The sequence below is a fragment of the Oncorhynchus tshawytscha genome, linkage group LG25 (assembly GCF_018296145.1).
Source record: "Oncorhynchus tshawytscha isolate Ot180627B linkage group LG25, Otsh_v2.0, whole genome shotgun sequence".
In the NCBI taxonomy this organism is placed as follows: domain Eukaryota; kingdom Metazoa; phylum Chordata; class Actinopteri; order Salmoniformes; family Salmonidae; genus Oncorhynchus; species Oncorhynchus tshawytscha.
In genome coordinates, this window is record NC_056453.1 from 13,434,988 (window position 1) to 13,501,909 (window position 66,922).

Below are 66,922 nucleotides of genomic sequence, written 5' to 3' on the forward strand. Positions count from 1 at the left end.
GGGTACCAAAAACATTATACAGCATTGAAAGTCCCCAAGAACACAGTGGCCTCCCAGCCAAACTGAGCAATCGATGGAATTGAAAACCCGATGGCCTCTCTGACAGAGCTCCACAGTCGCTCTGTGGAGATGGGAGTTAACTAAAGGTTTTATACAAAAGATTTACAAAAAGATTGAGAACCTTCTAGAAGAACAACCATCTCTACAGCTCTCCACCAATTAGGCCTTTATGGTAGCCACTCCCTAGTAAAAGGCACATAACTCCGCTTGGAGCTTGCCAAAAGACACCTAAAGGACTCTCAAACCATGAAAAACAAGACTCTCTGGTCTGATGAAACCAAGATTGAACTCTTTGGCCTGAATGTCAAGCGTCACATCTGGAGGAAACCTGGTACCATCCCTACTGTGAAGCATGGTGGTGGCAGCATCATCATGCTGTGGGGATGTTTTTCATTTGCAGGGACTGGGAGACTAGTCAGGAATCAGGATAAGACAAAGATGAACGGTGCAAAGTACAGAGATATCCTTGATAACCTGCTCCTAAGCGCTCAGGACTTTAGACTGGGGTGAAGTTCCACCTTCCAACAGGACAACGACCCTAAGCACACAGCCAAGACAAGGCAGGAGCGGCTTCAGGACAGGTCTCTGAATGTCCTTGAGTAGCCCAGCCAGAGCCCGGACTTGAACCAGATCCAACATCTCTGGAGAGACCTGAGAATATCTGTGCAGCGACGCAGCCCATCCAACCTGGCAGTGCTTGAGAGGATCTGCAGAGAAGAATGGGAGAAATTCCCCAAACGCAGGTGTGCCAAGCTTGTAGCGTCATACCCAAGAAGACTTGAGGCTGTACTGTAATCGCTGCCAAAGTTTCTTCAACAAGGTAATGAGTAAAGGGTCTGAAAACTTATGTAAATGTGATTCTTTTTTTAGTTAACATTTCTAAAAACCTGTTTTTGCTTTTAATCCATTTTAGAATAAGACTAAGGTTACAAAACGTGGAAGAAGTCACTCCGCCATTTCCTGGTTGCAAAAATTCTAATCGTTCGCCTAATTTCAGTTTGTGACAAAACAATCTAGAGTACAGAATCATTGCAACATCTAAACCGCTGAGAAATATATTTTCCATAACCAAAAATATTGTATTTTCAGCTGGTGTACAAAACTGAAAGTAAAATCCTCAAAAGATGAAACTTAAGGAGAGCATAGAAATACTGCATAGAACAGATCTACCGCTTCACAGATTTGCTTTCAATGAGAATGACAGACCTATAACACATTTCTGTGAATTTGGTAAGGTGCCCAAAAAGTTACATATGGCAGCTTAAAAAAATAATAGCAAACAAGTCACTGGCCAAACTGCTGAGGGGGCATTTATTTTAAGATGCATTTCCTCAATTTCCTCTGATCACAGCTGGGTAGGTAATATGCCAGGCTGTGTTTCTCAGAGAGACAGCCCTCCCTAGCTACAGGAGGCCATGCAGAGTTGGCAGCACACAGAGACTGCCAAACCCCAGCAAGAACAGACGCCCGGGCCATTAATTATCTATGGATATCAGATAGGCTAGGCTGGTCCACAGGGAAGAGCCTGGAGGAGAGAAGAGACAGAATGGGGAGTGCCAGGCCAGGGGGCAGGGAGGGAAGGCCTGCCCTTTGTGTTCTTCTTTCTCTGCTCCAGGACCTCATGCTGCCATTCTTTAACGAAATCACAAACAAAACCAGAGGACAAATTTGAATGCTATTTTCAAGAGGATTAGCCTAACCTGCTCTCCAAGTAGAGCTGCTGGAGAAGAGCTGAGAGCATTTAAGCTCATGTACTAATCCAGCTTCAACGATTCTGGGCAAGATATACAGTGGATGTCCAGTTGTTCATCAGGCTCGTGTCCACTCTCTCAACTCTGGTGGGGCATTTTAAAGCAGAATCAGCACTGGCTAATTGTTAATCTTGTTAATGAGCACTGGGGGAGCTTTAATCCCTTCCTCTGAGTGATTAAGAGAGACACCAGAGAGCGCAGAGTTCAGGAGCTTATGCAAGAGGGTGCAACACTATAGAATTTTCACATTGAAACAGCCTATATATCATGTTCAACAGACATTCTTCTTTGTCCTGGAGAATAAGCAAGCATTCATGTGAGCTCTAGCACATTAGCATTAGGGCTGACCCCATTTAGTCCACTGGTTGATTGTTTGGTCGGTAGGCTCTAGGTCAACCAATATGTTTTTTTGTTGAGCAGTGGCAAATATATTTTAAATTGTCATGAGGCACCTGCCTGATTCACGCCTGTCTCAGTGGATCCATTAATGAGGCCACGGTGATGGCACAACAGTAGTACATTTACCGTTAATTCCCATCATTTCTAAATCTACAATGTTTGTTTGGTTACGGTCATTTCTGTTAATGCAATCAATATATTATTATTACAGTTTTACCGTTGAAATTGTGGGAGTGGACACGTTGTTTGCAGGGCGCACAACCTAGGCTACACTTGTGAGTATTACATTTGTCAATTTATTCATCGTCTTGTGCTCCTGTCAAGCTTGAGTAACGACACACACCTCATTACGCATAGAAGTAGGCCTAGGCTACCAGGCCTGCATGAAATGTACTGTAGGCCTAGAAAATGTTCCCATTTGGAGATCTGATACCATTTCTGATGGTCTTAACTCACCATCACTATAGCTTCTAAAACTACATGTTTTCAACAGTCGATTTTCACATACATACAAGACGCATGTCTAAATGGCCTGGCTCCCCCTCCACTCAGTATTTTTGTTAAACAGAAAACCCAAACATATGGCAGCAGATCCAAAGTCTACCATGAGAGGTGACTGTACCTTAAGGAAAAGCACTGTTTGGTAAATCCGTTTTCTCTGTGAGAGCTTCCCATGTCTGGAATACACTGCCATCAGACACACATAACTGCACCACATATCACACTTTCACAAAATGCTTGAAGACATGGCTAAAGGTCAATCAGATTTGTGAACATGGTCCCTAGCTGTGTGTTGCCGCTTTCCATGTTATCTGTAGCTTGTGAGGTGTGGAAACACTTTGTTGCTTTTATGAATTTTGTCTTGCTGCTTTTTGTTCTATGTTGCTACGTCTGTATGCTACGTCTTGCTTGTCCTATGTTGCTATTGTCTATATTGTAATTGTTTTTAATAACCTGCCCAGGGACTGCGGTTGAAAATTAGCCGGCTGGCTAAAACCGGCACTTTTACTGAAACGTTGATTAATGTGCACTGTCCCTGTAAAAAATAAAATGAACTCTACTCAATACACTGACAATTACAATAGTTCCTCAATGTAGCCTATTTGGAGAAAAATAAAAAATAAATATCGGGGGGAATGTCATGCTCTGATCCGGTGGAAACATAACATAGGACGACCTGATTACTTCTTATCCCTTGCACAAACAGCCTACAGCTGTGTCTGTCTGTCCAGAGTTCACTGGCACAGGAAACAGAGGGTCCATAATATTTTACAGAATGTTGCAAGTTAGCTAGCACCAGCTTCAGGACAGACCAAGTTAATACAATGTTTTAAGTTCCTTGAAGACAGGCCATGCGTAGCCAATGTGATTTCTAAGATATATATACAGTTGAAGTCGGAACATACACCTTCGCAAAAATACATTTAAACTCAGTTTTTCACAATTCCTGATATTTAATCCTAGTAAAAATTCCCTGTCTTAGGTCAATTAGGATCACCACTATTTTAAGAATGTGAAAGGTCAGAATAATAGAAGAGAGAATGATTTATTTCAGCTTTTATTTCTTTCACCACATTCCCAGTGGGTCAGAAGTTTACATACACTCAATTAGCATTTGATAACATTGCCTTTAAATTGTTTAACTTGGGTCAAACATTTTGCGTAGCCTTCCACAAGCTTACCACAATAAGTTGGGTGAATTTTGGCCCATTCCTCCTGACAGAGCTGGTGTAACTGAGTCAGGTTTGTAGGCCTCCTTGCTCGCACACACTTTTTCCAGTTTGCCCACAAATTTTCTATAGGATTGAGGTCAGGGCTTTGTGATGGCCACTCCAATACCTTGCCTTTGTTGTCCTTAAGCCATTTTGCCACAACTTTGGAAGTGTGCTTGGGGACATTGTCCATTTGGAAAACCCATTTGAAACAAAGCTTTTTAACTTCCTGACTGATGTCTTGAGATATTGCTTCAATATATCCCACCTCATAATGCCATCTATTTTGTGAAGTGCACCAGTCCCTCCTGCAGCCCCACAAAATGTTGCTGTCACCCCCGTGCTTCAAGGTTGGGATGGTGTTCCTCGGCTTGCAAGCCTGCCCCTTTTTCCTCCAAAGACAACGATGGTCAGTTCTATTTTTGTCCTCTGGTCTGATGAAACATTTCTCCAAAAAGTACTATCTTTGTCCCCATGTGCAGTTGCAAACCATAGTCTGGCTTTTTTTATGGCTGTTTCGGAGCAGTGGCTTCTTCCTTGCTGAGCGGCCTTTCAGGTTATGTCGATATAGGACTCGTTTTACTGTGGATATAGATACTTATATACTTGTTTCCTCCAGCATCTTCACAAGGTCCTTTGCTGTTGTTCTGGGATTGATTTGTACTTTTCGCATCTCTAAGAGACAGAACACGTCTCCTTCCTGAGTGGTATGACGGCTGCGTGGTCCCATGGTGTTTATACTTGCATACTATTGTTTGTACAGATGAACGTGGTACCTTCAGGCATTTGGAAATTGGATTAACCAGACTTGTGGAGGTCTATCATTTTTTTTCTGAGGTCTTGATTTCTTTTGATTTTCCCATGATGTCAAGCAAAGAGGCACTGAGTTTGAAGGTAGGCCTTGAAATACATCCACAGGTACACCTCCAATTGACTCAAATTATGTCAATTAGCCTATCAGATGCTTCTAAAGCCATGACATCATTTTCTGGAATTTTCCAAGCTGTTTAAAAGGCACAATCAACTTAGTGTATGTAAACCTCTGACCCACTGGAATTATGATAGATTATTTAACTTAAAATTCAACTGTCTGTAAACAATTGTTGGAAAAATGACTTGTGTCATGCACACAGTAGATGTCCTAACCGACTTGCCAAAACTATAGTTTGTTAACAAGAAATTTGTAGAGTGGTTGAAAAACGAGTTTTAATGACTCCAACCTAAGTGCATGTAAACTTCCGACTTCAACTGTAGAATCTATATATATAATTTTTTTAAATCAGGACATTTTCTACCTGCAGGCTGCAATGTTTTAATTTGTTGGCTTTATGTATGTAGGCTATTTTTACATAGTTGGCAATGACAATAGTAGTTACTTTTAGATATAATTTTGATTAACCACATGAGATTGACTGAGATATGAAGACTTTATTATAAATGAAATGAAACTTCCACGAAAATGTGCACATGAAAATCACAACTGGCTTGCAGATCAGTCGAAATGGAACGATAACTTGTCACTCCAAATGGAGAAGGTTGCCGACCGCTGGTGTGGACTATTCCCGGAAACTTCAGGAGCTTAACGGCAGAATCTGCGAAGGCCAGCAGGCAACGGGAGGAGGGAACCGATTTTTTTCTTCTGGTTAGACAATATTGATCTGGCTCCCTCTTTTTACGTCATGTATAAATCACAGTGCTGAATAAAAAAGCATCAGACATGCTCAAAGGCCTACATACGGTTAATTTTATTCAAACATAGCGTGTCTATACATGAAAAAAAAAGTTGAACATTTACACCAATGGATTGGTTGAAAGAACGTCGACAAAAGATTTTTTTTGGGGGGGGGGGGTCAGGGACAGCCCTAATTAGCCTACACATTTTAAGTCTACAGCGTTCGGAGAGTTTCACCATTCTTAACATGTTACACCCTTCTCAACACAACCCACATATCCCAACATAGATACACCTCAACCTCAGAGGAAAGAAAACACCATGGCTAAACTATTTAACAGCTAGGACGGTAGTATAGCGGACTGTAAAGGGCGACTGTAAATCATGCACAAACAAATGACACGCATTCATGTCAGAAACACTGACAAACATTGTAATAACCTAACATCAAGAGAACACCAACGAGTCAACATTCCTAAACTTGACTGACAAATATCCAACAACTTAGGATACAGTAGCCTAACTAGGACAAGCTTGAGGGCTAATGGTTCTCTGCGTCAGTGCATGCAGATATCCCTCGTCTGTATTCTGTGCTCTGGCATGCAAGTCTACCGGGAGACTCACATTACCCCCAGGCTGCGTGGCTCCACTGGGGCTCACTGACCTCCATAACGCCATGCAAGTCCTTCCATCTCCCTCTGTAATGGTTGAATTTATCATGAGAGTGAGAATGTTCCTCTGGGAATCAAGGCTCTTGATGTCTTTTTAACCATTATGGAGCCAAATCCATACATGAAATCCAACATTGTGTTTCGCTGCATAGACCTTGACACAGTGTGCAGTGTGGCTGTCCTCTTATGACCACCACACAGACAATTAAATCCAACCCGTCAGAGACTGTGGGGGATTTTACAATGACAAGGCCACAACAATCACACTACCATCAGTCAGTGTTTTACAAGTTGCAGTTAGACTCACTTCCAATTCAAGTATGCAAGGCATACTGGTTTAGAGAGGAATGTGGAGGTAAAACAAGGGATTCTTTACCTCTGGGCCAATGTGGCTGGAGCCTTTAAGCCAATGACTGTATAGATGAATGGACAAAGCCATCACGACACCATTCCTTCCTATGCCAAGATTCAATAACGCATTGACGCCAAATTAAGTCGGTTAAGATGTCGTTTCATGGAGACGTAACATACGCAGTTTGAGCTACTCCAGGAAGTGACGTTGCAGGCTAGCTCAGCGCTCTCATTAGCACATGCATGGCCAGCAAGGGGCCATTTGTGCCCGATGCTGATTGCTCATTTACATTTTTGACATGTGTTGTTACATGTTATTACATGCTTACAGCAGATTCCGACCTTACCGTTACGCTTGTTTACTCTGAGTTTCAATGGGGTCGGAACGCAGTCATGGTTAGATTAAGATAACACGAAAATGTTACCTTAAAGCAAGGATGGGATGTGCCACTGTACTCCAAATTCGACCGACAGAACAAGTCAAAAGTGTGGACACCTACTCATTCAAGGGTTTTTCTTTATTTTAACTATTTTTTACATTGTAGAATAATAGTAAAGACTGAAACTATGAAATAACGTATGGAATCATGTAGTAACCAAAAAAAGTGTTTCATATGAGATTCTTCAATAGCCACCCTTTGCCTTGATGACAGCTTTGCCTTCTTTCAACCAGCTTCATGAGGTAGTTACCTGGAATGCATTTCAATTAACAGGTGTGCCTTGTTAAGTTCATTTGTGAAATTTATTTTCTTCTTAATGTGTTTTTGCAAGTCAGTTGTGTTGTGACAAGGTAGGAATGTTAAACAGAAGATGGCCCTATTTGGTAAAAGACCAAGTCCATACTATAGCAAGAACAGCTCAAATAAGCAAAGAGAAACGACAGTCCATTACTTTAATGACATGAAGGTCAGCCAATCTGGAAAATTTAAAATGACTTTGAATGTTTCTTCAAGTGCAGTCGCAAAACCATCAGGCGCTATGAAACTGGCTCTCATGAGGTCCGCCACAGGAAAGGAAGCCCCAGAGTTACCTCTGCTGCAGAGGATAAGTTCAGTAGAGATAACTGCACCTCAGATTGCAGCCCAAATAAATGCTTCAGAGTTCAAGTAACAGACACATCTCAACATCAACTCTTCAGAGAAGACTGCATGAATCAGGCCTTCATGGTCGAATTACTGCAAAGAAACCACTACTAAAAGACACCAATAAGAAGAAGACACTTGCTTGAGCCAAGAAAGACAAGCAATGGACATTAGACCAGTGGAAATCTGTCCTTTGGTCTGATGAGTCAAAATTTGCGATTTTTGGTTCCCACCGCCGTGTCTTTGTGAGATGCAGAGTAGGTGAACAGATGATCTCTGCATGTGTGGTTCCCAACGTGAAGCATGGAAGTGGTGTGATGGTGCTTTGCTGGTGACATGGTCAGTGATTTATTTCGAATTCAAGGCACACTTAACCAGCACAGCATTCTGCAGCGATACGCCATCCCATCTGGTTTACGCTTAGTGGGACTATCATTTGTTTTTCCAACAGGACAATGACCCAACACACCTCCAGTCCATGTAAGGGCTATTTAACCAAGAAGGAGAGTGATTGAGTGTTGCATCAGACGACCTGGCCTCCACAATCCCCCGACCTCAACCCAATTGAGATGGTTTGGGATGAGTTGGACAGCAGAGTGAAGGAAAAGCAGCCAACAAGTGCTCAGCATATGTGGGAACTCATTCAAGACTGTTGGAAAGGCATTCCTCATGAAGCTGATTGAGAGAATGCCAAGAGTGTGCAAAGCTTTCATCAAGGCAAAAGGTGGCTACTTTGAAAAATCTCAAATGTGAAACACTTCTTTGGTTACAACATGATTCCATATGTTATTTCATAGTTTTGATGTCTTCACTATTATTCTACAGTATAGAAAATAGTCGAAATAAAGAAAAACCCTTGAAAGAGTGTGTGTCCTAACTTTTGACTGGTAATGTATATCCAAACTGATACATCATGAAATGCTGCTAGTTTTTTTAGCAATCTATCTATTCTGTGTAACAGTTGGTATAAATGGGAGAATTCGGTGTACAACGCAATTTCTCATCCCTGGATTGAGGTACGTTTTCCGACCCATATCTCATGCTGGCTCCGTAGGGTCTTAACCATGATGACGTTCCGACCCCAGTGCAGCTCAGTATAAACTAGCCCTTGATAATGACTCTCAGTTCCATTACATGACACATAAGTGTCATTGGATGAAGGCATCTTCTGTACAGGGTATTTTGTTAAACGCCCCCAACGCTTGGTCTGAACATTAACACGCCGCATCACTTGCGGTACGGTTTTGGAAGCATAAGGACCTTCTCTTTCATATCAGCAAGAAATCATTTTCAAAAAACAAATATGGTTAAATTGATACACACCTTTACAGGGTTAGTGTTCCCACCCGGCCATATTTCAATGTTACAGCACTTGTTCACGGAAAACAGACGGAAGACAGTCAGAAATAGTGTGCAACTGCAGCCTGCAATTTGGAGCATTCTTGCAAGTGGGTATTCCTGCATCTGCAGGAACGCCCCCCCTCGAGCATCCCATTGGTTCCTTCATGAACACCCCTCCTCGAGTATCCAATTGGTTCGTTCATGAACACCCCACCCCCTGAGAAAATGTTCATGCTTGTGCGAAACTTTTATACATGTCAAAAGGGAAATAAAAGTTAGGAGTTTTCCCACCGGTAGACAGTGTCCTTTGTTCCAGCCTGCCGAACACTTGCCTTCACCTTCATAACCAAAACTGCAGAAAAACAACAGCGCCGACAGTACAGCGGGATGAAGCTACACTGTGTGATAGCTAGCTATCACATGGTGTCACCTCTGCCTCCCGCCTGCTGTGTACCGGAGAAAAATATGCCTGACAGGCAGGGGCAAAGGACACTGCCTACCGCTAGCTACTTCGGTACACAGCAGGTCCGTACAATTTTCCTTATTTTAGAGCCCCAAAAACATAATAATTCCAGATCAACTGTAATGTCAATACCATTGTAAAGCACAATTTCTCCCCTTTCCAACAGAATCAATTACATGACCTAAACGCTGCCCGTTTCTGCATAATTCAAGCAGGCAATGAGCCCCGTCGGGTCTTTTTAAAAATGGCAGGTGGGGAAGCGAAACTAATGAGTGATAGTGAGAAGGAGAGATGTTGTGTGGGAAAACTGCTTTTTTTCCCACTCGATCTGTCCAACTTATTACCTTATCGCCTCTAAAATGTAAATAAAACACTATAAAGAGTTTATATAATGTGTCATTACATACCTATTTGAAGGTTTGTGTCGAAATTGAATCGGATTTTTAGGGCGGTGCTAAAGTGAACTTAGAAGTAAACAGCGGCTTTGAGAATGATGATCGCATACAATGATGACGTAAAAAATGACTAGGTATCCCCCCTTACCCCCGTCACTGTCTATTACTTGTTTTTAAAGGATGAGAGAAGTTCTACACCTGGTGGAGAGACTAAGATAGAAATAGTTGCTTTATGCGTGCTGTACGTTACGACATGACACGTCAAGATGTAACGGAGGGTCAGTTTTCTCAACTTTCCTCCAATACTATAGAGCCATTACCATGTCGATCAACGCTTAAATAGAAACCTAGTTCACACCCCCGATTTTGACGTCAACACAGTCGCTACAGTCCCATTAGTTTTCTTTGTAGCCTCGTTTGAATGTTGCGATTGCGCACATTTGTACGGAATGGGGTGAGTTTACCATAGCTGGCTAAGCTAGCACACAGTGTCCTTTGCGCCCGCCTACCGAACACCTGCCCTCGGTCATTAACAGAACTGTGGAAAAACAGTGCCCAACAGGAGGGGGCGAAGGACACTCTACCGGTGTGTACTAGCTATAGCTAGCTACCGTTGTCCACCCCGCCTCTTCCTCCTGTGGGGTTTATCGCCAGTTGTCATCGAACGTTATAGTGCATTACCGCCATCTACTGTACTGGAGTCAGCTTTTAAAAAAGGACCAATAGAAGAAAAGATGCAGGAACACCCCAAATGACGGGCTGCAGTTGCACCCTTCTCTTTGCTAATTAGTCATCTGCGTCGCTTTACACCTATGTGTAAATGGAAGATGGACGCCACAAAGTGTAGTCACTGAAATATACTTCTGGCTGCAACGGTTAATTAAAAAATTGCAGTTATGAAATTATTTTTTTATATTAAAGTAGAGGGATTTGTTTCTAGAACCGTACCGCAACTGAGAATCGATTCACGTTCAGATTGACCGTTTTGGCTTTCGGAACAACGTTAGACCATTATTGGGCTACGTGTAAACAAGCGTAACGGTGAGGGTCTGAATCTGCTGGCTAATGACTCAGAGTACTGTAAATTAGGCACTACTGTAACTCAGCTGCTGGATCAGGCCTGAGAAGGGATAGTTAATGTCATAACAAGACAGGACTTCCACTGAACAACTGACACACACAGGTGACTCAAACTCGTACTTACCTATTGAAACAGACGACGCATCAGCTTGCGCTACAGCAAATTCATGAATTGAAAAGTGCAGAGGCAAGATGATTGAATATGAAGTGCTGGTCCAATTGCTAACGCTGGCTAGTAAGTTAGCGAACTAGCAAGTTCAAGGCAGTAGTCTGGCTAGCTCGCTAAATTATTAATGTTCAGTTAAATAGCCTTACACTGCTTGCTGAACGAAGCCCATCCATTAAATATGAAAACTTACGATCATATTATATATGACTGAGAAAGTCAAATCCACATTTGCTAGCTAACTAACGTTAGAGTGCTTTCTCTGAAGCAGGCGTTTTTTTTTAATGGTCCACCAATTCATCCAGATTTTCTCGTCGCCTCCCTCCTGGTGTTCATTTCCATGTCTTGTCAAAGAAATATTGTATGGAAAAACGTTTGTTTCCGCTTGTTTAGTAGCTAGCTAGCTGAAGGGCTCCTTGTGGCGTTCAGTGTTGCTAAGCTCGGCGCTGTCAAGACTGTGCACTCGGTCGCTCACTCGAATCTCTGAATCATCCACACGCTCACCGCTTCAAGCACAGCTGACCCCGACGTCAGAAATATAAACATACCCTCCCCTTAACCCCAACATTTGAATTTTATGTCAACCTGAGAAACAGCACACTTTTCTTGCTAGCATTTCTGTGATACTGATGATTCACAGTGAAATAATTAACTTACCATTTATCAAATGTCATTGAATAAAATTATTTCTGCCAGACCACCAGGTGGCAATATAATCTTTTTTTTTTATCAATAAAGGCTTTCTTTGAACGTATTGATTGAACAGATCAAATTACCAGTTTTGCAACAGCAACACTAGATAGAGTTCTCACGTCCTTGAATAATAGTAACAAAATAAATTAGACAAAATAAACAATGAGGCAAACAAAATCAGTCAAATGAATCACTAAAATAAGCCTCAAAGTGCTGCAACAGCAAATGTCAACCTTTCAATTGAGTTTAGCAGTGAATTGGGCAATAAAGCAACATGGTAGCAAGGTTTCCATTTGGATCCATAACAAAGTTCACACAGAGGAAATGGCCAAAATTGAATCATTGAATGTCTTTAATGATTACATTCCTATAATTTACTGTGATTTGTTTGAACCAATTTGTTCCATCCCACTAAATACAGCCATGTGTTGATTTGTCTCTTTTACATAAAGTATATAAAAACAAATGCTATAAAATAGAAAATGTGTGAATTCTTAACTCAAGTCTGTGGGAAACAAACATTAAGAAACAAGTACATGTGGTAAGCAATAAATACAAATGGACCTGATGTTTTGGAAGTACAGACTAGCCAGCCAAGCAATTCTGTTAGAACAAGACAATCTACAGATTGTTTTGTATCCAAACACCAGTTTCAGTTTTATTGGCTTTTTACAAATGATATCAATACATATCAGGCTGCAAAATGTTAACTATACTTTTAGTTATGCTAAATAACATTTCTTACATATTTACAAAAATTGCATTATTATATACAGTACACACTAACATGAAAACATTATTTAACTTAAATATATTGTTTCTGCTTTTTCCTTTTCATAATTGCTTAAATGGGAACAAAAACTCAAATACCTAGCCCCTGACAGCAAGTCTTATTCCATAATAAACTATACATTTTTGCTCAGGCTAAAATCAAGTTGAAAGGGGATTCCCTAGATTCACCTGCCAGGCTTCAAGGCTTTCACCAGAGACATCTGGTGATTCAACCAACAGGCATAAAAACAGCAAAGCAAAGGACAACAAAAGCCTGTCAAAGATTGAAACCGTTTGCCCATCACAATGTTAGATTGAGGCATAAACACATTTGTGCATCTGAAGATTCCGTTTGTCTGAATACCTCTTCCCACATTTATCACAGATGTACTGTTTCCCTCCTGCGTGGACATGCTTCTTGTGAGTTCGGAGATGACTGCCCTGACTGAAAGTCTTCCCACAGATTTCACAGCTGTATGGCTTCTCTCCTGTATGGATTCTCTGATGCAACTTCAGACTGTTGGTGTTGTTAAATCTTTTCTCACAGAAGCTACACTCGAAAGGCTTCTCGTTAGAGTGGGTGCGTCCGTGAGAGATAAGACTACTCTGCTGACTGAAGGTCTTGCCGCATTCTGTGCAGCCAAATGGCCTCTCTCCAGTGTGGATGCGCTTGTGTATTTTCAGATTCACTGATTGACGGAATGTCTTGCCACACAAGTCACAGCTAAATGGCCTGACGCCTGTATGAATCCGCTGGTGGTTCTTCAGATTGACAGAATGACGGAAACGCTTGTCACACTGATTGCACTGGAAGGGCTTTTGTCCAGTGTGAATGAGTTGATGGGTCTTCAGTGTTACAGCGCGTGTGAAGCCTTTCCCACACAGCAAACAGGTGAAGACTTTCTCTCCCGTGTGAATTTGCTGGTGTCTAGACAGATTTTGAGCCAGGTTGAAGCTCTTGCCACACACGCTGCAGCTGTAAGGCTTTTCTCCAGTGTGTATTATCGAATGCGTCTTGAGGTGTGCCTGCTTGCCGAAACATTTCCCACAGACGCCACATATAAAAGGCTTCTCACCAGTGTGGGTGCGGATGTGATCATTACAACTCTGTTTGTGGGCAAAGGCTTTGTTGCAGAACATGCACACAAACGGTTTCTCGCCTGTGTGAAGTCGCTGGTGGGATTTGAGGTTACTCTGCGTGGAGAAACTTTTCCCGCACTCTGTGCAAATAAAGAGCTTCTTTTGGGCAAACAAAGACTCCAATAGGATGTCTGTGGGTTTCACTGGTGGGTCATCGCTAATCATACAATATTGGTTCTCTGAGGAAGAGTTTGCTGCAAAAGCATTATCAGCAGCTCCTGTAAGACATATATAAAACATCTCATTTTAGGTGGCAGGAGATAATTTGATAGGCCGTCCAAATACTGGCTTTATACTTACTCTCTGCAATGGCCCCCAGGTGTATTTGTCCATACTCGTCTTTGACAGAGACAGCCAAGACGAGGGGAGATTCTGGGGTGTCCACTTCCTCCACATCTGCAGACTACCGGCACAAACATATTGATTAGGTGTGAACTTTAGGAACATAATTGGATCATGTTATTGAAATGGCACAGACTACAAACATTGAAACCAGCAAAAGTGTTTGCAGAAACAATGACTCTTGAAGCAATCTGCAAAGTGCTTACCTGCATTGAAACAGTTTGCGCCACAGTTTTACAAGTTCCACCATAAGAATGTTCCTCTGCTACACCAAAGAAAGGAGGCATTAGAAAGATAAATAGGTAATTATTGTAGCTTGTAGTGCAACAGATAAAGCAATATAAACATCTATGCTACTTACCCATTCCCCCAACTGACAGAATATTCAAGATGCTTGCTTGTGGTTTAGCTTTTTTCCCTCCATGTTCTTTGAAGGTCTTGGATTCAAAGTCCATCAAAAACTTAGTATCATCCATAATTTTAATTATTTTACCCAATGCCTCACTGCCCAGTACCTCCATGAGTGTTGCGAAGTGTGTCTGTAAATGAAAAAATAATACCAATTTTTTTTTAAAGAGATGAGCAATGCTTATTTCAACAACAAAAAATGAATATTGAGAGAGTGGCTCTTCTATTCATGTATGGTATCCGTCACCTGTATATGTTTATAAACATGGTAGGGCCAACAGGTCAGCTGATCTGTGAATGTGATATGGGCAAAACGCTAACGTTAATAGCGACCTCGGTTCAGTATCCTAACCAGCTGCTAGGCAGGGCCTTTCCTCTCTCGCACTCATGGTGACTTACCATCTTATTCTGACTCTCAGTCTGTAGTTTCGCAGATAATTTGTCATCCTCGCAATGTCCCTGGGTCCGTTCCAGGCTGAACACGAAGACAGAGCTGTCTTCTATAAGTTTACCCAGTTCGGCCACCGCCGCGTGAACAAGTGTATCCATGACGGAGGCCAGCTGGGTCTGCAGCGCGATGAAATTTGACATTGTTTGTTGGTATTTATCACGACTGTAGCTAATTGACAACGCTTTCAGATTTGCATTGATGAAAGATTGAGCTAGTAGCTACATCAATACTTTTGATGAATTAGGACTACACAGACTTCTTCACACGATCGCAACGTAAATAGTGTCTGTGCCCAGTCGGAAGTATTACGTGAAACTCCCAAATCGTAGTTCCGGTTTAGAAATGAAGTGGGTTTATTAAAGAGACAGTTACTTTATCTTTATGGGAAAAACTCTTCACGCCACTTCGATAACGAAGGGACTTTTCGTAGGTTAGGTGAGCATTTTCGCTAACCCAAACCTCAGTCTTCTAACCTGCTGCGTAGGTTCGCCTAACCTGCTACGAAAAAGCAGTCATATAAGTGGAGAAGTGAAAATAATATTTACACCAACTGGTTTTGACTTTGTGACTGTGAGAACAAGTGACAAATCAGGGGCATTGAGAATATTTGATGAACAGGCCACAGAGTTTCTAAACCCAAAGTCGCAACATCGCAAGACTTCCGGGAACGCTTGCAAAACAGACCAACAGACCAGGCCAGGGTTTGGGGTTTGAGAAGTCAATGAGAGAACTGAAAGATTCTTCATTAGATGTTGGTTTTCTCAAAATCTAAATGCACAACCTAGATTCAAGCCAATGTCTTAAGTTATTTTTATGGATTTTTTAACATTTTATTTCACCTTTATTTAACCAGGGAGGCCAGGTGAGAACAAGTTCACATTTACATCTGCGACCTGGCCAAGATAAAGAAAAGCAGTGCGACAAAAACAACAACACAGAGTTACACATGGGATAAACAAATATACAGTCAATAACACAATATTAAAATCTATGTAAAGTGTGTGCAGATGTAGTAAGGTTAGAGAGGTAAGGTAATAAAATAGGCCATAGTGGCAAAATAATTATAATTTAGCATTAACACTGGAGTGATAGATGTACAGATGATGATGTGCAAGTAGAGATACTGGGGTGCAAAGTAGCAACAAAATAAATAACAGTATGGGGATGAGGTAGTTGGGTGTGCTATTTACAGAAGGGCTGTGTACAGGTACAGTGATTGGTAAGCTGTTCTGACAGCTGATGGTTAAAGTGAGTGAGGGAGATATTAGTCTCCAGCTTCAGTATTTTTGCAATTCGTTCCAGTCATTGGCAGCAGAGAACTGGAAGGAAAGGCGGCCAAAGAAGGTGTTGGCTTTGGGGATGACCAGTGAGATATACCTGCTGGTGCGTGTGCTATGAGTGGGTGTTGCTATGGTGACCAGTGAGCTGAGATAAGGCGGGGCTTTACCTAGCAAAGACTTATAGATGACCTGGAGCCAGTGGGTTTGGTGACGAATATGTAGCGAGGGCCAGCCAACGAGACCATACAGGTCGTAGTGGTGGGTAGTATATGTGGCTTTGGTGACAAAACGGATGGCACTGTGATAGACTGCATCCAATTAGCTGAGTAGAGTGTTGGAGGCTATTTTGTAAAAGACATCGCCGAAGTCAAGGATCGGTAAAATAGTCAGTTTTACGAGGGTATGTTTGGCAGCATGAGTGAAGGAGGCTTTTGGAAGCCGACTGTAGATTTAATTTTGGATTGGAGATGCTTAATGTGAATCTGGAAGGAGAGTTTACAGTCTAACCAGACACCTAGATATTTGTAGTTGTCCACATATTCTCAGTCAGAACCGTCCAGAGTAGTGATGCTAGGCGGGCGGGCAGGTGCGGGCAGCAATAGGTTGAAGAGCATGCATTTAGTTTTACTAGCATTTAAGAGCAGTTGGAGGCCACAGAAGGAGTGGTGTGTGGCATTGAAGCTTTTTTATTTTTTATTTCACCTTTATTTAACCAGGTAGGCTAGTTGAGAACACGTTCTCATTTACAACTGTGACCTGGCCAAGATAAAGCATAGCAGTGTGAACAGACAACAACACAGAGTTACACATGGAGTAAACAATAAACAAGTCAATACAACAGTAGAAAAAAAGGCATGAGGAGGTAGGCAAATAATGACAATTTAGCAGATTAACACTGGAGTGATAAATGATCAGATGGTCATGTGCAGGAAGATATACTGGTGTGCAAAAGAGCAGAAAAGTAAATAAATGGAAACAGTATGGTGATGAGGTAGGTAAATTGGGTGGGCTATTTACCGATAGACTATGTACAGCTGCAGCGATCGGTTAGCTGCTCAGATAGCAGATGTTTAAAGTTGGTGAGGGAGATAAAAGTCTCCAACTTCAGCGATTTTTGCAATTCGTTCCAGTCACAGGCAGCAGAGAACTGGAAGGAAAGGCGGCCAAATTAGGTGTTGGCTTTAGGGATGATCAGTGAGATACACCTGCTGGAGCGTGTGCTACGGGTGGGTGTTGCCATCGTGACCAGTGAACTGAGATAAGGCGGAGCTTTACCTAGCATGGACTTGTAGATGACCTGGAGCCAGTGGGTCTGGCGACGAATATGTAGCGAGGACCAGCCGACTACAGCATACAGGTCGCAGTGGTGGGTGGTATAAGGTGCTTTAGTAACAAAACGGACGGCACTGTGATAAACTGCATCCAGTTTGCTGAGTAGAGTATTGGAAGCTATTTTGTAGATGACATCGCCGAAGTCGAGGATCGGTAGGATAGTTAGTTTTACTAGGGTAAGTTTGGAGGCGTGAGTGAAGGAGGCTTTGTTGCGGAATAGAAAGCCGACTCTGGATTTGATTTTAGATTGGAGATGTTTGATATGAGTCTGGAAGGAGAGTTTACAGTCTAGCCAGACACCTAGGTACTTATAGATGTCCACATATTCTAGGTCGGAAACATCCAGGGTGGTGATGCTAGTCGGGCGTGCGGGTGCAGGCAGCGAACGGTTGAAAAGCATGCATTTGGTTTTTACTAGCGTTTAAGAGCAGTTGGAGGCCACGGAAGGAGTGTTGTATGGCATTGAAGCTCGTTTGGAGGTTAGATGACCGCAGCAGCTTCCCAATCTTTAGGGATCTCAGACGATAAGAAAGAGAGGTTGAACAGGCTAGTAATAGGGGTTGCAACAATTTCTGTGGATCATTTTAGAAAGAGAGCATCCAGATTGTCTAGCCCAGCTGATTTGTAAGTATCCAGATTTTGCAGCTCTTTCAGAACATCAGCTGTCTGGATTTGGGTGAAGGACAAACACAAATATGCCTTACTTGCAATACGGTTTTGTAACCCTTTCGAACTCTCTAGAGACAGTAGAAAGATCAGCTATGAAAAGCCAACTGACATTTACTCCTGAGTTGCTGACCTGTTGCACCCTCTACAACCACTGTGATTATTATTATTTGACCCTGCTGGTCATCTATGAACATTTGAACATCTTGGCCATGTTCTGTTACAATCTCTATCCGGCACAGCCAGAAGAGGACTGGCCACCCCTCATAGCCTGGTTCCTCTCTAGGTTTCTTACTAGGTTTTGGCCTTTCTAGGGAGTTTTTCCTAGCAACCGTGCTTCTACCCCTGCATTGCTTGCTGTTTGGGGTTTTAGGCTGGGTTTCTGTACAGCACTGTACATCGCTCATGCTGTACATCGCTCATGCTGTTTACAGCTGGGACATATATTTGTAATAACTGGATTATAGCCTATGTAATAGACATGTTATAAATAGTCAATACACATGCTTCATTAGTTTAAAATGTGTGACATGTGAGACTCACCCGTGTCACAGATGCCTGCCAGTGCAGTGTACATCCACAGTGGGAAGAAGGACTGCCTCCCCAGGAAACACCTTTGCCCATCAGACACTTGTACGATCACCACCGGAAACATCTGTAAAAGAAAACTAAATAGACGACCGAATTACTTTTCTCTCAGCTTGGGTAATGTACTAACTACATATTTCATGACCAAAGCCCATTGAACTGCATTTATTATGGGTCCCCATTAGCTGCTGCCAAGGCAGCAGCTACTCTTCCTAGGGTCCAGCAAAATTAAGACAGTTATACATGTTTTTAAACATTACAATACATTCACAACAGATTCTGGACTTGGGGGACTGTGAAGAGACCTCTGGTGGCATTTATTGTGGTGTATGCTTGGGTGTCCGAGCTGTGTACCAGTAGTTCAAACAGACAGCTTGTGCATTCAACATGTCAATACCTCTCACAAAAACAATGCAGAGCAGCGCTTTATTATGGACAGACTTCTACCCATCCTAGCTACTGTTATATCAATATGTATTGACCATGACAGTTAACAATCCAGAGTTATTACAAGCAGTTTAGTCTCCTCAACATGCTCAATTACCACATGATTCGGTCTGATTGGTCGGCTATTTGAGCCATTAAAGGGGGCTTTACTATCCTTAGGTAGGGGAATAACTTTTGCTTCCCTCCAGGCCTGAGGGCACACACTTTCTAGTAGGCTTAAATTGATGATATGACAAATAGGAGTGGCAATATTGTCCGCTATTATCGTCAGTAATTTTCCATCCAAGTTGTCAGACCCCGTTGGCTTGTCATTATGGATAGACAACAATCTTCTTCTTTTTTAACTTCTTCCACACTTACTTTACAGGATTCAAAATTACAATGCCATTTATCTTTGTTTCACAGTGTAGTTTCTTCTTCTTTTTATTCAGTTTAGTCACATGATTTCTCAATTTGCAGTACGTTTGCCAGTCGGTTGTACAGCCAGACCTATTTGCAATTTCTTTTGCCTCATCCCTCTCAACCATACAGTTTTTCAATTCCTCATCAATCCATGGGGATTTCACAGTTTTTACAGTCATTTTCTTAATGGGTACATGCTTATTAATAACTGGGATATGCAATTGTATTAATGTGTCAAGTGCAACATCTGGTTGCTCCTCATTATACACCACATACCAGCAAATATGATTTACATCAACAACATAGGAATCACTACAAAACTTATTGTATGACCTCTTATACACTATATTAGTCCCAGCCTTTGGAACATTGGTTTTCCTAGATATGGCTACTATATTGTGATCACTATATCCGATGGATTTGTAAACTGCTTTCAAACAAATTTCTGCAGCATTAGTAAAGATGTGATCAATACATGTTGATGATTTCATTCCTGTGCTGTTTGTAACTACCCTGGTAAGTTGATTGATAACCTGAACCAGGTTGCAGGCACTAGTTACAGTTTGAAGCTTTCTTTTGAGTGGGGAGCCTGAAGAAAGCTGGTCAATTTCAGAAAATATACCTCTCTATTAATATCACATAAAAACAGCCACACCTCCACCATTTCTGTCATTTCTGTATATCTTATAACCATGTATTGCTACCAATGTATCATCAAAGGTATTATCTAAGTGAGTTTCAGAGATTGTCAGAAAATGAATGTCATCTTTTGCTAGCAAATTATTGACTTCATAAACCTTGTTTCTTAAGCTACATATGTTAACATGGGCTATTTTTAACACTTTTCTGGGATGCTTGATTGTTTTTATTGCTTTACTGGGAAGCTTAGCAGAGGTACATTAGTCCTAAAAGTATAACTCTGGTTCATAGGCACATTATTAGTGCATACAATAGCTGTAAGATCAGCAGAGGCATTCAGGGCAGTAAGAAGGACATAAATTAGGTTACTTACATTGTGTCTACCAACGCCCCTGGGATAGTGTATATTTTCTGAAGCATTATGCCAACTCAGCGACACAATGGTAGGGATTAAATGAGCTTGACAAGTCATTGTCTCAATGCAGCCTAATGCCGTGAAAGGATCCAGGAACCCAAATGATTTGGGTGGATCTCATCCTCCTTATAATGCGAGCTTTGTTTCCAAAAGGTATCAAAATTGGCAATAAATGTTACACCCACAGAGCTGCAGTAGTCTCGTAGCCAGTTATAGAGGGCTAAAAGTCTGCTGAATCGTTCAATGCCACGATTTAGGGAGGGCAGAGGGCCAGATATTATGGGGCGTTTGTTGGTGTCAAGTAGTAACCCAATCAGTTCTTTAAAATCCATCTTCAGCTGTTCTGAGCTGCCCTTCATAATGTCATTCGACCCCACGTGAACCATGACAGTATCAGCCCCCAGTGACAGATGCACAGCCTCGGGAAGTAACCTGGTGATATCCTGAACTTTTGCCCCAGGAAAACACAAAGTCTTTGCCCCAGGTACAGATATATACCTCACCATTGAACTCCCTATCACAATAGCCGGAATGATCCGGCCTCTGCCGTGTCTCGAAGCTGATTGCGAGGTCAGAGCCTCAGAACTCACCTGAGAAGAGGGCTGCTGAGACCCCGGCTGTGTGCAGGCCACGTCAGCCAAAGGGACAGAGCTCTGATCCAAAGAGCACAGCCCAGCGGAGGAGTGCCGCAGTGGTCCAGGCTGTGCCCAGGCAGTTCATTGACTAGGACAGAGAGAGGTAGCTGGAGGGAGATCCACAGCCACGGAGGGAACACCCAATCCCTGTCAGAAGACAGCTAGTACAGGGGCTCAAAGCGATTTGAAAGTCTTAAGTCTGGACGCGGGGGAAGAAGGCAGGCGCGCCGAGAACGATTCTTCTCCTTCTTTCTGGTTCCGACACGGATCCATTTACGCTCACCTGGACTCGAACAATGAGCAGCCATTTTCTGGTTTGAGCTAGTAGAGGGGTGCAGTGGCTGAAGTTGATCATAGCATGTGTTAAATGCAGAGTTTTGATCAAACAGTTACGAAGAAGTCGCAAACAGCACAGTAGCACAACAACGCAGAAGTGTGACGTTTTCCCGTCGTGTTATGAGATCTGCTGAATAGCTAATTGAACATGAGAGTAATAAGTGATCCCACTGCTGTGACACACACTGACTGCCAGACTGGTTCCTATGGGCGGGCAGCCAAGTGGAGCTGCAGAAGCCCCTGACGATCAAAACACACACCCAGGTATAAGAGCAAACACACAGAGAGACACACACGATACAGTACAATACTAGAAATACAGTAAAACATTGAGAGACTTGATTGATTGGATTGGAGAGATTGGTTTGGAGAGACTTGACTAAAATATCCACTCTGGCTACAAGGGGTGCCTCAGGCCCTCTCAGTAGGAAGAAGGCTTTCCTCAGGTCTATGAAGGTTCCTCCACACAGCCTCTCCACATCAATCTGCTCTATAGACCCTACAACAACACAGAGAGACAATGTGTCAACCTGAACTCTGACCCATGAGACACAGAGGACAATTTAATTGGAGAATGAGATGGATTGTTATTCAAAATGGGAATTTACTGTTCTAACAGTGATGCCATGAAGTAATTTGTTATATGTAGTGATGTTCTCTTGCCAACATCAATCAATTTTAATCAAATGTATTTATAAAGCCATTCTTACATTCTTGATGTCACAAAGTGCTGTACAGAAATCCAGCCTAAAACCCCAAACAGCAAGCAATGCAGGTGTAGAAGCACGGTGGCTAGTAAAAACTCCCTAGAAAGGCCGGAACCTAGGAAGAAACCTAGAGGAACCAGGCTATGAGGGGAGACCAGTCCTCTTCTGGCTGTGCCAGGTGGAGATTGTAACAGAACATGGCCAAAATGTTCAAATGTTCATAGATGACCAGCAGGGTCAAATAATAATAATCAAAGGAGAAATGTGCTTCGTTCTGTTCAGTGCAGTTGAGGAGAATGGATTCATTCACAATGTCCTTGTCCTCTCCAAGCTTTTCCAGGATTTCCTTCTACATCTGAGAGGAACAAACATATTCCCATGCTGTGCAACCTACAAGTTCGTGTTGCTATATACATCTCTGTTGAAAGTTGTTCATGTCAAGAAATGCTGTTTCTTTTATATCATTACAATAATGTCACTCTCAAATGAGAAATTCGAAAGTGGGAGGGGGCTGTTATTGTTGTATAATGTCTTAGTCTCAATTCTAACCTCCATGCCACAGGGAAAATGTTCCAGACTGCAATGCTGCTCGACATGCATCATCATCCTCTATCTTATTCAGGAGCCTAAATCAGACATGCCATAACTTTAGCATGAATGTAATTAAATAACAAATCCCATTCAACTGTTATTTAACTTGCGGTATGCTTATAAAATGGGTGTGGTATATCTGCGAGTGAACTGAACTGACCTCATCCTATGTTGACAAATGATTCTACATTATACAATCTAATTTTAAAAAAGGATCCAAGTGAAAGACAAGGTTGATGATAGTGGAAACTGTCTTTGTAGCACTGCCCTGGCTTGACCAGAGAGGGCTGCTTCCAATCAGAGTATGTGGGCGGAGCTGGAGCAGAGCCTGACCAAATTGACAGGTGGGTGGAGCGAGATTCCCAAAGGCTGGAGCATTGGCTTTCTCACTGGCTCCAATTTCGCTCCAGTAGCACTCACTTCACGAGCTCAGGGCATGCCTGCCCCAGCATGCATTTGTAGTCTACTCGTGTTCTGCTATAGCCCCTTGTTTTTAGCTAGTCATGGAGTTCGCTTTATATTTTCATTAAGTAACTGATAAAACACACATGTGCTAAATCAAGGTGACTTAACAAGATGAGGACCAATATCAAGAGAGGGAGTGCGGTGATGTAGAGTTCACAACTAAATAATCATTGTGGAATCCGAAAAGACGAGTATCCCAAAAGCATGATTGTGTACTTAACTACGTGCACATGCTAAAATAAACGAATGAGGTGGGTAGATAACTAAGTGGGTCATTGTAGCAAAGTATTTATAAACAAAAAATCTGAACTCTTAAACGTTCCTCAATTTTCGTTCTATTATCTATACAACAGGCCATAATTGATTTTGTCCCAATAGGTCTGGCATATTCCCATGTTCAAGGAGCTTTCTGTTTTGATTGGGTTATTTTGCCTATAAACATTTAGGCCTACCTATAGAAAAAAAATACAACTCATGCCGCCCGTACCAAAATCCACTACTGATTTGTATTCATCTCTAAATAAATCTCTTTACCAAAATGTGTCATCTCTATGTCTTATTCGACTAGTATTTTTTGAAAGTATAAGGATAATAATTCAGCCATAGTTGTTCTGACATGTGTATTGCTTGCCAACATTTTACTCCCTCTGTTTAATAAACCCACATACATTCATTATTCTCGGTTGCCTATCCTGACAAAGTTGGTTTTATAGAAAGTATTTGACTCTGTGTGCCACAGAAAGTATTTGACTCTAGCCACCAAATTAAGGAAATTAGAAGAGGGAGAATTCTGGCAGGGGGGAGATTTTCCGCACAACAGCTGTTCTCCAGGCACCATTGTGTGACCCTGAAGCCACAGACAGGCCAAAATGATTTAAGGCACTAATGTCATTTTTCTCTTAATTTATATTTAATTCTAAGTCAGTCACATCCTAGATGCGCAATTTATATACTATAATAATTTAATAAATGTTTAAATGCTGAGCACTTTATGCCCCTACCAGCCTATTGTGTCGCAATCGCAAATGCTTCAATGTATTACTTTGTAGGCTATAGCTTTGAGAGAATTGAAATATAACCTAAATAATTTGTTCTTAGGCTCCCTGTCTGGCTCCTGCCCTATTTATATGGTTTATATGCTTTAATATAACATGGAGCCTATTTGGAAATACCATCACCACTTACATTCACCTTTTGTTTATTCAAATACTTTTTCAAAGCCGTATGGATTGGTTTCAATACTTTTAAAAAACAAATTGGTAGGTCAAGGTAGTCAAATAGATGGGTGTTCGGTAAACTTTTATGAATGGCGCGAATTTGGAGCAGCAGTTTCTTCCCCCCTCCCACACACACACACACACTAAGACCTTCCCCCTCCCACACACACACACACTAAGACCAACTTGCTTGCAGTTCACCCGAAAATAATAAGGTAACAAATTGCTGCAAGGCACACCAATCATATTTCAGACAGATACTGTAGATCGAGAGCACAGCGACCTCTGCCACTGAAAGAGTGTATGGCCAAAGACATGACTTCTGTTGTATGGTTTTGGTGTAGTCGAAGATTATTTTTGCCCCATTCAGCTGTCGTTTCGTTTTAACCCTTGGATTACATTTTACTGATGGAAAACCAAGATCATATTACTAAAAACTTTCCAAAACATGCATTTCCTTTTAATTGACATTGGTCTCTCTAGCCACATTTTAGCAGTTGTATTTTAAACTTGGCTGGAGTTAAGGTTACACTTAACCTGCAGGCCTGTCCTTACCATTGACATGGGTTTTCACCTGAACTAAGAATATTAATATATATTTTTTAAACACAGCAAAGACCAACAATTCCATTTGCATACTGATTATCATTTATTATGACCTTTAAAAAACAAACATGTTAGTAAACATATTTTCAAACAATACAAAAGCAGATTTGAACATTCAGTGTGTACATAATCACAACAATATATGAATTGCAAAGCATAGAACATTGAAAAAAAAGTGAAGTGAAAAAGTGCATAACGTTTAAGGAATTCTGACTAACTTCTGAAAAGAGAACATATGGCAGAAGTTAGTTTGAACAATACCAATTGTGCATTCTGTGGACAAAGTTTTTTTTTTTATACATTTGAAATATTACACATACAGTTTTGAATACATAAAATAGTCAATGTTTTTGGTTGAAAATACATCGGAAATCTTTGGGTCTCTTGCTCCTCTGGAGTTCTCATTGAAACGGCTTCACAATTTTCATTGAAATATAGTTCTAGAACAAAGAAAAATAGCAATTAGGCAAACAATAACATCAAAAACGTAGGCTATCGGTTTATTTCCTTAATGGGAATTTTATTTAACACAATCTGACCCTCTATCCTCCTCCTGTTTGTTCTTACCGGTAAAGAGTATAACAGGATTCCGATGAAGAGCAGCACTAGGATCAGCAGGATCAGTCCAATGAACATACACTTGAATTTGCGACACAAAATAAACTTCATGGTCTTGCAGGGGTTCGTGAACCAGAAGAAGGACGTGTCTGGACGGCTGTTGAAAGAGGAAACAGAGTTTAATATGGTATGTACAGTTTGAGGTAAACATTTCTGATATGCCTATGAAAAGGGTGAATCTACACAGACCAGTGGAAGTCCTTACTTAGGGAAGTCAAGCTTTGGGTTCATGTTGGGTTCATCCCTGCCCTTCCCAGCAGGCTTCCCATCCACCTCATTCTCAGCCACAATTTCAAGAGTCATCTCGACCTTCCCCTACACATGTTAATTCAGATTTATTCCACACAATGTTTCATATATGCCTCTGATTCGCAATTTAGTAATCTACTGCAGACCCCCTAAAACCAGGTTGATTTATAGTCTTCGTTTTGCCATTGTTAAAATTGATGACCGCTAAGCTGTACTCACACCAAGGACTTCCTTCCCATCCTGTTCAATGACACAGGGCCACCAGCCTCTGACAGACTGCTGAGCGAACAGCGAGTTGGTCAGGTCTGATTTGTGTGGCTCTGCATCCAAAATCACCTCCATCATACCCAGACTGCACTTTTCTGGAGTCTTGGCAGGAGGGGTTAGGTTACACAGATCCAGCTCTACTGTGCCTATAAAATAAACAGAACAGCACAGAACTGTGTGTTAATAGCAGAATTGATCAGCTGAAGCAACATGAACATTTTTGGTTGAAAGAAAGTATTGTATGGTAATTCATAGCGCTAGAGGTGTCTCACCCAGGTAATCATCTAATGAGAACTTGTCATTATCCCAAATTTGAACAATCAACTTGGGGGGTATCCTGAACTCTGTTTTGTCTAGACTCCAGAAGTGTTCCTGTTTAAGATAATAAAAAAAAAAAGGCAAAATTGTTGCCAATGAAATGCATCTCAATTTTTATCTTTACTACACTATTACGTTTAATATTTTTGTCAAGCCTCAACACACCTTCTTGGAGACCAGACATAGCTGTTCAGCGGGCAGGTATTCAAAGCCAAAGATGAACCTCCAGTTGAAGTTGCCGTCTCCGTCCAGAGACCTGTAGTGGACGTCAGTCTTCTGCTTGTCCTCCTCCATACCTGGCATCCAACTGAAAAGACAAACTGACTGGTTAAATCATTTAGGTTGTAATGTGCCATTGTAGTAGTTAGACCCTAATATATTTTTAACAGATAATTGATCAACACTAGACTCTATCCTCCCGATTCCTGCTTACAAGCAAAAACAGGAAGTACCAGTGACGAGCTCAATACAGATGTGGTCTGATGAAGCGGATGCTAAACTACAGCACTGTTGTTTCGCTAGCATAGACTGGAATATGTTTTTCGGAATTCATCTGATAACGTTGACAAGTTTACCACAGTCACTGGCTTGATTAATAAGTGCAGCGACGATATCGTCACTACACTGACTGTACATATCCCAACCAGAAGCCTTGGGTTACAGGCAACAGCCACACTAAGCTAAAGGCTTGAGCTGCCGCTTTCAAGGGGTGGGACACCAATCCGGACGCTTATAAGAAATCCCGCTACAACCTTCGACGAGCCATCAAACAGGCAAAGCATCCATACAGGACTACGATCGAATCCTACTACTCCAGCTGATGCTGGTCGGATGTGGTAGGGCTTGCAGAATATCAGATTACAAAGGGAAATCCAGCCGCAAGCTGCCCAGTGACGCATGCCTACCAGACAAGCTAAATGCCTTCTATGCTTGCTGTTCCGGACGACTGATCAGTCTTCGTAGCCAATGTGAGTAAGACCTTTAAACAGCTTAACATTTACAAGGCTGCAGGGCCAGAAGGATTACCAGGATGCATACTCCGAGCATGCACTAACCAGCTGGCAAGTGTCTTCATTTTCAACGTCTCCCTGACCCAGTCTGTAATACCTACAGATTTCAAGCAGATCACCATAGTAAATAAATGACTACCGCCCTGTAGCACTCATCTGTAGCCATTAAATGCTTTGAATGGCTGGTCATGGCTCACAACACCATCATTCCAGAAACTCTGGATCCACAACAATTTTCACACTGCCCCAACAGATCCACAGATGTCGCAATCTCTACTGCACTCAACACTGCCCTCTCCCAGGTAGACAAAAGGAAAACCTATGTGAGAATGCTGTTCATTGACTACAGCGCTGCATTTTTGGTAAGCATTTCAATGTTAATCTACGTTTGATTGATTGATACCCTTTGACGTAGATATCGCTCATGTGCTCCCCAGTGATGCTGGTTTCATCTAGAATGACATCAGTGGTGTTCCAAACAACAGCTCGAAGGAAATACCTAAATGGAGACATGGAATTCATTAAAGACGTTTATAGACAAGATTACTTTGAAATACCAAATTGAGAAACAATTCTTACTTTTTGGCCTTGCGTGGTGCAATGTCAAAGGGTGGTCCGGGAAGGCCCATGCTTTTGGGGTAAACATCCACCCACATTTGAAGACGGCCCTATACAGTGAGTAAAAATACAGTTAGTCTCAGATACATGGAAGCAGTGGTAGACATTAAAGAGGAAGACAACATGGACAGTGACCTGAGAGAGTTGGGGCTGGAAGCTGCTGAACAGTGTCCTGGTCTCCACATGCTCCGGCACCAATCCTTGAGTTCTAAGCACATGCAGAGGGAGACGTTCGTTGGCAGGGCCCAAGTGCTGGTGGATCTCGTTGTTAGCCTCTAAATGTAGATGGTAAAAGTGGGTTACCTCAAGTCACAAAGGCTCTACTCAGGTCACACAAAATGAACGTTAAGAAAAACGGCATTTAAAATAAAATTAAAAAAATTTAAAAGTCATGAATTACCAAATTGAGCCAGGGTGTACTGTTCCCCATTGAATGACAGTGTGTTGCCATTGTCTTCTGTCATGGGTGGAGGGACACCTTTGAGGCGGGCCAGGTTCTGAAGGATCTGAGAGGGCTTCAGCTGGTCACGCCATTGGTTGATTCCAGAGCTGTTTCAGGGAGAACACAGCAAATAAGTTCTTAATTGACCTGCCTAGTCAAATAAAATCTAAGTAAAAGACTATCTGTAGCTATACAACAGAAGGCAAGGGGCATTTTGTAGTGAACTCTCACATTACGATTTACAGTAGGAAAAAGTCTCCTCACGTGCAGTATGTCTGAGGTAGGCCACAGTAGGAGCCGAAGCGCGACAAGAAACGGTTCTCCAGGTCAATCACCGTCTCGCCCACTTTCTCATCGCGACTCAGCAGATCATAGTCATACACAGAGATCTTCAGGTCTTTGTCTTCAGGCAAGAAACATGTCATCTCAAACATTCTGCAAAAAAAAAAAAGGTTTAGTATAAGTGTAATGTACAATATTAGCCATAAGACCTTGAGGGTAAGTAAATATCTAAATTAAAATGTGCGATTTTTACCTTCCAAACACAGGGTTGGTGGTATTTGGTAAGTAGTTATCTCGGTCCTCAATTGACTTTTTCCCCAGGGCAATCTTCATATAAGGATCACACTGTAAAGGAAAGGCAAATTGAGAAAACATGTTGCAACATTGAAGCGATTCAATGTATGTGTAAAATTGAAGAGGGCAGCAACACAGCAATGGACAATGCAAGAGCTTTGGATTCTAAGGTGATATCTTCATTTTGGGATAAACAGTTAGACATAAAAAAGGTTCACTACCTATAGTGCCTTCAGAAAGTATTCACACCCCTTTACTTTTTCCACATTTTTGTTGTGTTTCTGCCTGTATCATCTCTGGCCTACACAATACCCCATAACATCAAAGTGGTATAATGGTCGATAAATTTTTGCAAATGAATTTTAAAAAATGAAAAGCTACAATGTCTGGTCAGTAAGTGAACACCTTTATGGCAAGCCTACATAAATTCAGGAGTAAATATTTGCTTATTTAACAAGTTGCAGGGACTCACTCTGTGCAAGAAGTGTTGAACATGATTTTTGAATGACTACCTCATTTCTGTACCCCAACATGCAGATAAAGTGTAAGTTCCCTCAGTCGAGCAGTGAATTTCAAACACAGATTTAACCAAAGACCAGGAAGGTTTTCGCAAAGGGCACCTATTGGTAGAGAGGTAAAACTTTTTTTAAAGACACTTAATATCCCTTTGAGCATGGTGAAGTTATGAATTACATTTTGGATGATGTATCAATACACCCAGTCACTACAAAGATACAGGCATCCTTCCTAACTCAGTTGCCGAAGAGGCAAGAAACCACTCAGGGATTTCACAATGAGGCCAATGGTGACTAAACTGTGGCTGTGATAGGAGAAAACTGAGGATGGATCAAGAACATAGTTACTCCACAATACTAATCAAAACGAGTGAAAAGAAAGCCTGTAAAAATAAAATAGTCGGTTTTCAAAAAGTTAATTTCAAAAAGTGGCAAAGAAATAAACTTTGTCGAATACAAGCCATTATGTTTGGACCAAATCCAATACAACACAATGAGTACCACTCTTCATATTGTTAAGCATGTTGGTGGCTGCATCATGTTATGGGTATGCTGGTCATCAGCAAGGACTACAGAGTTTTGTTTATTTGAATAGCACTAAGCACATGCAAAATCCAAGAGGAAAACCTGGTTCAGTCTGCTTTCCACCAGGCACATACAACTTTCAGCAGGACAATAACCTAAAAACACAAGGCCAAATATACACAAGTTGCTTACCAAGAGAACATTGAATGTTCCCGAGTGGCCTAGTTACAGTTGACTCAAATCTGCTTGAAAATCTAAGGCAGAACTTGAAAATGGCTATCTAGCTATGGTCAACAACCAATTTGACAGAGCTTGAAGAATTGTGAAAATAAATGGGCAAATGTTGCACAATCCAGGTGGGCACATCTTAGAGACTTACCTAGAAAAGACTCACAGCTGTAGTCGCTGCCAAAGCTTACTAACATGCATTTACTCAGGGGTATGAATACTTATGCAAATGATATTTCTGCATTTAATACAGTCGCACACATTTCTAAAAACATGTTTTCACTTAGGGGGTAGTGTGAAGATGGGTGAGAATTATACTTTTAATCCATTTTGAAATCAGGCTGCAACAACAAAATGTGGAATAAGTCAAAATACCCCAATTCATGTTGTAAAGTTACAAATGAGATGAATATTGCTCACTCCATTCAATGTCAAACCAATATGGGTTTAGAACTTTAAAGCCAATCATCTCAGAATCACATTTTTTACAGATGTAATCTTATAACTCCAAGGTCACATCAGGACTCGCCTGGCCGTTGTTATCCTTGGGTTGCAGGTCGATGCCTCTGACCACATAAATCCTGACCAGGCACTCCTGAGGCCCGCTTTTAGGCAGCTCACGGAACTGGCGAGGAGGAAGAGCAACACCCGGGTCGTCTGATAGAGGGTACACCTTAAAAGAGCCCTGAAAAAACAAAATCAGCCATCACTGACAGGTAGCAATGCATCAACTCCACCACTAGAATGCAGCAATAGCCTGATTTATGACTGATGCATTCCATCCATTTGTATAACTGAGCCAATGTGGCATGTTATGCATGAGACATGTAAGTGTAGGTATTTTGTGACAACGGTGAGCAACTGCTGTTCCACCTTGAATTCTCCAACGACAGATGGATCGTCATCCCCATCTTCATTCTTGCCTCTTTTCAGTTTGAAGGTCCTGCAGAAATCAGTGAGTTGTTTGAACTCAGGAATCTCTTCCAGTTCGTTATCATACACCTGAAAACAGAGGATATAAAATTATATTTGAGTCTAAGGGGGGGGGGGGAACTATTCCAATTAATCAGTGCAGCTACTTCAGATGTATTCTGTGTGAGATGTCAAGGCTTCACCTTCAAAGTGTCATATCCCTTCTGAAGGTAAGGACGGCACTTCTCCTGATCTCCAATGGAAGCGTAGAATTTACTCCACCAATCAACTGTCTCCTTCTCCTAATGTGAAAAAGCGAAGTTTATCAAATTCAAGTCTGTACATCAGTGTGATAGAGAGCTGTGCGTAGAAGTTTTCATATCTTACCTTCTCTGCAAGCTTTAAGGAAGGAGAATGGGATGAAAGGAAAGATAAGTAAACAAGGTGTCAAGTCAATATCAGAGTCATTCGTATGCCAGCTAGTGAATCAGTGTCACATGAATGTTCAAATCATGTGAATGTGTCACATGCATGATCAATCTGGTAGATTCTATAAGATCGGCTGTAGCATGAAGGGAAGAAAAAAAAAGCTTATTTATTTGATTCATTGATCACCAAAAGTGATCCAATGGCACGATTGGACATTGTTTGAATGCACGAGCTATGATTGTCTAGAAGGTTGATCATTGATTACAATAGAAGTGGTATAATTTGCAGTTCTGTCATTTTAAATAATTGTAAATGCATACAATTATAAAACAATTTAAATATGATCAGCAATATCAGTTGGATTATAGGAATGAGTAGGCAAGATGTGAGAATGCAAAATCAAAAGAATAGTTTCAATAAGGGTTTCTTTTTTTGTTGCTCAGTTCTAAATACGGGACACAGATGTCCTGTTTTATTAGATTAAACGCAAACTTACTTTACATTTTTTTTTAAAACAAGTTCAAAGTTATTTCATTTTGTTAACTTCTTTGGATGAATCACATTTTGACTCTGCTCATACTCCTTCCGCAGCAGTCATTTAAATTTCTCTATATAAACATGGATCACCGTTGAGATTTTAGAAAGGCAACCTCAACCCTGCAGTGTCATTGTCCAGCCTATAGAGTTAAACTATAGATGACCATACATACAAGATGAAATAGGTGGCGGCCATTTTGTTGACTGCTGCTGATATACTCTACACAAACTGCAAGTCAAAGCATCGACGTGAAATTCGGACACTTATTAGATAGAATAAATCTTACAAGCTCTGAGTGTAATGTCCAACAAAATATGGTGAATGAGGGATTTCCCCTTCAAATGCCAGAGTATACCTGAGTTTCAAGCAGAGGCCTCCCGTCTTCCATGTCAATTCTGATGTCCCGAGGAGAAGAAGCCATCAGAGCCACTAAAAAAGTCGAGACAATTTCTTATGTACATCTCATATGTTGGAAAACCATTTCAATCTCAACATAGGGTGGTAGAATGCACGTGTAGTAAGTGTACGATAGAGACAACAGTTACCTTTGGATGACATGGATGACTTCTGGATGATGTAAGGGTCGCAGCGAAACTCCTCCAGAGTGTCTATGGTACACTGTCCAACCACTGGCTTCCTGCCAAATGGCCTGTGGTCAATCACCTTCAGCACGATGGGAGGGGTGTACATCTCCTCTTTGGGAAGGAGCTGAGGATAAAGACAACTTTGACATCGATCCCCTGAGTGAGGAATGAGAGGATGCCTACACTGGCATCATTTTACCAAAAAAAAAGTGCCTGAGATCCAAAGCAAGCAGCTCTTACCACTTTGAGGAAGAGGACAGATCCAGGAAAGTTGGGGCTCTTCTTCATGTTCTTGATGACAGCAGACTGAACCACCTCTCCTCCACACTCCACCACCAGGCTAGGGGAGGACACTGTGGCCAACTGGTAAGTCTTCATGTTGCGCAAGCCCCAGGCCAGAATCTGGAACACACACAGCATATATAGTGGGAAACTGCAGGTAAACTTGACATTTGTGGTAATGTTATGACTGAAGTATTGTCATTTTACCTCAATGGCCATGAGTTGCACCACAGGCCGTATCCCCTGAGGCACCATGTACAGATTCTCTGCCCTCTTGGGAGGAACCAGAGGGAGGTCCATCCCAATCCCCTGGAGACAAGAGTACAAACAATACACATAACCTTCTTCCTATAAGCCTACCCCACTAACCAATTGTGCTCCACATCCTACTCTGGTACTACACCTTATCCGTCAGGATGAGCTCAGCAGCCACAAGCACCTCCCCAGCCCGCCTGCCCTTGTGTGTGATGGGGGACCACAGCAGTTGAGGGGTCTGGTCCATGCCTGGGTTCAGTTTCACCAGGGGGACACACATGCTCCGACCCAGCAGCTCATGTTTCCCCTGGGGCAGAGTGTAACAATACAAAAATTCTCTTATTTTTCCATTTCATGACATAAGCCCATTTTCTGGACATATTCACTGAATTTCATATTCAGTCTGAACCAACTACAGCCAGGATGAAAATCAGTCAATTAGGGGACTGTGTTGATAACCTGAGTAACTGACGGGACTCTGATCACACTCACCACTTGGTCATTGTCATAGAACTCCAGCACCACATCGGGGGGATAGTGGGCGATGTTCTGGGGGTCCCCATAGATCTCCATGTTATGGAAGATCAGAGTCTGGTCCCACGTGGGGTTCAGAGTAGCCTTCATGGTCTCGGTGGTTTGACTCATGTGCAGGAAAGACACATGTGCATATGGATCTAGGAGGAGATCGAACACATTGAGTGTCATTTTCATAATATCTCACGTGTCAACTGCCACCAAATCAAGAGGATTTTTGACAGGGAGATGTGCAGACCCGAGAAGCTGTCTTTGTCCATGGCAACAAGGTTCCTGGCCTGGTAAATGTAGATGCGGAGGTGGTAGACGTGTGACCCTGCAAGAAGAAGAAAGAAAAAAAACACCCAAGGTTAAGGCCAGTATCAGACAGAGAAATTCATGCCAATATATATATATATATATATATATATATAACTAAAGCACTCACTGTCAAATGAACAGGAAACAGTTGGAGTATTGGCACCAAAGGGCTTGGACGCATCAACCTTCTCATCTTTTCTCTTCTCATCTGTATCAACCCCCTGCAAAGACAAATCAAGAATCCCTCAGAATTAATCACTCAACAGGGATGGACAACTGCTGGACAAGTGTCGTCATGCCAGGGAGAAGAGAAAACCAACAGAAGCTGCAGGCCGCGAGGACCAGAGTTTCTCACCAGTGCCCCCTCCAGTTTGAAAATGGCGGATGCCCCTAGGCGGTCGGCGGGGGCCATCTTCCTCCTCCAGCGTCGGCGTCGGATTGTGTCGGTGGAACGCACCTTCCTGTGGAACTTCCAGCCAATCAGAGAGGAGAACTCCCAGCCCTCTGGGTCTCCTTGGTCTCGCTTCTGAAAAGGCAGGGGAATATATTAGACACCCACAACATTTAATTACAGTTTCCTATTGGCACAGTGCGCACGGACCTCAGCGGTTGTACCAGCAGCGGATCTCTTCCTGGGCCTGACCACTCTCCTCCTTCTGTGGACGTGGTACATCTTCTCTGCTGGCACCCATGACTTGGGCTTTTCATCTGGAGGGATAGTGATTCCATACTCCCAACCTGCATTCAAATAAAACCTTAGTATTTTCAAGCATTGTGTATGAATTTCTACAGGTCATTTCTACAGGAGTAGACATTACAAATTCCAATTTCAAGTCAAGTCCTCCACTGCAAGGTCAAGCAGTGTGTGAAAGCAGACCTTTCTCATCCACAGCCCTGTTGTCATCCACAGCCCACTCATCCTCCCAGCTCCAGCCTGCAGGACACTCCATCTCCCCTGGGTTCTGAGTTTTCTCCCCATTCTGCAAACACAATGAACAACACCTCAGTTACCTGAACACCGTTGTGCGTTTTTGTCTGTGTTGTTGTGTGTTCCCTAACCACGTCAGCGTAGGGCTCAGCAGCAGGCTTCCACTCTCCGCCAGGGAAGCGAGTCTCATTCTGGAAGACTTCATCTATGAATTCAGTGTGTCCCGCATCTGCCTCTGTCAACAGACTTGTACAGACAAAGATATTATTACACAGACTTAAAACCTGCTCAAAGAGACCTGGTACAACAATCCTCCTCACTAATGGGTGGTTGATGGAATGAGAAAAATGAAAACAACCAAAGAACTGGCAGCTGGATCATGTTCATTAGGCACCAAAGGGAAGAAAATAACAAGAAACAGGGAGGGCCTACCTAGACTTATCCAATATGAAAAACATATATATATTTTCTGTTTCAAAATGGCGTGCCCTGTCTGCTTTCATTTGATTGTGATAAAGGAGCGCAGATTAAATATTTTTCTACCACTGTATAAAACATAAACATGCGTCTTACCCCTTCTCTGGGTCGATGAACCATTCTCCCTCCCACTCCCAGCCTCGCGGGGGCATGAAGTACTCCTGTTTCAGCTTCAGTTTGCCAGTCACATCAGAGTACTTGTGGCGTAAACCCAGACCCGTAGTTCCCCACTTTCCCAGCATGTAGGCCTGATTCTCATACTGCCAAGGGGGGGGGGGGGAACAAACACTTGATATACATTGTACAACACTCTCCTCCATTTCTATTAAGTTCAACACTCTCAAAAAGGGAGTCGTTTTCATAGAACCATACCAATTCAGCAAACACACTGAACGTCCCCTCAGAGAAAGTGTTGAACTTCTTCTCGTGTGCAGACAGGCCAAGCCACACGTTGACTCGGATCTGGACTGGAACCTTGAGCCCCTTGTTTTTATCCATAGGGTACTGCATGAGGATAGTCCTGGTCCTGCCGCAGAACTGTCCACAGGCCTGTTCGCTGTAGGTGGAGTAGAGGAGCTGGTGGGCTGGGATACGGCTGTAAGCCACTCTCGTCTCCCCCCTCAGCATCCAGATGATCACGTCAGGCATGCTGTTCTGGGGCTGGAGAGGGACACATGTAAACACACAATGTCAATTACATCCCCGGTTAATACAGCCCTACCACTACCTTCAAGGGTAATTTAGAGGGAATTTTACATGGAAACATGCAGTAAAAGTCAAACATTTGGACACCTACTGATTCAAAGGGTTTTTTCTTTAAAAAAAATTTTTTTACAAGTTTCTAAATTATAGACAACAAAACTATGAAATAACACATATGGAATCATATAGTAACCAAAAAACAGATAGTCTGTGAAAAGAGTGCACCTACTTTGTAGAATATAAAATATAAACAAATCAAGCTAACACTTTTTTGGTTACTACATGATTCCATAGTTTGCCTTCACTACTATTCTACAATGTAGAAAATAGTACAAATAAAGAAAAACCCTTGAATGAGTAGGTGTCCAAACATTTGGCTGGTACTGTACTTAAAATGTGAAGAGCCTATAGCCCCAATTTTCAGCCATTATAAAAATCGGTGATTATTGATAGCATTTTACCAAAGTATATCATGCCCAGACAAACAGCTTGACCTCTGACCTACCTCATCAGCAAGCTGCTTCAGTTTGTCTAGCCAGCCCTCGATGTCCACCAGGGTGTTCTTGATGTCGGCGAGCTCGTCTCTCATACGGTCGGCCCCCTCCATGATGGTCTGCAGGGCGTTGTCCCGCAGCTTCTTGATCTGGATGTCCAGGGCAGTCAGGTTGGATTGGCCCTCCAGGTCTGGAACTTTGAAACTGGTATGATGGGGATTGGGTTAGATACAAAATACTGGGTTAATAGTCATCTTTGCCGTGTTTGAGCTAGATCAGCAAGGAGTTATTCTTTGAAAACCCAACAGATTATCCCAATGTTTACTAACTAAACCCATTAAAAACAAGGAAGCATTTACCGGTCAAGATCGTCGATCAGCTGATTCACCAGCCTCAGCCATATCTCTGCCAGACGGTTGTCAGAAGCTTTAGCCAAGATGGCCGTCTTCATTGCAGTGATGTTAGATTGCTGAAAGGAGCAATAGACAAATGTTACATTGCATTCATACATTCTATGAATAATATTAGAATACCATTTACATTTTAGTCATTTAGCAGACGCTCCTATCCAGAGCGACTTACAGTAGTGTGCATACATTTTCATACTATGAATAAAATCTGCCATGGCAAAAAACAATAACACATTATCTTACCAGGCGTTCAGATATGTACAGAATGATGTTGACTGCATCCAAACGGTGACTGATGTCCTCCCAGAATGATGTGATGACAACCACTGGCTTTATGTCAGCCCAGGGCAGGTAATAGTAGTGGTTACCTGTTTAAAATAAACAAAATTAGTCCAATTCACATACTCTTGTAGAGGTACCAATTACCAGATGAGTTTCATTTGTAAGGTGGCTTGGTCCTTTACCATCAAACACAGCACAGCTGTACTGGGTAGTGGAGGACAGTGGTTTACAGGTGGTGTCCAGTTTGTTGCCATAGTTGCCGATGCTGACTTCAAACTGGATTGGTTCGCCAGGCTCCTGGAGCATGCTGGCACTGTGGAACACGGCACACAGACAGTACTTCCTCCTACGCTGGTATTTCTGATCAGAAAATAAAAGCGTGTTTGGTTTAGATTTTTAAAAACATGAATTGACTTACATTTCAAATAACTTTATTATTCAAAGATTTAGCATGTATTTTGTTTTTCTTTGGCCATAAACACCAAAACAGGACATACCTATAGGAGAAAAGGGTAAGGTAAAAATTGATTAAGAACCAATGGGAGGACAGGTTACAGTACCTGGGCCACCAAGATGTCATCACTAGGGATCGCATCCACAGTCTTGTCAGGTTTGCCTTCCAGTTTAGTCGAGAGCTCAACCAGGATTCGTCCTCGATAGGCCACCCCTTCACCCTGTCAAAAAAGAAAAAAAAGTATAGATAATTTCAATGTCAACATTAGTTTATACAGTCCATATGTAGAGATCGGTCAACATCTCAAAGCTTAGAAATGTATTCAATTCCCTTGCAGGACCTACCTTGCCATAGTTCAGCTCTTCATAAGGGTCAGGAAGCCCAGTAAACTCTCTGGGACTCCCATACAGGTTGACATAGCAAGGCCCAAAGGCTGGCAGAAAACCCACCTCAGACTCCCCAGTCTTCCCTGTGGAGGAAATAGCTTTTTTAATTTTTTTTTTTACTAATGTCTAAATAATGAGCTGCACACAAAGCTGTGGAGTTAGTTCTGTGTGTCAGAAGCTGATGTCTTGGATGGAGAACGGTTAACACAGCAGTAGCAAATCTAGAGCATCTGCTCTGTTCCCCCCCCTCTTTAGAGTGTTAGGTTACACAAAGAATCTCAGCCTCACACAGCAACTTAGAAATGCAACACATGAGCTTTCTCTCCATCTTTGGCAAACAAAAGGAGCACAGGCAACTCTGACAGCACAAACAAAGCATGCAAATGATATTAAAGTCACAAAATTCCATAACTGAATATGAAGGGTTAGACAGGAAGCAACATTGTTTTCTGTAACCTTTTGAGTACCAAGGACAGACAACTTTGAAATGACATGTGATCACTACACTCAAATATCATGCCATCGTACTCAAAGGGCTACAGCAATGAATTGACCGGGCACAACTCTTAGCAGTCACACATTCACAAAGTAACTGCAGTGCAGTAATCATTGTCTGGAGTCAAATTCAATCCATTCTAAAATTCTTTGAAATGTCGTGCTGAGCTATAATCTGAGGAATTGACTAATGTGATGTATACAGTACTGCAAACTGCAGTATCCTTGACATGACGTGTTTGTGGTCCCGGGCCAAATAAGATTTTTGCACTGGATGGTACTTTAATAATTCATCACATCTATTGGATCCCTCACGTGATTGAGAGAACCCATATCCCGCATGTTCGTCTAGACAAAGAGAAAAAAAGCAATGTTTTGTACATTAGACAATTACAATAGAATATAGAGATGAATAGAGTAGACCTGTTCATTTAACAACCAAAGTGAATGGACATAATGTAAATTAGACAACTACAATGGCATAGAAATCATATACTTGAGCTATAGATGGTGAAGGAGAAATAGTGGGGCGTAGTGGAATCGAACCATACCTTCAATTTCACCACCAGAGGACGCTATCTTGCCCAAGTTCAAGTAGGTGGTGCCAATTGAGTCATTCCGAGTCAAGCGATCCCTGCATAAGAAGTGCAATATCACAACATGACATTATCCACCGTCAACTTTACTGTCATCACATTTAGAGGACACACGGTTAGAAGACACAGTTTTCCTAACCTTTGATTTGCCCTGATTTTCCACCATTCCCACTAGCAACAGACTAAGGCTAGAGTGGTGTTTCCCTGCCAACAGAATCCCAGCCTGAACAGGGAGTGGCGGTTGACTGACTCATACTATAGTACGGCCAAGTTCCTCCCAGGCCAAATAACTGACTGACCACACTCTGGAGACGCCATTACACAGCATACAGGCAGGGAGCAGAGAGCACAAGGGAGGCACTCTAAGAGGGCTGACTATACACTACTTCCTGGCCCCATTTGTGCAGAAACTCGGGACCTTAGAAAGTATGCATCTGAATACGGTTCTAAAACAGTGAGGTAGGTCGGAACAAAACTGACAAGAGGGCAAATTAAGTGCGTTAAAAATGGATACTTTAGTGTTCAGTAGAGAAGATACTTTTGACTTACCAATCAAATATGGTCAGTTTGATTTGTTCACACATGGAAGGGAACTGCAGAAAGATTTTGTGAAATCATTGTTTTGAATCACAATTTACCAAAGCAGAAATTCAGTGCACATTTTTTTTTTTTTTTTTTTTTTTTTTTTACCTTGACCTGAAGATTCAGCATTTGGTTCCATTCTGGGTTGGCATTCTTCTCAATGACTTGGGTGCACAGCTACAACAAACAGTCACATATCAACTTCACTCCACAACCATTTCCATAATAAACTAATCCTCCCCATGATGAGTTGTGTAGAGAGGAATGAGAGTACCTTTTTGCCAGCGAAGCGGGCCTCTACAAAAGGGTCTACTAGATTCTTCTTGTTCCCATCCCCTCCAAACATATCCTTCACTGACTGGGCAAAGGCATCATCCACTATGAAAAAAAAAACCATACTGGTTAAGTTTGTTTTGAGAGGAAAGTAAATACACCACATCAATCCAAATCTCACAGTTTGAGAGATACACTTTTCTAAATGAATAGCTAGCACAGATGCACACCCCATCTTTAGCGTAGAGAGCAAGCACTTAGAAGTCAGTGCTGAAGAACCTTAAAGCATAACAAATCAACCACAACAGCAGCAGGACGTGATCGCTACGACATTAGATATAGGAGTGGTGTACTCTGGGGAATGTCCTCGGCCCGGAACACTTTGAGAGACAGGGTGACCCATCGCAGAGTGACCCCCGCTGGCATCAGCAGGTTACTCTCTATGTCATCCTGGTCATCGCTAACGTCCCTCTTCTCTACCTGCGGAAGTCAAACACACACTGGTGTCACACTCTGCTATGGTAGGGACATACATTATTTTCATGTAAATCTGACGGGGGGCGTATGGGGGTCTTCCTGGGGCCTGTACATTCATACATTTTTTATTTATTTTTAAATTGCAGCGCCAGCCACGATTTAGCAGTAGCGGTGCGCTGATGTTAAATGCATATAGGGGAAACAGAGGAACTGTGGGAGGTAAACCCAAACTAAAGGTTGTATTACTGTACCGGTGGTTCGTCTCCAGTCCCAACTATGAACATGCTGACTTTGAGGTATCCCCTGGCCCCCGAGCTGTAGTCATCAGGGTCATTCAGAAGGAGCCACTTCCTCATCACGGAGTGATCTGTGAGACAGGCAGGCACAACATTTACCTCCATAGACGGGTTGTCTGACAACAGCACATAAATGATGCACGTATCGATGGGTTTTTATGATTCTGAACATTCAGACAGCTAGCAACAATGACAAGCTTATGCCATGTGGAGAATCATAGATGGCTCATCAGCTAGTTGTATCTTGTTATTGAGACCATGTCTTGTTTAGAGGTGTTTTGACTGACTATACTAATATGGCTCAAGTTTGCTAGCTAGACAACTGTAACAATGAATGAAATATATATATATATATATATACACACACTTGCACAATGAGCACTTATGTTTCCAATAAACATTGAGACTGCAAATAGAGAGAGTCACCTCCATAAACATACCTGGTCCATCATAAATAAAGCCAATAGCAACCTGTGGGAAGCAAAAGATGGGAAATACCTCAGACTGATAAAATACATGAATCGAGTAATGGATTATAAAGTTGGGACTCCTTTGTGTCCTTAGTCCTTGAATGTTTTAATAAGATGTGGAGGGGAAAGGAGGAGTACCTTGAAGTCCCCCATGAGACTGTCAGCTCTCAGAGAGAAGGAGTCGTACACCTACAGAAGGAGAGCACTTAATTCAAGCGAGAATGAAATGCTATACAACTCATAGGAACTGAATGTTCACCAGTTAGTGCCAAAATGACCAACATTGAGTTCAACTTACCCGAAAGCTGATAGATTGATCGAATAGGTCTAATGGTAACATGTTGACGTTGTAAAAGAACATCTGTAAAGAGAAAGGAATCGGCGTTGTTTAATGAGAAAAGCAAAGCCACATAAACCTTCAGGACAAGTGTACTGCAGTCATTTCTCAATTTGCTAAGCACACATGGACTTGGTCAAGTTTAATCAATATGGCTGCCTTTACCTCATCAAAGAAGGGATTGTTTCCCCTCCTTATCCTTGTTCTGTGAGTCTGTCCACAAACATTCACCTTAACAACAGGTTTGATGTTATTCCCAGGGAGCTGTCGCCCCTCTATGATCCTGACACGGATCTGAGGGTAAGAGATGAGAATGAGAAAAAGGGAGTGAAAACAAATGTTACGCAGCATGACAGTTGTGTTTAGATCGATGTTAGAACCGCTGTGGGAGAATTCACCTGAAAGTCCTGGGGTTTATTGGCCAGGGGACGGTTCCATTTCCTGGTACTCCTGACCAGTCTTTGGTTAGGGTTCCCAGGCTGACCATTGGAGGAGACTCCCCCTGCATAGCCACTCTGTCCTACATCAATAAAGTCCTCATCCCTCTCTTCACCGCCACCTTCCACTGCAGACACATCAACCCGTCAGATTAAAGTATATTCAACAGCACAAAGATTTTTTGCTGAAGTAACAGCTAATACAAGGATCAAATAAACTCATAGGCCTTTCATAATCCTGCCACTTGACAGGAAAACAAAGCAAAAATACTAATAGCTCCATGATGTTTCTTTCTAATTTGGATGATTAAGACAAACATACCAGACAGCTCTTTTTTGCAATCAAAGTATTCATCCACAGAGCCGAGCAAACAAAAGTCCTCCATGATCCCAAAGACAAATGCTACCGTGGCACTACAGACCACATGACGTACCAGAATCACCAGCTGTGGCTCCTTCCTGTGGGTCATTTGGCTTTGGAGCGGCATTGGCTGGAGGGTCATAGCGAATCAAAAGGCTTACCGTGGCCTGGGAGGGGAATAATTGGTGGAATCAATCAATCAATTATCCCATTAAAACATGCTGGTATCAAAATTCAGATTGGAAAATTGCACCAGATTGTTATGCTCATGTGGTTAAGATAACAACGGTTGAATTAAAAATGGTATAATAGGGATTGAAAGGATTGCAGGGAAAACAGGTGTTTCAATTTGAGCTGATTGCATGATTGTTTTCCCCATATCCTTGGTAGCTGGTGAGTGGCTGCACTCCCCATTATTAACTAGTGAGGGGATTGCATTAATCTGGCCCATCGCTTGGGTAGGCGTAGTTTGCACTGGGTGGAAAGTGATTGCGTTTGTTTTGGAACCGGGGTGCCTCCGGAGCATAAGCTGGCTGCCCTGTTCTGGCCACCGGTGAAGTCTGCTCAAAACAAAAGTGACATAGGTTAAGCACGTAGAGTAATGAGTAGGATTCTGCGTTCACACGCAAAAGTGATTGCTTTGATTTTTTTTAAATGCTTTATCTGCCTTCCCAATTGAAACTAATTAAAGCAAATAATTTCATGAAACAGAGATGTTGTATGTTTCTGAACGATGGATCATGCTGCCTTGTTGACAACATAACCGAGCGGCGCAGATTGCTGTTCGATTTGAGCAGGGTACGCCTCCCTCACCAGCTATGCCCGGTCACATGACCGGCCATAGACCGGTGTACCCAGGACCAGTTTAATCGAATCCCCTCAGTGAAAAACATACCCCAATAGCCTGCCCCTTTTCATTGACAAGAGCCACATCATGAGATGGAGAGGATTTGACTTGACCAGTTGCAAGGTCTTTCAGTGAGATTTTTGCAGAGCCTAGAAACCTACAAAACAAGGGCAAACGTCAGATTCGGCTAGCTGTAAAAACAAATACAGCTTTCATACTATACAAAGGTGAGGGTTGAAATTACTTTTGATAATTAATATCAGGTGCCTGTAAGAAATGAAAATACTGCAGCAATATCCTTATCAGTAGAGCACCGTCATCTTCTTCGATGATGGCATTTGACATCCAATATTGATGGTGCATTACCACCACCAGCTGGACGAGGTAGTCAACAAGAAAATAAAAATCCATTGCGGCAAAGGGGGGAAAATGACATCATACCAAATAGACACATCAACAAACAAAACCCATCCCACTTATTCAATCACAGTCCATTCCAAAATACATCCCTACACAGGCTGAGGGGCCTGTGAGGGGCGAAACATTCACAGACAGGAATTTCTCGCAAGGCCTCGGCTGTGAAACAAAGACCCAAGAAACGTTCAGCTGCATTCACAATGATTTCAATTTTCTCTTAATTTTTCTCCACTTGCAATGTACAGTTTATGACCATTGCAATAAATTATACAAAGTCCACCTTTTAAACATTGTTGGAATCGGCTAAACTTTGAATTTTGAGATAATAAATGATAGAGACAAAGCCTTGATTAGAAAGAGTCTGTATCTAGCCAGAAGGCTTTGGAATGTGTTTGATGGAAAGGAAGAGAGCGATGTGTTGATATAAGGAAGACAGATGGACATCTGTGGATTAGGTGAAGGAGGGGTTGAAGTCAAAAGGTGAGGGGTGAGGTCAGTTCCCCTTAAGGGAGTAATCAGGGTTAGTATTTGGTTACCTTCTTTCTCTTGGGCATAAACTAAGGATTGGAGAGAAGGGAGTGTCTTAAGTAGGATGTATATAAACTGTGACGTGAGAAATATTTTGTGGTTTGATTACAGCTGTACAGAACCTTTGGGAATAATTCAACTTGGTTAAAGCTTCTCTAGTGTGCGTGGGTTATTTACTCTGAAAAATAAGAACATAACATGTAACATTTCACAATCCCTCGCTTGATGAGAACCCTTAACTGGTCGTGGTGCCTCTACTACTATTGTTTTCTTCCCCGCCACTCGTTCCTTCCACTCTTCTCACCTCCTCCAGATAGGAGACACGCTGAACACACCTTGCTCTTGCCACCACGGTCTCCTTCACCCTAACAGGGCACTCCAGGATTTCGGGCGCATGTTCGCCTCCACAATTGCAGCATTTCACTTCATCTGGCATACGATACTCTTCCCTTCCGCACACACGTGATACACGAAATGTTTTGCATTCATGACACTTAAGGGGCTTGTGCACAAAAGCTCTTGCAGGGTATCTCATGAATCCTAACCGTATATGAGATGGGAGAGACTCTTCATCAAAGAACAGTAGTATGGCTAAAGTCCATTCATTTTCTCCATCCACCATATACAGGCCAGTCGATGTGCATCAACCACTCCATCGATGTCTTCAGTTATGTCGTCGACCTTCACTTCTTGCGCCACCCCAGAAATAACTCCCTTGACATTCCACGCCTATATCTTTTTGAGGCTTAAAACATGCTTCTTCTTCTCTGCAGATACACACACGCAAAAAAAAATAGAAATAAGACAACTTCTCGTGACACTTTCCTCCAACACGTTCCAGATTTTCCATCGTGATGTTAATCGGATTGCCCAGGTAGCATAGAGCCAACACCCTCACGCCGACTAAAAACTAATCTAGGGGTTTCCTAGTTTCCACCACAACTTTCCTTCTCTTGATTTGAGTTCTTCTTCTTCACCACTGTAACCCACTCATTTTTCAATCTCTGTGCTATTATCTTCACCCGACTCACTAGCAGTTTCAAACAAAACCTCAGTTCACGCCATCGTCTCCGACCGTACATTGCTTGCTAGCTTTCGCTGTGGTCTGTGGGAATGAGTGGGCACTCGTGTGCTAATTGATGACACCATGATCAAATACTATGATATGACTTGCTGCCCCACATCACCTACTGTATGTATGAACAAATTGTTACAACCCTTTCAAGGATTTGAACTTGTACCCTCCAATCATGATTGATGTCTTTACAGACAGGATACGATTAAACATCCTGGTGGCTATTGTTAATAATGTCATTGATCTTTTTACACTTTGCAATGTATCTTTACTGGTCACTCTGCTTATGGGGAATAGTACATTTCCTATGCAGTGTTCAGACTGATCTCTTCTACATCTGGGAGGCTGAAACTTGAATTCTCTGGAGGTTGATACTCTTCTGGAATGCAGGATAATAAACCTGTGGATGTTTTTTGGGGGGAGGGGTCATTTGAGGAATTCCTGCCCAAATCTAATAAGTCCAGAATCACAAGCTTAACATTTCTCTCCCAAGTTTCTAGGGTTACCAAGTATCATAACAGACCCTGGAAAACTGTGTGAGAGAGGAGTCCCTATACTCTCCCACATCGTCAGTGTGTGTCAGATTAGGCTAACTCAATGGAAAGCTTTACTCACATCACATGGCCTGCACTGATGCACGCATAGAACTGACAAAACTGGAGCATCAGACATCCGATTTCAAATGTGCTGAACTGCAGAATAATTTTGCTAATCTACATTACATACACAGGATTCACAGACATGATCATTTTACTGAATTAATCTCACTAAAACATTAACATTCTGTAAAGTATGTGTTGTCTTCATACCACACAAACTTTCATGATTTTAATTGGCAAACCGCAGAAAATCTTTCTGTGGTTACATCTCCAGATCGTTACCATATGTATTTTCCTCTGTGAATGGAAAATACTAGACAGACACCACAACATTTTAACTTTGGTCTATACTTAGAGGCCTGGACCCTCCCAACTTTTTCATCCTACATGAATACAATCTTTCCCTGTCAGCAAGTGCCATCCAGCTCATCCCAACAGAACAAACAGGGATTCATTCATTGTTGCCTAAGATGGATCACCTCTCCCACTCACTGCAAGGACGTCTGAGCATGGCAAGTAGGGTGTGGGCGCTACATGTTGAGCCAACAATGAGGTCTCCTGAAACAGTGGCTATGCTAACTTACTTTTCCATTAACATTATCCCTAGAATGCATTGTAGTACTCTCAGTAGATATTTGAGAATTGAATCGTATGCCATGCTACAAGCCCTGACCTGTTTTTGTCATTATGTAGCTCTGGTCGAACCATTTCAAGACTGCAGTTGACACTTTCCTTTTGGGGGTTAATTTGCAGGAGGTTGGTCTAATCTAGAGTATACCTTCATTAAAATTGAACCGATTAAGAGATCTTGTAGTAGTCGTAGAAGTCCTACCACCTCCTGTAATCACATTGCAGACTAGGCAGCTCTTTGCAACTTCATTTAGAGGACGGCTCTGCTCTGTTTTAATGAGGTGGAGCAAACTGGGTTTCTCTCTCTCCTAACACTCCCCTATTACTGCAGGGGTGTATTCATTACACCTGTTGCAAAACATTTCTTAAATGGAGGCAAATGGAACGGTGAGGGACCTACCTGAATTTGTCCAATAGAAACTATTGTTTTAGTTGTAAAAAGGAACATTGAGGTGCATGTGTGGGCCACTTACTTATCTTTCCCAATAGTTTCATAGTCTTTCACAATCACATCAATGTAAGATGAGGAATCAAGCGCAGAGCCCTTCAAATCAAACTGAAGGACCTGAAATCAAACATGACATGTATTAATTATCAAATCAGGGGCACTGCCAAGGTGTTTGAGATACACACAAATCATATTATTAAGCCTATTAGAGAGCAGGCAATGACAATATTATACAGAAGCCTACAATAGTACACTATCAGCATTGCAGCTATTTTGAGCATATCTAGTCTTGCTTTGGCAATACAACTTTCCCAAGGACAAATACTCTGTTTGAACAGAAAGTACTTACTTCATTCCAAACTGGGTTTACTTCACTGTCAATTGATTTGGTTTTCTTCTTCTCATCTGAAAGTAACATTTGTTTTTTCCCCCACTTATTTCAGTCACATTTTACAGTTGCTAAGAAAGTATCCCATTCTTAGCAACTTGTACAAAGTAAAAGAATGCCAATGCAGTCAATAGAACTCAGGTAATATTGAATTGATACATTCATCAGTTGAGGTCCAATGAAAAGTTATTGCCTACTTCAAAGGACCACATCCTGATTTAACCAATCAATAGGTTACACCATCATTCTTCATCTCACAACCTTTGTTCTTTCTCAATGAATGCAACAAAAGAAAACGTTATGACAGTTCTATGTGTAAGGTGATGGGAGTAGCCCAATAAAGCAGACCATCAGATTTGTGGATCAAAATACAGAAATATAATCTCTGGGACATAAAAAGTAAGAGCACTTCCTTACCTTTAAAAATAATAGATGCTACGGGATCCGGTGTACTTCCAAGTTTATTTTTAGGCAAACCTTTAGCAGATTCTACCACAACCCGCAACATTATGATCCTCACTAATAGGATTCAGTATTGTTCTGGAATTACTTTAAAAAACCGAATAGCGCGCAGCATCATCACCACCGCCACCCCATCACTAAAGCTAACAGCACCTATTTGAACCCGTGTTAAATTTAGGAAAATATCAAGGGTGGGTCAGAGAGGAATAGTCTAATCGAGAGGTTTCACTCTCGCCAAAATTGAGCCCAATGCGTTTCTAAACTTGTTGCCTGCCTTCCCGCCTTTGAGGCAACGACTCCCATTGTTAGGACGGAGACATGAGCATCTCGTCATTACACCGATCTTTGGGTGGGTGGGGATTTTGGGGGGAAGGGCAGTGTGCTGCCATCCTGTGTAAAGTGTTGACAGAGGAAAATATTGGCTCAGTGAAATAAGTAGGAAAATACTGTAAAAAAAGTGCTAGTACTTAGCATGGCGCTATTAAAACAGGATATATAGGACAAAAATACATCTAGACTGAACAAATCGTATTTTTCCATTCATATTTGTCCGTTAATTTCTGTCCCATGACAAGTTAATTGGTGCTCTATTGTTATTGGACCGGTCAATAAAAGTACTCTGTCTCTATCTAGTGTTTTTTTTATTATTAACATGTCAACAAACAAAAGAGGAATAGTTACATGCAAACAAGCATACATACAAACTATTTACATTGCCAGGAATCCTAAACAAACAAATCATATTCATTAATAATACAAGTTTTAATTGCCTTTTTGTTTTTCATTTTAGTTAAAGTAGTGCCATATTGTTTAAATTCATTTATAAAGTGGAAAAAGTTAGGTTTTGAATTAGACCATTTGCATTTGTGAATATGAAATGTAGCTAATATTATTAGCAGTTTAATTAAATATATTATATCTTTATCAATGTCAGAATGTCTGAAATAAATCATTATATCAAAACCATTAAATTGTACAACCGGTCCTATTTTTTTGTAATACAATTCTGTATGTCAATCCCAAAAATTATACTATAAATACAGGCAAAAAAACAAATGCAAAATGGTCTCCTCCATTCCACAAAAATCACATTTATAGTCAATATTCAGCTTGAATCTTTCCAAAACATGTTTCGTAGGATAAATTTTATGTAACATTTTAAATTAAACTTCCTTTACTTTATTACTGATACAATATTTGTTAGCAAATTTCCGTCGAATGGTGGTTGATTTTTTTTTTAAAGGACTGCCAGCGTCATGATCTGACTCCCGGATATGACGCCCAGACGCGCTGTAATTCAAACTTTTCAACTAGGAAGCTAGAAAGTGGCCATTTCATTCTCAGAAGTCAAGCGTCCTACAATGTTATTTTGGAAACAGTGGTCTATATTGTGAGTTATATTTTATACATGTTTAAAGATACATACATGTTTTCTTAACACTAGATACCAGTTTGGGTTGAACGATCAAACGCTTAGCTAGTTAGCTGTGTGGTTAGCCAGACCAGATTCTTTTGACAGGCACATAACATAACGTCACTAGCTAGCATTAGTCACAAACTCAAGAAAAATATATAGCCGACAAATTCTAGCAAATTATCTGTATCTTTTTGGTAAGATTATGTTCTGTAGTTTTGTTAGCCAGATAAGTAGTCATAACATTCAGTTGTGAAGTTATAGTACCTATGAAACCTTTTTTTCGGTTATGCATGTTTTTCTGTTGGTTTGTGCTTGAGTGTCTGTTTTGTCTGGCATGCTAATTTTAATAACTAGGCCTCACTACAAGTGCAAAATTAATATAATTTAGGCCTAATGAAATAAACTTTAGTATTGCCTGTTCTATTGCCTACCTAACTAGATATATTTAGACTTTTTTGGAAATGTGCCATTGAATGAAATGTGAGTGATTTTAATTGTTAACATTAGTATTAACATTTAAACTTAAAAATCGTTTTTCTAGGTAACACTCCAGACATGGCATCAAAAGGCACCAAGGAGACCATTGTCAACAAGTTAGGCTTTAAATCCAGTGGCTCAAAACAGGCAGAAGCAGAAATGGACAGACTCAGGAAGGAGAATGCTCATCTGAAGCAGAAGATGGATGAAATATCAAAACGAACAACGAGGCCACCAGACTCCGACAAAAGCAAACTGCTGGAGGTAGCTAAAGCGTAGTAGTTTGTGCAGACGTTTGGGCTAAGCAGGATTGCCAGCCCAATGATTATTATAAAGTTATAGAGTCCAAATTTAATAGGATTCATATAGTGATACTGTTTATGCATGTAGGCTACAAATATATTAAACCAAAACAACCTTTTCACTCAATATATTCATATACTTGACCATATGATTTTGTGAAAGTCCGGGTTTAGCATTTTGCGTATCATGGGTGTGTCCTTTTGAAAACCGTTGCTTTTGAAATTGTGTCTTGATGGAGTTGTGATATGCTCATTTAAGCATTTTTGTGCACTACCACATTTCATTCAAGTCATTAAAATGTTACATTTGATTGCAGAGGATTCTGTCTCTGGAGACGTTGAGGGAGAGGAACACTCAGCAGCTGCTGGCTAAGGACAAGGAGCTGGAGACTCTGAGACACCATCTGCATTCCAATGGGGGAGAGGTGGTGGCCTCGCTCCAGGCTCAGCTGGACCAGGGGAGGAGAGAGGCCGAGTACAGAGAGAAACTGTTCCAGTCCCTCTCGGAGGAGACAGGGAATCTGAAGAACAAATTGGTGGGAGTGTCGGCAAGGTGTCAGGCACTGGAGAAACAGGGTCCCGATTTACAGGTGGGTGAAGGGAAAATTTCAGTCTGCTGAGGGTGCCTAGACTTTGATCTGTTTTGTTAGCCAAGGCTGAGTTATGGAGAGAATGTACACTATATATACAAAAGTATGTGGGCATCCCTTCAAATGAGTGGATTTGGCGTGGATTTCCATGGCCGAGTAGCCGCACACAAGCCTTATATCACCATGCGCAATGCCAAGCGTCTGCTGGAGTGGTGTAAAGCTCGTCATCGTTGGACTCTGGAGCAGTTGATACGCGTTCTCTGGAGTGATGAATCTCACTTAACCATCTTGCATTCTGATGAATGAATATGGATTTGGTGGATGCCAAGAAAACGCTACTTGCCCAAATGCATAGTGTCAACTGTAAAGAAATGGTTTGTCAAGATCGGTGTGGAAGATCTTGACTTACCTGCACAGAACCCTGACCTCAACCCCATCGAACACCTTTGGGATGAATTGGAATGCCGACTGCAACCCGGGCCTAATCACCCAACATTAGTGCCCGACCTTACTAATGCTCTTGTGGCTGAATGGAAGCAAGTCTCCGCAGCAATGTTCCAATATCTAGTGGAAAGCCTTCCCAGAAGAGTGGAGGCTGTTATAGCAGCGAAGAGGGGACCAACTCCATATTAATGCCCATGGTTTTGGAATGAGATGTTCGACGAGCAGGTGTCCACATACTTTTGATCATGTAGTGTATGTGTAACAAGAAGACACTGTAGTTCACACCCCTCTATATTAAGATGTTAGTTTCCTGTATGAATGTTGTGGTCATGGGGGCATTCCAAATCTCAAGGTGAAATTCTCTTTTATCACTCTAGATGGCAGCAGTTTCTTTCTGAATGTCATGTCGTCCGACATAATACTTGTTTACTCTCAGATCAGGTGGCTCTGTGATATGAGGAAAGCCAGGAGTCTTATAAAACGAGCTCTCTCTCGATGAATATCTCTGTCTCCAACTTTTGAATATCCATGAGGTCATAATCAAGGAAATCCGCCTCCTGACAGGCCCTCCTCACCGACTGCATTACCATACTGTACATAATCAGTCAGTCTCGGTATTACAGGATGGGATTACCATCTAGAAGGAGTTCACAAGCTTATGAACCATGACTCTCGAAGTGTAGTTAAGGGCCTGAGCCAGGGGAGAACGACTGCCCCCTAAGCCCCATTTTGATCCAGAAAAAACCCTGTATGTCATGTGTCAAACTTATCCACAGAGGGCCAAGTGTCTGCGGATTTTCACTCCTCTCTTGTCCTTGATTGATTAAATAAGGCCACTAATTAGTGAGGAACTCCCCTCACCTGGTTGTCTGTCTTACTTGAAAGGAAAAACCTGCAGACACTCTAGCAGTGGTGGGAAAAGTACCTGATTTTGTCATACTTGAGTAAAAGTAAAGATGCTTTACTAGAAAATGAGTCAAGTGAAAGTCACCCAGTAAAATACTACTTGAGTAAAAGTATTTGATTTTAAATATACTTAAGTATCAAAAGTAAATGTAATTGCAAAAATATACTTAAGTATCAAAAGTAAAAGTATAAATAATTTCAAATGGCTTATTATTCAAACCAGACAGCACAATGTTTTTATTTTTATTATTTACGGATAGCCAAGGGCACACTAAAACATGACTTCATCATTTCCAAATGAAGCTTTTGTGTATAATGAGTCCACCAAATCAGAGGCAGTAGAGTTTCCCAGGGATGTTCTCTTGATAAGTGTGTGAATGTAGAAAGAGGTTGTTTACACCCATGTCATCGTTTTGATATAGGCTAATACCTGTGTTTTCTTTACGATTTGATAGAATGGCCAGGGACTCACCGGTGAGGTTGCAGTAGTTGAGGATCACTTGAGAGATGTGAGTTGAACAACTTGTCAAGATTAAAAATGAAATTGTCTTTCTTTGAGTGCTAAGGAAAATGGTATAATCTAACCCTAACCCCCCCAAGTATGTGTTTTTCCTCGGTTTACAAAAAGGCTTTGGAGAAGAATCAACAGTGGCTGGTTTATGATCAGCAGCGAGAGGCCTATGTCAAGGGAGTCCTGGCCAGGACCCTTGAGATGGAGCAGCAACTAAATCAAGCCAACGAAGCACTCCAACAACAACAACACAAAGGCAGTTTGGACGGTAAAAAAAGGGGGCCTGTGAGCCTTCCACGCAGTGTGGGATTTGGCACGCGTTTGCTGTCAAGAGTAAATCCACTTTTAAATCGTCAGATCCGAAAATGAATTATAAAGGCTGATTCAACACTAGACTTTTTTTCCCATGTGGTTAAAATAATTATCCTTTAGGGCCCTCAAACTCAACTCTGGACTTCAAAGACAGTTCCACTGGGTTTTTTTTTTCTTCAGGTGTTCCCCCTCTAATCAGGGACTGATTTTAGACCTGGGACACCAGTTGGGTGCAATTAATTATCAGGTAGAACAGAACCAGCATGCTCCGGACCTCGTAGGGTAAGAGTTGAATACCCCTACTCTAGGGGCTAATGCTTATTAACCTATGTTTAGACTAGAAATGTAATTAATTATCTGCTTTCAACTAGCTATTAATTAACCATTACTAATTAGCTATTGCTTTGGTAAAGCACAGTCTACTTGAAAATAGTATTTCCTAGTGGCCGTTTTATAAGTGTTGCATAGAGCCCTCAACCTCATCTCTGGACCCCGAAACCAGTTCCACTGCTTTTTTTTCATCGTTCCCCTCTAATCACAGACTGATTTAGACCTGGGACACCAGGTGGGTGAAATGTTACATTTCAGGCGGAACAGAAAAGCAGCATGCTCCGGACCTCGTAGGGTAAGAGTTGAAGATCCCTGGCATAGGAGCATGTAAGACTCTAACCCTGCTTCCTTTTCCCCCAGCACCAGAGACTTCTTCGTCCCAGCTGCAGGAGCACTACGACAAGCTGCTGCTGCAGGCCAAGCAGGACGTGGAGGCCCAGAAGGAGGCGGCGGCGCGGGCCCAGGGGGAGCTGGGCGAGCTCCAGAGGCGGTTAGAGGAGCAGTGCATGGAGTTGGTCGAGGCCCGGGAGCAGCTCCGGGCCGAGCGCCTCAGCAGCAGACACACAGTCGGCGAGGAGAGGAAGTGCTCGGCTGACCGCGCCGACAGAATGGACTCCAGGCTGGAGGAGGAGAGGAAGAGGTCTGCTGAGCTGCTGCTGCAGGTATAGTTATACGCCAGGGAGATGTGGTCTTGGTGTGTTTATTATGCAACGTTGTTTGACCAGGTGAGTTGATTATAAAGCATTCTCTTTTGCAACCACGGCCTGTGGAAAAGTTGCCGGGTAGAGGTTGGAGTTTAATTTAGCAGTTCAATATGGTTGGGGATTTAATGACAGTTTTCTGTGCCAGACCACATACACTACATGACCAAAAGTATGTGGATGCCTGCACGTCAAACATCTCATTCCAAAACCATGGGCATTAATGTGGAGTTGTTGCCCTCTTTGCTGCTATAATAGCCTCCACTCTTCTGGGAAGGCTTTCCACTAGATGTTAAAAATTGCTGCGGGGACTTGCTTCCATTCAGCCAGAAGAGCATTTATGAGGTCGGGCACTGATGTTGGGCGATTAGGTGGCTCGCAGTCAGCGTTCAAATTCAATCCCAAAGTTGTTTGATGGGGTTGAGGTCAGGGCTCTGTGCATGCCAGTCAAGCTCTTCCACACCGATCTCAACAGTTTTTGTATGAACCTTGCTTTGTGCACGGGGGCATTGTCATGTTTAAACAGGAAAGGACCTTCCCCAAGCTGTTGCCACAAAGTTGGAATCACCGAATCGTCTAGAATGTGATTGTATAGTGTAACATTAAGATTTCCCTTCACTGGAACTAAGGGGCCTAGCCCGAACCATTAAAAACAGCCCCAGACCATTATTCCTCATCCACCAAACTTTACAGTTGGGGCAGGTAGTGATCTCCTGGCATCCGCCATTCACAGATTTGTCCGTCGGACTACCAGATGGTAAAGCTTGATTCATCCATCGAGAGAACGCGTTAACACTTCCCCAAAGTCAAATGGCTGCGAACTTTACACCACTCCAGCCGGGAGTTGTCATTGCGCATGGTGATCTTAGCATTGTGTGCGGCTGCTCGGCCATGGAAACCTATTTCGTGAAGCTCCCGACAAACTGTTCTTGTGCTGACGTTGGTTCCAGAAGCAGTTTGGAACTCGGTAGTGAGTGTTGCAACCGAGGATGGATGATTTTTACGTGTTTCAGCACACAGCGGCCCCGTTCTGTGAGCTTGTGTGGCCTACCGATTTGCGGCTGCGCTGTTTTTGCTCCTAGACATTTCCACTTCACAATAACAGCACTTAACAGTTGACCGGTGCAGCTCTAGCAGTGCAGACATTTTACGAACTGACTTGTTAGAAAGGTGGCATCCTAAAACGGTGCCACGTTGAAAGTCTCTGAGCTCTTCCGTAAGGCCATTCTACTGCCAATGTTTGTCTATGGCAATTGCATGGCTGTGTGCTCGATTTTATACACCTGTCAGCAACTAGTGTGGCTGAAATAGCCAAATCCACTAATTTGAAGGGGTGTCCACATTTTGTGTATAGATAGATGTATAGATATATCTCTCTATATATAAATATATACACTGCTCAAAAAAATAAAGGGAATATATATATATATATTATTATTTAACACACACAGTTGAAGTTGGAAGTTTACATACACCTTAGCCAAATACATTTAAACTCAGTTTTTCATAAAAAATTCCCTGTCTTAGGTCAGTTAGGATCACTACTATATTTTAAGAATGTGAAATGTCAGAATAATAGTTGAGAGATTTTGTTTCAGCTTTCATCATATTCCCAGTGGGTCAGAAGTTTACAGGCACTCAATTAGTATTTGGATGCATTGCCTTTAAATGGTTTAACTTGGGTCAAATGTTTTGGGTAGCCATCCACAAGCTTCCCACAATAAATTGGGTGAATTTTGGCCCATTCCTCCTGACAGAGCTGGTGTAACTGAGTCAGGTTTGTAGGCCTCCTTGCTCTCACACACATTTTCACTTCTGCCCACAAATTTTCTATAGGATTGAGGTCAGGGCTTTGTGATGGCCACTCCAAAACCTTGACTTTGCTGTCCTTAAGCCATTTTGCCACAACTTTGGAAGTATCCTTGGGGGTCATTGTCCATTTGGAAGACCCATTTGCTTTAACTTCCTGACTGATGTCTTGAGATATTGCTTCAATATATCCACATAGTTTCCCACCTCATAATGCCATCTATTTTGTGAAGTGCACCAGTCCCTCCTGCAGCAAAGCACCCCCACAACATGATGCTGCCCCCCCGTGCTTCACGGTTGGGATGGTGTTCTTCGGCTTGCAAGCCTCCCGCTTTTTCCTCCAAACATAATCATGGTCATTGTGGCCAAACAGTTCTATTTTTGTTTCATCAGACCAGAGAACATTTCTCGAAAAATACGATCTTTGTCCCCATGTTGCAAACCTTAGTCTGGATTTTGTTATGGAGGTTTTGGAGCAGTGGCTTCTTCCTTGCTGAGCAGCCTTTCAGGTTATGTCGATATAGAACTCGTTTTACTGTGGATATTGATAATTTTGTACCTGTTTCCTCCAGCATCTTCACAAGGTCCTTTGCTGTTGTTCTGGGATTGATTTGTACTTTTCGCACCAAAGTACGTTCATCTCTAGGAGACAGAATGCGTCTCCTTCCTGAGCGGTATGACGGCTGTGTGGTCCCATGGTGTTTATACTTGCGTACTATTGTTTGTACAGATGAACGTGGTACCTTCAGGCATTTGGAAATTTCTCCCAAGGATGAACCAGACTTGTGGAGGTCTACAATAAATAAATACAATTAGGTCTTGGCTGATTTCTTTTGATTTTCCCATGATGTCAAGCAAAGAGGCACTGAGTTTGAAGGTGGCCTTGAAATACATCCACAGGTACACCTCCTATTGCATCAAATGATGTCAATTAGCCTATCAGAAGCTTCTAAGCCATGACATAATTTTCTGGAATTTTCCAAGCTGTTTAAAGGCACAGTCAACTTGGTGTATGCAAACGTCTGACCCACTGGATTTGTGATACAGTGAAATAATCTGTCTGTAAACAATTGTTGGAAAAATGACTTGTCATGCACAAAGTAGATTTCCTAACCCGATTTGCCAAAACTATAGTTTGTTAACTAGAAATGTGTGGATTGGTTGAAAAACGAGTTTGAACACTTCGGTTGGAGTCATATGTAAACTTCCAACTTCAATATATATATATATATATGTATATATATGTATATATATATATATGTATATGTATATATATATATGTATATGTATATATGTATATATATATGTATATATATGTATATATATATATATATATATATATGTATATATATATATGTATATGTATATGTATATATATATGTATATGTATATATATGTATATGTATATGTATATATGTATATGTATATATATGTATATATGTATATATGTATATGTATATATGTATATATATATATGTATATGTATATATGTATATGTATATATATGTATATGTATATGTATATATATATGTATACCCTCTGGAGAAGGGAGTTTGATCCCTTTCTCTCTGCCACTTTCCCATCTGTGACCTTCGCCCCCCCCTGTACACTTTCCCACTGTTCCAATGTCCTTATTTTATCTTTAAGACAAATACTTTTCTCATCAGGTGAATCTACTCCAGAAAACTCTGTTAAACCAAAACGAGGAGCGGAGGAGAGTTGCTATACTGGAGCAACATGTATGTATTGGCAACGTAAACCATTCCTGACTCTAGATTGTGAAATAATCAGTTATATAACATCTCTTATGCAATGGAACATCCAAGATCTGCAGTAGAGGTCGACCGATTAATCGGAATGGCCGATTTAATTGGGGCCGTTTTTATAACAATCGGAAATTGATCGATTTGGCCGAAATATTTTTTTTAAATTTTTTTAAATAAATATATATTTTTTTAAATATTTTTACACCTATATTTAATCTTTAACTAGGCAAGTCCGTTAAGAACACATTCTTATTTTCAATGACGGCCTAGGAACGGTGGGTTAACTGCCTCGTTCAGGGGCAGAACGACAGATTTTTACCTTGTCAGCTCGGGGGATTCAATCTTGCAACCTTACAGTTAACTAGTCCAACGCTTTAACCACCTGATTACATTGCACTCCACGAGGAGACTGCCTGTTACGCGAATGCAGTGAGCCAAGGTAAGTTGCTAGCTAGCATTGAACTTATCTTATAAAAAACTATCAATCAATCATATTCACTAGTTAACTACACATGGTTGATGATATTACTAGTTTATCTTGCGTGTCCTGCGTTGCATATAATCGATGCAGTGCGTATTCGTGTAAAAGGACTGTCGTTGCTCCAATGTGTACCTAACCATAAACATCAATGCCTTTCTTAAAATCAATACACAAGTATATATTTTTAAACCTGCATATTTAGATAAAAGAAATCCAGGTTAGCAGGCAATATTAACCAGGTGAAATTGTCACTTCTCTTGCGTTCATTGCACGCAGAGTCAGTGTATATGCAACAGTTTGGGCCGCCTAATTTGACAGAATTTTACATAATTATGAAATAACATTGACGGTTGTACAATGTAACAGGAATATTTAGACTAGATAAAAATACGTAACGGTTCCGTATTTCACTGAAAGAATAAACGTCTTGTTTTCGAGATGATAGTTTCCGGATTCAACCATATTAATGACCTACGGCTCGCATTTCTGTGTGTTATTATGTTATAATTAAGTCTATGATTTGATAGAGTAGTCTGACTGAGCTGTCGTAGGCACCAGCAGGCTCGTAAGCATTCATTCAAACAGCACTTTTGTGTGTTTTGCCAGTGCTGTGCTGTTTATGACTTCAAGCCTATCTACTCCAGAGATTCGGCTGGTGTAACCGATGTGAAATGGTTAGCGGGGTGCGCCCTAATAGCGTTTAAAACGTCACTCCCTCTGAGACTTGGAGTGGTTGACTTGCTCTGCATGGGTAAAGCTGCTTCAAGGGTGGCTGTTGTCGTTGTGTACCTGGTTCGAGCCCAGGTAGGAGTGAGGAGAGGGACGGAAGCTATACTGTTACACTGGCAAAACTAAAGTACCTATAAGAACATCCAATAGTCAAAGGTTAATGAAATACAAATATGGTATAGAGAGAAATAGCCCTATAATAACTACAACCTAAAACTTCTTACCTGGGAATATTGAAGACTCATGTAAAAGGAACCACCAGCTTTCATATGTTCTCATGTTCTGAGCAAGGAACTTAAACGTTAGCTTTTTTACATGGCACATATTTCACTTTTACTTTCTTGTCCAACACTTTGTTTTTGCATTATTTAAACCAAATTGAACATGTTTCATGATTTATTTGAGGCTATATTGATTTTGAGTTAAAATAAGTGTTCATTCAGTATTGTTGTAATTGTCATTATTACCAATAATTAAAAACAGTCGGCCGATTTAATTGGTATCGGCTTTTTTTGGTCCTCCAATAATCTGTATCGGCGTTGAAAAATCATAATCGGTCGACCTCTAATCTGCAGTGCTCTCTTGATTTGCTCTTGTCTATTCCCCCAAGATCCAGCTATCTGCCAAAGACTTTGAGAACGAGAAGCTTGATCGACAGAGTTTACAGCATCAGCTGCACAAGGTCCTGAAAGAGCTGCGCAAGGCTCGGGACCAAATCGCAAGACTAGAATCTAGCAATCAAGTAAGTGTTGTGAAATGTTGCTTTACGCATCAATTCTTTTGACATTTCTGCTTTTCAAATGAGTCATCATGAATACATTTGCTATCTTCAGATAAGCAACTGTAAACCAATTTATTGTTTTGTATTTATTATAGAAACAGCAGAGCGAGTCTCGTTTCTCTGAGCCAAGTTCTTACAAGCCTGAGTTTGAGAGGCTGTCCATTGAGGATCCCACCTCAACCTCCAAAAACCTCCTGGACGAGAGTTTCCTGGAGTGTCCAAAGTGCAGAGCTCCATACGCCACCAGTCAGCACAGAGAACTGCTGGCCCACCTCGACTACTGTTTCACTTGAACAGCCTATAGGGGATTAAAAAGGGAGTACATCTGTCCAGTCTGTTTTGCTTTTGTCTTTAAGATATTATTTTTACATTGCACTTTTTTTTTTGTTCATGGCGTATTGTTTTTAAAGTGAAACATCAGTGATCTAACTGTAAGATCCTGAAGATTTGTTTACCAGTCTTTTGTTTCAAAAGAAATCAGTGACTTTTTGACAAGAATAAACAATTTTCTGAAATATTTTTTAGATGGAAAATGTTGTGTGGATTGTTTTGATATAGAACTTATGTAAAACAGTTATTTATGGCTTTTTAAGTGGGTTTCCTTTGTCTATCTGCATATTGTATTGTCTTTAAAAAATCTATATTTAAGGTTTTTGTTTTGAACTGATTAGGCTACCTGAAGCTGATTTAGAACCACATGAAAAAAGTATTTCCCACACAGTTTCTTTGGGGCCTGTGGTGGATATTCTTTATTTCTGAGAATAAGAGTTACACAGCGCAGTGTAGACAGTATTTGGTGATAAGCGCATATCTTTATAGTTTCCTGTTCTTGGGCAGAACTTTATCTATACAAGGATGAAGGTGCATGCTGGATTGCAATGCAGGTTGATACTCCCAAGAACAGGAGACTATAATAGGACAGTTTCACAAGGTTAAAGACATATAATTAAAATGTCCCATTACAGGCCATATTTGCGAACATTAGAAAAGTCTAAGTTTAAACTTGCTCAGTCTCTCAATCTGCCTCAGCGAATTACAATCGTCGACGTACAGGTGATCAAACGTTACATTAGCTGTTCCCATCAGATAACCTGGCAGACTTTGCCCTGTGATAATCTGCACAGCTGGCCGTGATTATATCCGGTTCAAATTCCGTATCGGCCAATTAATATCAGCAACGTGATCCAACACTTATTCATGAAAGCATATTTAACAGAAGTCCAAAGGCACGTTCTGATCAAAAATATAAATGCAACGTGACAATTTCAATGATTTTACTGAGTTACAGTTCATATAAGGAAATCAGTCAATTGGAATATTATCAATTGGAACTCATTAGGCCCTAATCTATGGATTTCACGACTGGGCAGGGACGCAGCCATGGGTGGGCCTGGGAGGGCATAGGCCCGCCCACTGGGGAGCCAGGCACAGCCAATCAGAAAGAGTTTTCTGGAACATTTCTGGGATCTTTTATTTCAGCTCATGACCTATGGGACCAACAATTTGCATGTTGCTTTTCTATTTTTGTTCAGTATGGACCACATGCATTTGACTGACTGCTCATATAGCTCACAGTTGTCGCAGATTGTGGCAAGGGTTTAAATCCCACATTAGTATTTTTCTACTTTTAAATGTAGAATTACATTTATTTACAGCTACAGACCAACAACCCACAACGGTTTTGGAGGGAGATACATTTCACATCAAAATTGCACTGGAAAATGGCGAGTTTCACTGTCAAACTGATATTGTTTTGGGGAAAATGGGAAAGAGATGTTGCACTTTTATTTTCAGGCGATAACAGCACTTTTATATTAGATTTAAGTTGGAGGAGGAAATACAGACAGAGTCATACTCCCCTAACCAGTATCCGAATGCCTGTCTTAATCTAGAGGAGATCAGAAAGGTGATTTAGCTTGCTTAACCAAAGAAAGATACATTAATTGATTTGTCTAATGAAGTTTTGTAATCGCCTATGTTGTTCCAAACACTATTTGAACTCTTCCAGGCTTGTTTGGAGAATGGCATTATTCCATCTGTATGGTATCAACCCTATCCCCAAATCTTCCAAAAACGACCCTAAAATCCCTTTGAACTAATGAGGGATTAGTCACATTAGCACCTCATGTAAACTGTAGTCCTGCATCCCGAATAACAGGCTCTCCCACTATCTAGAACTGTCCGGTCAGCTTCCAGATGAACAGAACGGCTTTTGGAAAGCCTGAGCGTGTATAGACCATAGCTATACTGTCTCTACAGTGGTCCGGGCTAGAATTCAAGAGAGAACCAACTTTTGTCTGATTTATTGATTTTCAGAACGCTTCGATTGGGTGAATAGAGACCTTGCTTTTAGACTAATTAAAATGGCAATTCATGTAAGGTTTTCTGATGCTATGAAAGCTCTTTATCGGGCTCCAGTTGCATGTGTCCAGGTCAGTGACCTTAGGACTGTCTGGTTTCCAACCCCTTACAGTGTGAAACAGGGAGATGTACTCAAAACCCACTTTATTTGCACTAAATGTTCGTTTTAGCCCTACAAATCAAACATGCTAAACTTGGTGTTGAAGTTGCGGATATATTCCCGGTCATCTTGTTGACATGGTTCTCCTTGCTGAGACTGAAGATGACCTCCAGTGTATGTTGGATATTGTTAATTTATGGTGTACTAAATGGGGACTAACGATAAATCGAGAGAAGACCCAGGTTGCTCATTTCAGAAAGAAGGGCATGCAGAGAAGTGCACACAACTTTTGTTTTGGGTACAACCCCCATTATTCTACACTGGGCTCTATAAATAACATGGATGACCACATGACCTTTAAATACGGCTTTAGATCACTAGCAAATTATGCAGGTAGAGCCTTTGGGTCAGTGTTAAACAAAATTAAGTAAGGACCTTGGTTACTGTGCTTATTCTCAGCTGTATAAATCCTATGTCCTGTGATGGCCTATCTTGCTGGGGTATGGGGATCCAAAGTACGTACTAATTGTAACAATGTTCAAAACAGAGCAAGCCACAGCTTTCTTGGTGTGTGCACAAACTGACTCCAAACCTGGCCGTCTGTGGAGGTATGAGTTGGGAACAGTGTGCACAGTAGTTAGGCAAAAGGGTGACATGGTGCATCTATGGAATAGACTGATACATATGCCAGAACACAGAATCACAAAATGTATTTGACTAGAAGCTTACTCCTAACTATCCGTGGGCTAGAGAATGATACATTGTTTTGTGAAACTGATATGAGGTATGTATATATTCAGGTGCCATGTGGTCCAAAGCAAGGACTAGCTCTTTCTGATCAAAAAGGAAAAATGGGCAGCTGATATTTGGTTTAAACCTAAACTTAGAACATATACTCTTATCAAAGAGAACTACAGGCCTGAACCATATGTAAGTCTGAGTCTAACTAAAGGAAAAAGGTTAGTTTGTGTGTAGCTAAGATCCGGCACCCTCCCTCTGGCACAAGAGATGGGTATTATCCATCCATCGTATTATGTTAGTGTGTTGAGAAGGGAAGTGCAGCCAACAGGCTGTAAATGAGGATTAAGAATTAATTTAATGAGGACCTACGTCTTTCAGCCTTGCAGATAAACATACTGCTATGGCCTAATAGTCATATTGCATAGGCTGTTTTACATGGGCGTGTACACGCAATGTTTTATATGCATTTAATCATCTACTTTGTCATATACAGTGCATTCGGAAAGTATTCAGATCCCTTGACTTTTTCCACATTTTGCTACGTTACAACCTTATTCTAAAATGGATTAAAGAAGAAATCGTACTCACCAATCTACATACAATAACCCATAATGACAAAGCGAAAACAGGTTTTTAGACATTTTTGCAAATGTATTAAAAATAAAAACCATAAATACCTTATTTACATAAGTATTCAGACCCTTTGCTATGAGACTCAAAATTGAGCTCAGGTGCATCCTATTTCCGTTGGTAATCCTTGAGATATTGCTAACAATTTGTTTGGAGTCCAACTGTGGTAAATTCAATTGATTGGACATGATTTGTCAAGGCAGATACCTGTCTATATAAGGTTGGTTGACAGTTGACAGTGCATGTCAGAGCAAAAACCAAGCCATGAGGTCGGAGGAATTGTCCGTAGAGCTCCAAGACAGGATTGTGTCATTCTTAAATGGAAGAAGATTGGAACGAACAAGACACTTCCTAGAGCTGGCCTCCCGGAAAAACTGAGCAATCAGGGAAGAAGGGCCTTGGTCAGGGAGGTGACCAAGAACCCGATGGTCACTCTGACAGAGCTCCAGAGTTCCTCTGTGGAGATGGTAGAACCTTCCAGAAGGACAACTATCTCTGCAGCACACCACTAATCAGGCTTTTATGGTATAGTGGCCAGAGGAATCCACTCCTCAGTAAAAGGCACGACAGCCAGCTTGGAGTTTGCCAAAAGGCACCTAAAGACTCTCAGACCATGAGGAAAAAGATTTTCTGATCTGATGAAACCAAGATTGAACACTTTGGCCTGAATGCCAAGCCTCACGTGTAGAGGAAACCTGGCACCATCCCTACAGTGAAGCATGGAGGTAGCAGCATGATGCTATGGGGATGTTTTTCAGCGGCAGGGACTATGAGATTAGTCAGGATCGAAGGAAAGATGAACACAGCAATGTACAGAGAGATCCTTGATGAAAACCTGCTCCAAAGAGCTCAGGGCCTCAGACTGGGGTGAAGGTTCACCTTCCAAAAGAACAACGACCCTAAGCACACAGCCAAGACAACACAGGAGTGGCTGCGGGACAAGTGACTGAATGTCCTTGAGTGGCCCCGCCAGAGCCCGGACTTGAACCTGATCAAACATCTCTGGAGAGACCTGAAAATGGCTGTGCGGCGACACTCCTCATCCAACCTGACAGAGCTTAAGAGGATCTGCAGAGAAGAATGGGAGAAACTCCCCAAATATAGGTGTGCCACACTTGTAGCGTCATACCCAAGAAAACTCAAGGCTGTAATCACTGCCAAATGTGTTTCAACAAAGTACAGAGTAAAGGGTCTTAATACTTATGTAAATGTGGTATTTCATTTTATTTATTTTTTATGTGGAAAAAATTCTAAAAAACTGTTTTTGCTCTGTCATTATGGGGTACTGTGTGTAGATTGATGAGGGATTAAAACTATTTTATCAATATTAGAAGGCTGTAACATAACAAATTGTGGAAAAAGTCAAGTGGTCTGAATACCTCCCGAATGCACTGTATGCGTTATTTGACTCGAGAACCAACAGTGGAGCGTTTTTTTCCTCAAATAAAAACCTTGCTCCAAGTCGGATTCGAACTTACAGCCATTGTATTTCACTGCTTCTGGCCTTAGTTGATCACACCACCAATTAGTGATTACAGTAAACATGTCAATTACAGCTATTTGAGAAGACCACGAGTGCTTTAACGTTCTATATACAACATACGAATATAAACTTACATGTTGTATAATCCTCCTACATCTTTATTGCTGTAAAAACACATGCATCTGTGTGAAACGGACTTATTCCACATTTTGTTGTTACAGACTGAATTCAAAATGTATTAAATATATGTTTTTTCACCCATCTACACACAATAACCCCATAATGACATAGGGAAAACATAATTTATACATTTTTGCGCATTTATTGCAAATGAAATACAGAAATATCTAATTTACATAAGTATTCACACCCTTTGCTATGACGCTCCGAATTGAGCTCAGGTTAATCCAATTTATTTTGATCATCCTTGAGATGTCACTACAACTTGATTGGAGGCCACCTGTGGCCAATTCAATTGTTTGGACTTGATTTAGAAAGAAACACATCTGTCTACAGAAGTTCCCACAGTTGACAGTGCATGCCAGAGCAGAAACTATCCCATGAAGTCCAAGGAACTGTCCATAGATCTCTGAGATAGAATTGTGATACGGCATATATCTGGGGAAGGGTATAAAACAATTTCTAGAGTGTTTCAAATTTCAAAGAGGACAGTGGTCTGCATCATTGGGAAGTGAAAAAAAAATATGTAACTACCCAGCCTAGAGTTGGCTGTCCGACTAAACAGAGCAACCGGGCAAGAAGGACCTTGGTCAGGGAGGTGAACCTGCTTCGGAGTGCAAATGTCCTTTGACTGGGGCAAATATTTGTGTTCCAACAGGAAATTAGATGACAATAGGATGATATTTGACGGAAACCAGATGAAAGTATTATGACCAAAGTATGGAAAATGAGTGTTGCTTCTACATTGATTACGTTTGATAATATACTTACTGGTCCCTTCCCACATGTTACCTTAACTCTCATTTTAATACACCAATGGTAACATGGCTTATCTAATTTAAATAAGTACCACCTTGTCACAAACATCGGAGAAAACGTGTTTGCAGAGGGTCGTGGTTTATATAGCTCGATAGCTACTCTACTGGTGCCAAATGTTGACTGTATGTACCCTATTCATCTATGGCAAAGGTATTTATATGTTTCCTCTTTCATCTGTGTCTGGCGTTAGCTAGTTACTGGCTAGCTAGGTCTTCATCTGTCTGGCGTTAGCTAGTTATTGGCTAGCTAGGTCTTCATCTGTCTGGCGTTAGCTAGTTATTGGCTAGCTAGGTCTTCATCTGTCTGGCGTTAGCTAGTTATTGGCTAGCTAGGTCTTCATCCGTGTCTGGCGTTAGCTAGTTATTGGCTAGCTAGGTCTTCAGCCAGCATGTAACAAAACGGGGGGAAGGGTTGTTCAAAAACTCTGACACAGCTGTCAAGTCAACACATGCATCAGTGCTGCTGTGAATCACAGGAGACATGCCAAATGGGAGATGTATTAAAATAAATTATATCATTGATGCAATTTCAATATTATATGAGTTCCTTTGTGTCACAAAATGTGCTTGAGATGATTTTACTGCAACACTGCTCACTGCATCCAAGTTGCTCAACATAGGTGTTTCAAAGAGCTGTCAGTCAAGGCGAGCTCATGAATATAAGCTCCCCGCCCAATCAGCCTGCCTTTTCAAACTTCCTGGTAGTTAGCCATGAGAGAAAAATTACT

The 66,922-nt window shown here is 41.5% G+C and overlaps 4 protein-coding genes across 14 annotated transcripts in view; 1 reads left to right on the top strand and 3 right to left on the bottom strand.

Annotated features, from left to right (window-relative positions):
• The window catches only part of ccser2b (coiled-coil serine-rich protein 2b), a 103,567-nt gene extending 91,916 nt beyond the window's left edge, over positions 1-11,651 (bottom strand). For all 4 annotated transcript variants that reach the window (XM_042305952.1, XM_042305951.1, XM_042305954.1 and 1 more), the window contains exon 1: positions 11,102-11,651. The gene's annotated coding sequence lies outside the window, so the exon portion shown is untranslated. The remainder of the gene's footprint in view (positions 1-11,101) is intronic.
• A 519-nt stretch (positions 11,652-12,170) lies between these two features.
• LOC112224248 (zinc finger protein OZF) lies at positions 12,171-21,761 on the bottom strand. 4 transcript variants are annotated; one of them, XM_024387694.2, is made up of 6 exons: positions 21,308-21,761; positions 18,770-18,894; positions 14,451-14,628; positions 14,296-14,354; positions 14,048-14,150; positions 12,171-13,965 (listed from the first exon to the last, which is right to left on the bottom strand). In XM_024387694.2, exons 2-6 carry the CDS (start codon positions 18,848-18,850, stop codon positions 12,917-12,919), a joined length of 1,470 nt encoding a protein of 489 aa, XP_024243462.1. In that variant the 5' UTR covers positions 18,851-18,894; positions 21,308-21,761; the 3' UTR covers positions 12,171-12,916. The 4 variants fall into 4 exon arrangements, with proteins under 4 accessions (XP_024243462.1, XP_024243463.1, XP_024243461.1 ...); XM_024387695.2 differs by lacking the exons at positions 18,770-18,894; positions 21,308-21,761 and adding exons at positions 14,745-14,788; positions 14,897-15,035; XM_024387693.2 differs by lacking the exons at positions 18,770-18,894; positions 21,308-21,761 and adding an exon at positions 14,897-15,276 and having other exon boundaries at positions 14,296-14,351.
• Positions 21,762-25,293: 3,532 nt separating this feature from the next.
• On the bottom strand, positions 25,294-48,598 carry LOC112224247 (myoferlin). Of its 4 annotated transcripts, XM_024387688.2 has the most exons (53): positions 48,281-48,597; positions 47,825-47,880; positions 47,501-47,592; positions 43,827-43,935; positions 43,005-43,098; positions 42,532-42,698; positions 42,299-42,427; positions 42,095-42,157; positions 41,935-41,985; positions 41,767-41,797; positions 41,282-41,397; positions 40,907-41,033; positions 40,555-40,658; positions 40,389-40,457; positions 40,248-40,291; positions 39,654-39,736; positions 39,418-39,450; positions 38,566-38,690; positions 38,328-38,441; positions 37,950-38,127; positions 37,729-37,853; positions 37,435-37,544; positions 37,087-37,279; positions 36,252-36,539; positions 35,976-36,139; positions 35,534-35,648; positions 35,352-35,454; positions 35,076-35,212; positions 34,830-35,000; positions 34,602-34,695; positions 34,413-34,490; positions 34,133-34,314; positions 33,789-33,947; positions 33,593-33,694; positions 33,344-33,505; positions 33,065-33,227; positions 32,875-32,948; positions 31,940-31,951; positions 31,756-31,854; positions 31,514-31,642; positions 31,170-31,325; positions 29,332-29,423; positions 29,061-29,231; positions 28,755-28,903; positions 28,490-28,629; positions 28,316-28,404; positions 28,140-28,235; positions 26,892-27,033; positions 26,681-26,780; positions 26,361-26,554; positions 26,098-26,207; positions 25,842-25,989; positions 25,294-25,714 (listed from the first exon to the last, which is right to left on the bottom strand). In XM_024387688.2, the coding sequence occupies exons 1-53, from the start codon at positions 48,369-48,371 to the stop codon at positions 25,676-25,678; spliced, it is 6,162 nt and encodes a 2,053-aa protein (XP_024243456.1). In that variant the 5' UTR covers positions 48,372-48,597; the 3' UTR covers positions 25,294-25,675. The 4 variants fall into 4 exon arrangements, with proteins under 4 accessions (XP_024243456.1, XP_024243457.1, XP_024243458.1 ...); XM_024387689.2 differs by lacking the exon at positions 26,098-26,207 and having other exon boundaries at positions 48,281-48,598; XM_024387690.2 differs by lacking the exon at positions 39,418-39,450.
• Positions 48,599-49,576: 978 nt separating this feature from the next.
• LOC112224249 (centrosomal protein of 55 kDa) lies at positions 49,577-60,405 on the top strand. Of its 2 annotated transcripts, none has more exons than XM_024387696.2 (9): positions 49,577-49,715; positions 50,284-50,483; positions 50,839-51,111; positions 52,917-52,970; positions 53,090-53,240; positions 53,975-54,276; positions 57,792-57,863; positions 59,711-59,842; positions 59,977-60,405. In XM_024387696.2, exons 2-9 carry the CDS (start codon positions 50,298-50,300, stop codon positions 60,172-60,174), a joined length of 1,368 nt encoding a protein of 455 aa, XP_024243464.1. In that variant the 5' UTR covers positions 49,577-49,715; positions 50,284-50,297; the 3' UTR covers positions 60,175-60,405. The 2 variants fall into 2 exon arrangements, with proteins under 2 accessions (XP_024243464.1, XP_024243465.1); XM_024387697.2 differs by having other exon boundaries at positions 53,981-54,276.
• The last annotated feature ends 6,517 nt before the right edge of the window (positions 60,406-66,922 follow it).

Coding starts and splice junctions, on each gene's coding strand:
- LOC112224248 (XM_024387692.2), bottom strand. CDS start 15,088: ATGTCAAATTTCATCGCGCTGCAGACCCAGCTGGCCTCCGTCATGGAT. Junction 14,355..14,450: donor TCTGTCAGTTGGGGGAATGG/GTAAGTAGCATA, acceptor TCTTTGGTGTAG/CAGAGGAACATTCTTATGGT. Junction 14,151..14,295: donor CGCAAACTGTTTCAATGCAG/GTAAGCACTTTG, acceptor TTGTGCCGGTAG/TCTGCAGATGTGGAGGAAGT.
- LOC112224249 (XM_024387696.2), top strand. CDS start 50,298: ATGGCATCAAAAGGCACCAAGGAGACCATTGTCAACAAGTTAGGCTTT. Junction 53,241..53,974: donor ACACAAAGGCAGTTTGGACG/GTAAAAAAAGGG, acceptor CTTTTCCCCCAG/CACCAGAGACTTCTTCGTCC. Junction 57,864..59,710: donor TTGCTATACTGGAGCAACAT/GTATGTATTGGC, acceptor TATTCCCCCAAG/ATCCAGCTATCTGCCAAAGA.
- LOC112224247 (XM_024387688.2), bottom strand. CDS start 48,371: ATGTTGCGGGTTGTGGTAGAATCTGCTAAAGGTTTGCCTAAAAATAAA. Junction 43,099..43,826: donor AAAAGGGGCAGGCTATTGGG/GTATGTTTTTCA, acceptor TTCCCCTCCCAG/GCCACGGTAAGCCTTTTGAT. Junction 33,948..34,132: donor TCTATGACAATGACCAAGTG/GTGAGTGTGATC, acceptor ACTCTGCCCCAG/GGGAAACATGAGCTGCTGGG.